This window comes from Pan troglodytes, chromosome Y, assembly GCF_028858775.2.
Source record: "Pan troglodytes isolate AG18354 chromosome Y, NHGRI_mPanTro3-v2.0_pri, whole genome shotgun sequence".
Lineage (NCBI taxonomy): Eukaryota > Metazoa > Chordata > Mammalia > Primates > Hominidae > Pan > Pan troglodytes.
The window spans coordinates 22,466,866-22,527,813 of record NC_072422.2 but is presented as its reverse complement, the minus strand read 5'-3'; the positions used below and the strand labels follow the sequence as shown (position 1 = coordinate 22,527,813).

Sequence of the window (60,948 nt, the reverse complement as noted above, 5' to 3'; positions counted from 1 at the left end):
GAAGAGGAGAACTTTGGCTGTCACTGTGAATGCCCTGGAATGCTAGAGGATGAACAGGAGAAGCCTTAGAAGACTGAAGAGCATAATAAGCAAGGGTAGGAAATTCCCATCTGTGGAGGCAAAAGAAGTAAATCTAGAATTTTCCAGAACCAATTTCTTTGAAGCAGAACTTCCAACACCACATTTTTAAGGTTTTCTCCTTGGCCTTTGCACCTCTCATCTTTGTTATTTGTTCATTCTTTCCTATTGGGGTGATGCCTATTATTCTCTCTTTTTACATTCCAAAGATATTTCCTTTACTGTAGAATGGGGCATCCAAGGGAGACTACAGCCATGAGTTCTTAGCTTCTGCTTCTGGTTGAGCCAGTAAGGTCCTTTCCTCATCCCCCTTTGCTGCTTATCACTAGAGACAGAACCTGAAAACCATTGCTGCAGGCTGCTAAAAACCTAACACAAAACAGAGCCATAACAAAAACAAAACAAGGCGGGTTGGAAAAGCTTGCTGTACAAGGCAACCAGGTCTGGCTTATATTCACCACATCCCTTCTTCTTTCCCAGAACAGCAATTGGGCTCAAGAGAAAACATCCAACTTTCAGTATCTCCCTCAGTATAGAATGAGAACAGTGGAACATATATTCAAAGGTTTGGCTTTTTGGGCTACCCCCATGACTAGATTCTGTCTCCCCCAACAGGGAATGCTAAAGGAAATGGCAGAGTTATGAGAATGACAACTTATGACTGCTGAGAAGAGAAGTTCCATGCTTATCACAGCCTCAGAGAAACAAACACTGCAATCAACTGCGGAAGCAAAGGACTACCGTGTCTGGAAAACAATGGGAAAAAATATCTTTACCTTAAAAATACACACACAAGCCCACAGAAGACACATTGAGGACCCTGTTAATGAAGCACCAGGATGTACAGCCTCGCTGATTGTTGTATTATCTTGTAGTAAGAAAGTTTGTACATACTACATTACACAGTTGTTTTATAAATTTCTGAATCTCATCAAAAGATTGCAGGACATACAGAAAAGGACGAAAACATGTCCCAAATGAAGAAATAAAATAAACCTACAAATATTGACCTTTAAAAATCTTTGTTGACTTTTAAAGGTCAAAATTTGTAGGTTTATTCTTTGTTGTTTTTGTTGTATTCGCATTATATAATTTCAAAAATCAAAATAATTATCAAAGCTCCTTAATGACATGGACACTCCTCCGGTCCGCAGGGCCCCCGCAAGGGAGGAGACTCGACACCATGCAGGACACCCGGGTGGACCCCCAACCCACGCCCAAGTCTCAGAGCAGGAGCAGGCACCTGGCTGCACCAGGACGAAGCCGCCTCCACCCCCAGCGGTCGCGGACTCCGGGAGCTCCAGACCTAGGGTCGTGGTGAGATTTTTTGATTGACTGCGCGATGGTGGCTGAGTTGCAAGCAAATGGGTTTCATCACCTTAAATGGTTTTGAACCAATGAAGCTATATTCCCTTAAAAAGACGGACAGCCCATCGTGTGAACTATAGAGTTTGTGAACAAATTTATATTGGGTTCATAGTGGCATCATGCATACAGACTCCTGCGAGTTCCCCTAAGTTCTTAGAGGACTGCTTTGCCTTTTCAGCTGAGAGTTGCAAAGTTCCGTAAAGAATGGCCCTTGTGGATAAGCGCTAAGTCAAGAGACAGCGATTGGACAGAATTTGTGAAGGAATTCGCCGCCAGATCATGAAAGACCCCCTGAGCCCCCGCTCACTGGCCGCGTTCCTGGTCGGCCGTGACTGCACTGTGTACATGCCCATCCTGAAGGACCTGGCCACCGTGGCCTTCTGTGATGCAGTCTACGCAGGAGATCCACGAGAAGGTTCTAAACGGAGCCGTGGGCTCCATGATGTACCACGCCATCACCTCACCAGGGAGGATCTGGCAAATTTCAAGGCCTTGAGAGTGATCGTGGGGGTGGGCAGTGGCTATGACAACGTGGACATCAAGGCTGCCAGCGAGCTTGGAATTGTTGTGTGAAACATCCCGTCCGCAGCCGTGGAAGAGACAGCAAATTCCACCAACTGCCACATCCTCAACATGTACCGGAGGAACACATGGCTGTACCAGGCACTGTGGGAAGGCAAGCGGGTTCAGAGAACGGAGCAGATCTGCGAGGTGGCCTCGGGAGTGACCCCCATTCGTGGGAAGACGCTGGGCCTCATCGGCTAGGGTCGCACGCAGCAGGCTTTCGCAGTTCCAGCCACAGCCTTTGGATTCAGCGTCATATTTTATTACCCCTACTTGCAGGATGGGATCGAGCAGTCCCTGGGCATGCAGAGGGTCTACACCCTGCAGGATTTGCTGTAGCAGGGCGACTGCATCTCCTTGCACTGCAGTCTCCACGAACTTAAGCACCACCTTATCCATGACTTACCATAAAGCAGATGAGGCAGGGAGCATTCCTTGTGAATGCAGCCCGTAGTGGCCTGGTGGACGAGAAAGCCTTAGCACAGGCCCTCAAGGAGGGCAGGATACGAGGGGCAATCCTCGACGTGAATGAGTCGCAGCCCTTTAGCTTTGCTCAGGGTCCGTTGAAAGATGGCCCCAATCTCATCTGCACTCCTCACACTGCCTGCTACAGCCAGCAGGTGTCACTGGAGATGAGGGAGACAGCTGCCACGGAGATCTGCGGAGCCATCACAGGCCGCATCCCAGGAAGCTTAAGAAACTGTGTGAACAAGGAATTTTTTGTCATATCTGTGCTTTGGTGGGAAATAGACCAGCAAGCAATTCATCCAGGCATCGTGCGGGTGGCTCCAGGAGGACTTCCCGCATCCATGGAAGGGATCTTCCCTGGAGGCATCCCGGTGACTCACAAACTCCCCACAGTGGCACATCCTTCCCAAGCGCCCTCTCCCAACCAGCCGTCAAACACGGGGACAATCGAGAGTACGCCAAGGAGAAATAACAGACAATGCCGGAAGGTAATCATTCAGATACACTTGGGAACAAGAGACAGTGAAAAATAGATAAACTAAGAGAAAAAGAATCTGACGCTCTTCTTAGCTGATTCTGGACATAGGCTCATTGGTATTGCAGTGCTAAAACTACAAGAGCTAGAAAACTGAAGATGTCGTCTGCTTACGGAAGCTCTGAAAGACTAGAGTGTGATTTATTAACGACCAACTTCCGTTATTGTGTGTTGTTTTTCATCTGTGCGTCAAATCACAAAGAATAAATAGAACTTTTTCCTTTATCAGTCCCTTGGGCACAGCAGGTCCGGAACACCCTGCTCAGAATGTTGCATCAAGACTTCAAACATCAAAATAAAAACCATGAGGAGGAAATCCCCATCTTGTGACTTGAGTCCCTTCAGTCTACAGGGACTGTTTACCGCTTTTTGCTAATAGGAAGATCACATTACTAGAAAATGTGGAGTAAACTATGTGCCTGTGTTAGTCATCCGCACCCATAGGATTGAAGACAGTACCGGCCCCTGTACAGAGAAGCATCTCTCATATCTGAACTGCATACTGAGCGGGCAAGTCGGTTGCAAGTTCAGTAAAAGCCTCCGATAATGCAAAAAAAAAAAAAAAAAAAAAAAAAGTATTAAGTTTCACAAGCTGTTTGTAATGAAGTATATTTTCTCAGTTTCAGATCCTCTGCTATTTTATTGAGTGGAAAGGGTTCAAGGTTTCTTGAACCCTTGCACTAAAAGGGTTCAAGAAAAATAATATTGCATTTTCTTATGTCACAGGAAACACTTTTAATGGTAACTTGTCAGATGCTCTATGAACAAACCCACTTTTTAAGACATTGATAAAGTCTTCTTTTCTTCATGTTGTGTTTTATACAAGAACACTTCAGATGTATTGGATGTGACTGATTTTAACAAATTCTATTAGATTTGCCTCAATTAGTTACATGTTCTGTTCATAGTCTTTTGTGAATCATTGTCTTTTTGTTTAAAAAGATGGCCTATTTTGATGCTTTGATTAGGTACATTTACGTTTTTGTAAGAAAAGAAAAATTTTTTAAATTGTCCCAAACAGAAAAATAATGGCTATCAGAAGTACATTTTGTTGTAGTGTAGTACGAGTTACCATTACTGTAGTTGTTTATTGTAAAGATGGACATTTAGCATTCAGTGCAGTTTTCAATAAAATGTAATTAGAAAAAAACTGTTTAATGAACAAAAACAGAACACAGATAACAAAAGAATATTAGAAGAAGTGATACATAAAGAAAATGAGATATCAATAAAAAGATTTTTAAAAACCTACAACAATTGTGAATCTGAAGAACATAATAACTATATTAAAAATTTAATCAACACTCACAAAAGCAGACTAATAAAGGAGAAAAAAATTACACAATTAATGACATTGTAGTTATAAATATTGAGTGATAAAAACAAATTTTTTAAACAGAATGGAGAAAAAAGTATAGGACGTACTGCACACCATCAAGTGGACTATTATATTTATAAATATAAATATTTACATTTTTTTGTTATCTTACAAAAACAATACAGGAGAAAAGTAATAAAGCGGTTATTTTTAAAAAATAGCTGAGAAATCCCCAGATGACAAGGTAATTAAACAAGAAGAAATACTTCCAAACAAAAACCTTCAACTGGAATAATATCACTTCAGAAATAAAAAAAACTAAACCTTTCCAAAATAAATAAAAGTTGAGTCTGTTACTAACCACTGGAACAGTCCTAAAGGAAATGTTAAAGAAACTCTATCACGTCAAAAAATGAAATGATGCTGCACAGCATCATAAAAGCACATGAAAATAGAAAGTGCTATATTAAAGGTAAATATATAAACAGGTAAAGAAATCTCTACTGTCATAATGATGGTGCACAAAATTTTCAAAATATTGCCATGGACTTTAAAAAATGCAGCAAAAATCTGCATAAATGTGTGTTCATAGAGAATAAGAAAAGATAATATGTGATATTAATAAAACGGTGGGGATGTGAAGAGGTACAACTTTGCATTCAGTTGAAATATAGTTGTTATATACTGTCATAACTTTAAGATGATTTATGAAGTCTTTATTTCTCAAGATGATTACCAAAAAAACCTGTAGAATGTATGCAAAGGCAAATGAGAAAGAAATTCAATCATGTCGCTACAAAATCAACAAACAAAAATAAAGAAGTAAGAGAAAAAATGATAAATAACACATCTACAAGAAACACAGAAGACAATTACAAATAATAAAGTAACTTCATTAACTGCAGTAATTACTTCAAATATAAAAAGCTAAATACCTTAAAGAAAGTTAATAAATAATTTAATGTATTAAGAACAAAGAAGATCCGGCAATGTGCTCTCTACAAGAGTCACTTCAGCTCTAAGAACTCAAATAAGTTGAAAGTAACAGTATAAAGAAAATGTACTTTATGCAATGAGTAGCTACAATTGGAGGGCCATGGTCATAATTATATTAAACAAAATATATTTTAAATCAAAAATGTGAACAAGAGACAGATTGGTATTATGTTTTTGTTTTTGTTTTTGGAGACAGAGTCTCATTCTGTCACCAGGCAGGAGTGCAGTGGCACTATCTCGGCTCACTGCAACCTCCGCCTCCCCGGTTCAATCGATTCTCCTGCCTCAGCTTCCTGAGTAGCTGGGACTACAGGCATGCACCACCACACTCAGCTAATTTTTGTACTTCTTAGTAGAGATGGGGTTTCACCTTGTTGGCCAGGATGGTCTCGATCTCTGGACCTCATGATTCACCCGCCTTGGCTTCCCAAAGTGCTGGGACTGCAGGCGTGAGCCATTGCACCCGCCCGGCCGAGACAGATTGGTATTATGTAATGGTGAGATGGATTAACTTTCAAGGAATCTATAACAATAATTTATAAATCATATATGTATATAATTTGAAAAATCTGCAAAAATATACCAATGAGATTTTGACAAAAATTACATTAAATTTTTATATTACTATAAATAGCATTGACATCTTTCTGTTTTTTTTTTTTTTTTTTTTAGAGACAGAGTTTCTTTCTCCCAGGCTGGAGGGCAGTGGCACGATCTCGCGATAGGCTCAGTTCAACCTCCTCCTCCCAGGTTCAATTGATTCTTGTCTTTCAAATATGTAAAAGAAATATTGACAGAAGTCATGCAAGAAATACATAGCAACACAACAATGGTGGACTTCAAGACTCCACTTTCAATAACGACTAGAATAGTCAGATATAATATCAGTAAGAAAGCCAAACCTGAACACCATAGACCCAACCAGCATTTACAGAACTCTCCAATTGAAAGGAGCAAAATCTGCGATATTCTAAGTCACACAGGGTACATTCTGTTAGGATACATGTCTTATTAAATTTAAGAAAACTGAAGTCATACAAAGTAAATGAAACTAGAATTCAAAAGCAAGAAAATGTGGCAAATACGTAAATAAGAGGAAATTAAGCAAAACCTTTCTATAGTCTTGCTGAAGTGTCAGGTGATTTAATATTGTTAAGATGTCAGGGCCGGCACGTGGCTCATGCCTGTAATCCCAGGACTTTGGGAGGCCAAAGTGGGTGGATCACTTGAGAGCAGAAGTTTGATACTAGCCTGGTGAATATGGCAAAACCCTATCTCTACTAAAAATACAAAAGTTAGCGAGATGTGATGGTGCATGACTGTATTCCCAGCTACTCTGGTGGCTGAGACTGGAGAATTGCTTGAACCTGGGAAGCAGAGCCTGCAGTGAGCACATCTCACACCCCTGCCCTTCAGCCTCAGTGACTCACTAAAACTCCATCTCCAAAAAAAAAAAAAAAAAAAAATTGTTGTCAGTACTACTCATGATGATATAAAAATGTAATGTAATTTTTGTCAAAATCCCAATGGTATTTTTTTGCAGAATTTTTGTGTATAATTATAAAGGTTGCTTAGGAAATGTGACTAGCCAAACACCCTTTAAAAAGAACAAAGAGTTATTAAATTTTCTGATTTAAAATCATAATACAAAGCTACGAAAATAAAAAAAATATAGTATTGCCACAAAAACAGATACATAGATGATGAAACAGAATAGAGATCCCAGAAATAAACCCTTGCATATGTGATAAAATACTCTTCCATAAGCTTTCCATGATCACACAATAGAAAAATAAGAATCTCTTTAACAAAGAATTTTCCAAATTGAATATTTACAGAGAAAAAAATAAAGTTGGATGCTTCCTTTGTATCACATAAAAAAAGAAAAGTTTTTTTTTAATGGATTCAATACTTAAACATAAAAACTAATAAAATTCTTAGGAGTAAACATAGAGGAAAAGTTTATGACATAAGTCTTAAAACTCTTCCCTTAAGTTTGACATCAAATTCATATGCAACAAGGAAAAGAACAACGACAAAAAAAGGGACTACATTAAGCTTCAACTATTCTACACATCAAATAAAACATTTAGTGGCATACAAATGTCACCTAATAAGTGGGTGAAAGCTAGGCATGGTGGCTCATGCCTATAATTCTAGAACTTTAGGAGGCCAAGGTAGAACAATTACTTGAGGCCAAAGTTTGAGACTAGCCATGAAAACATAGGAAAACCCTGCCTTGTATAGGGTTATATATGTGCATACATACATACACACATACATGTAACAAAAAAAAAGTAAAAATATTTTCTAATCACATATTTGGTAGGTGTTAATTTTCAAAATATATAAATTCCTAAAACTCAACAACAAAAAAAGTTAGTAACTTGATTTAGAATGGCAAATGTTTGAAATGACTTTCTCCAAAGAAGATATAGAAATGACTAGGCATTTAAAAGGATACTCGACATCTCTCTTCTAGAAAAATGCAAAGCAAAGTCACAATAATCTACCACCTCAAACCTATTTTTAAAATAGTATGAAAGCTCTTCAAAAAATTTAAAATAAGATCATTATACAATCCAGCAAACCCTATACTGGCTATGTATTTAAAATATACAACACATGATCCAGAAGAGATATTTGCACACCCAAATTTATTGCAGCATTACTAACACAAGCCAAAAGGCAGAATAACCCAGATGTCCCTTGACCAATGAACAGATTAATAACAAGTGACACATACATAAAGTAGAATATTATTCAGTCTTTAAAAAGTCACATTATATGATAATTATTGAGAACATCATGTTAACTGAAATAAGCCAGGAACAAAGTGACAGTCTATGATTCCATTAATAATCAGGTATCTTAAGCAGACAAACTCATAGGAAAAAAAGTTAGAATGGTGTTTCTTAAGGGCTGAAGAGATGGTAAAATGGGCAGTTGTCTTAAAAGGAATTTAATTTTAGTTTCGCAAGACATAGAAGTTCTACAGATCTTTTGCATAACTATGTGAATGTACTTAACACTAACGAAATATACACTTAAAAAGAATTAAGATGGTAAATTTTACATTATGTGTTTTTACCACAATCACGATTTTTAAAAGAAAAAATATGGACTTATAAAGCTTTCCAAAAATTAAATTTTGTTCACAAAAGATTTTCTCTCACACAAAGGAAGTATAGATTTATAATTAAACACCTTGTGAAATTAAGACTATTTCAATGACTATTCATCCACACAAGATAAAACAACCACTGAAAATCAGCCGAAAAATATGGAAGATAAGCCATGAGCAAAGTTAGGGACATATTTATAGAGACAAGCACACACACATATAATTTAATTTTGAAAACGTATGACCGATTTATATTTTAATTAAACCCAACATTAGTTGCCTGAGTGAAATTTGGTTTTCAATTTGGGCAAATGAAAACGTTTCTGGGGTTAAATGGATTCTTTCTTCTCCGTTTCTTGATATGGACCTGTGCTGGGGATTGGTCAGCTGTTCAAGTGAAATGCACTCAGTTTTGGTTCTGTGCCAGGATTAAACCTACGATATTTCACATTTCATATATAAACCCCGATGAAGTGTTTGTAGGAGATGGCTACCCCATAATCTATGTTTTGCCAAACGTTTACTATGAGTTTCACCACCATCCTCTTGAACGTGGTATTGTAACTAAAACCCTTCAGGAAATTCTACTTAAAACTAAAATCATGTATATCTCAAGAAACTCCTTTCTGATTTGAAATGCCTCTGTCATGTATTGTCTGCAATCAGCATCCTCTTTCAAAGAAAGTAGAAAGGACACATGAGGAAACTGATAGTGTTAGTGCATGGGAGACAGAGGTGAGGATACCCATGGCGGATGAAAACATGGAAGTTATTTCTACAGCACGACTTTTTAAGTGTCTGACTGCGATGCTCCCTTGTATGTCAAATGATGTACCTTTATTGCAAGAGAAGAAACTGCGCTGTTTACCTTGACATTAAGAGGCAATTTTGAATCTCTGTCGTGATTGCTTAGGACTGAGGATTTAATGTGTTATTTTGTGGAAATCTTAGAAGCAGTAATGGGATTTAATGATCTTAACTATCATCCATCTGAAAAATCTAACGCAATTTTAAATAAAATGGCCTGCTGCTTCCACTGTTCCCTTTTTAAACCAGGAGCTGCCACTGCTTTTAACATTATGAAGGTGAATCTATGAACAGTTTGTACTATTAAAAAAAAAATCCACATTGACTTGAAGTGTACAGGCAGAGTTGGAAATTATAGCATCCAAAATTATAATACATACGTAAAACGCAAAATGAAATCAACTGCTTCCCTGGAACCTATTCTAAATAATTGAGACAGTAATATGGAATTGTAAAGAAAAGTAAGAAACATACTTACTCATAAAATCTTGCAGGCAGTTTTTTTTCTTTTTTTGAGACAGAGTCTCGCTCTGTCACCCAGGCTGAAGTGCAGTGGCGAGATGTCAGCTCATTTCAACCTCCGCCTCCTGAGTTCAAACCATTCTCCTGCCTCAGCCTTCACTGAGATTGCAAGCACCTGCTACTAGACCCAGCTATCTTGCATATAAACTTGATATATCATTTATAAAAATATTTATTAGATAACTAAAATATTCTACTGTGACTGTGCATTCATGAAGTTCCGGTATCTTGAATCATTGGCATGTAGTGCATGACAGTAAAATTTTACAGAAAATACACTATAACCGTTAATAAAAGGCTCTAATAAGAGAACTTTAATGCATAAGAATTGAAAAGACACCATAAATAATTTCCATTATGTTTTTAATACACTGATGCTATTCTTACATAAAGTAAAAAGGCTGGGTAAGTTGTGGTGGCTCACACCTGTAATTCCAGCACTTTGGGAGGCCGAGGTAGCAGACTGCTTAAGCACAAGAGTTTACAACATGCCTGGGCAGCATAGGGAGACCCTGTCTCTACAAATAATAATAAACAGCCAAGTGTGCTAATACACATTTGTGGTCCCAGCTGCTCAGGAGGCTGAGGCAGGAGAATTGCCTGAGCCTGAGTGGTCAAGGCTAGAGTGAGCTGTGATTGTGCGTTGCATTCCAGCCCAGGTGACAGAGTGAGACCCTGCTTAAAGAAAAAAAAAAAAAAAACAACTACAAATTAACCAGGAGTAGTGGCATGCACCTGTACTCCCAGCTACTTCAGAAGCTGAAGTTAGAAAATCATTTGAGCCTGAGAGTTTGAGTCTGCAGTGAGCCATAATTGAGCTACTGAACTCCAGTCTGGGTGACAGAACAAGGCCTTTTCATAGATAGATAGATAGATAGATAGATAGATAGATAGATAGATAGATAGATAGAATACACCTGGAGAAAGAGTAAATTTTAAAAAATATAGTGTAATTTTTAAAATAAACTTTATGTGTATCACTTAGAAATTTATATAACAGGCCAGGCGTGGTGGCTCATGCCTGTAATCCCAGCACTCTGGGAAGACGAAGCGGGCAGATCAATGGGCCAGATATCGAGACCAAGACCATCCTGGCTAACACGGTGGAACCCTGTCTCTACTAAAAATACAAAAAATAAGCCGGGTGTGGTGGCGGGCACCTCTAGTCTCAGCTACTCGGGAGGCTGAGGCAGGAGAATGACATGAAACCGGGAGGCAGAGCTTGCAGTGAGCTGAGATCGTGCCACACCACTCCAGCCTGGGTGACAGAGTGAGACTCTGTCTCAAAAAAAAAAAAAAAAAGAAATTTATACAACTTAGTCAGAAGAATAAAAAACAACCTCTTAACAGTTTTTTCAAATTAAAAAAAAAATGAGTTTGAAGAGAAGGGAATAAAGGGGACTTTCAGTTTATTATGTTTTTATTTTTTGGGTCAGGGTCTCACTTTGTTGCCCACATGGAAGCACAGTGGTGTGATTACAGCTCACTGCAAACTTGGCCTCCCAGGCTCAAACAATCCTCCCACCTCAGCCTCCCTAGTAGCTGGGAATACAGGTGTACATCACCACAACTGGTTACTTTTTGTATTTTTGTAGAGAGAGGGTTTTACCATGTCGCCCACACTAGAGTTGAGCTTCTGGGTTCAAACATTTCACCTGCCTTGGGCTCCCAAAGTGCTGGGATTGAGCCACTATGCCAACCAAGTTTTTTGTTTTGTTTTGTTTTTGAGATGGAGTCTTACTCTGTTGCCCAGGCTAGAGTGCAGTGGCATGATCCTGGCTCACTGCACCATTCGCCTCCTGGGTTCAAGTGATTCTCCTGCCTCAGCCTCGTGGGTAGTTGGGATTACAGGCACCCGCCACCGAGACCAGCTAATTTTTGTATTTTTTAGTAGAGACGGGGTTCCACCATGTCAGCTAGGCTGGTCTCAAATTCCTGACCTCATGATCCACCCACCTCGGCCTCACAAAGTGCTGAGATTATAGGCATGAGTCACTGCTCCTGGCCACCAGCCAAGACTTTTGCTTTATAAAGATATTTATGATGTGTTCTTTTCTTTTTACAGTATGTATTGCATTTATAATTGGAGATACAAAAAAAGGCGACTGTTAGTGTTTGACAGCAAGGCAGTAGTATTATCTTCATCAATATTTGCAACTTCATTCACAGGAACCTGTAAGAGAAAGCCCAGACAAAACTTTAAGGCAAAGAAATTACACTTGTAAAAAGTGAGAGGACTATTTTTTTTATAATAACCAATATTCCAGGTGAGGACTGTTCAGGATCTACCACTGCTCCATCTCACTTGATAACTCTCACACCTGCCAGGGTAAGAAGAAGCAGAGAGAAGGACAAATTCCAGTGAGTTTTCTCTCCCACTGAGGACCTGTTTGTCAAGTTTCCTACCATCAAGTAAAAGATGTACTAAAAATAAAACATGTACCCTTGCAGATGCTAGCAGAGAGGCACAAAATAGAAAAGGAGGTAAGCCCACACACTGTGGAGGCAGAGATCCAACTTAAGATTCAAAATGCACCAGAAAGTTGTGTAAAGTTAATTAAATTACGCAAAATCTTGGAACATTAGTTTCCTCACCTGTAAAATGGGGATCATGTGCCTACTTCATAAGTTGTTTTGACAGTTAAATTCACAAAGATATTTAATAAAGCCTGCTATGGCAAGTGTTCACATTAACAAAGTAGTATCAAACTTCAAAATATGGGAAAGGTATTTTGAATAATGTCAACGAGGCCAAGGACAACATGCCCAGCTTCATAATGAATCCCAGCCACATTACACTGAGGAGATCTACAGGTAACTATACTTCTTCAACAAATTCCATTAGAGAGGAAGAGCGTGGAGTCTGACAACATGACACAAATGTGACCAGTGTACAGTGACTTAGGTAGTGGGGGGTGGAATCCGACATATTCTCCGAATTGCAGCTACACAGTGAGTTCCCAGGAAACAAATGGAATGGAAAAGGCAACACAAAAGATACTACCATAAATGGGGTGAGCATAGCAGGTTCACAACCATAAATCTAAGCAGGAGACTCAAATCACAAGGAGGACCGAGATCTGTGAACAGCAGCTTGTGGTGGCATCAGGTTCAACTTTCTGAGACCACCGCTGTGGGCAGTGTCTTTGCAGGCACATACTCAGCAGCAGTGCATCTGAACACAGATCTCAAGGCTCTTCTCTTCATTAATTATTAAGGTGACAGATGACGGATACGCTCATGTTACAACATCCCCACGCTGTGGACCAGTGAATTCAGAAACCCCCACATAAATACACAGTGAAGAGTAGAATGACAATACTGCAGGACAGGTTAGGAATGCAGGCATTCGACCCCATAGAGTCTATTTTAAATAAGAGAAGGGCCCTAGTATTGTGCTGTGGTCTCCCTATATATAGTTCTTTATTTTTCCAATTTCATAAAGGCCATACAGTTTTTCTTCCTTTCTTTACAAATGTGCTGATGAACCCATGTGTAATTAATCCTAAAGCGGTTAATTCCTCATAAAGTACAGTAACATGATTCAATTGCTATGATGAGGTTTTTCAGGTTTTTTAAATAGTGTCCCATACTCACTAATCACAAGTGAAAATTATAAGAACATGTAATTTGAACAAAGTATCTTTTCACATAGAGTAATACACAGGTTTGTACAGATTAGATGCATCATGAAAGTTGGTAACATCTGGGAACAAAAGGAACCATCCTGAGGACATAAGGAACTTAGGGACGTCAATTATGAAGAGGTTACCTGCAAGTGGAACTTCTGGGTTTTCATTGTCTAGACAGAAAAATTTAACGGATAAGCCACAGCATATTAAGGTACATCCCCAACGGCTGTGGGTGATCAACTTTCCATCCAAAGCAGAGATGTAAAACATGAATGACTTCCAATGCTGCCCAAGTGCTCTGCACCTTGAAAGGCATCCCCTCAAAGCTGCAGCACCACCTGTTCCTGAGGGATCAGGTCACCAACTGTGTTTTTGAGACACTCGTCAGTCAGGACTCAGTTGAGGTGAGGCTGGTGATTTCAACTGTAAAACATCTAAACCATCATCTTTAGGTAGATTATTATGCCTGGAAATTGTGGTTTTCTCCTCTGCTGTTAGCAGATCCTGGGTAACCCAATAAATACTCTCTCTCACGCGTCAACTTCTATATCACAGGAAAGGCGCTGTAGAGGGTGACATTTTCGCGAAGGAGCCACAGCCTGCATCACCCCTTGAAAGCTCTGAAGTTGCGCACGGGTGGGCCACGCAGCAGATGGATGTCTCAGTTCCCATAGAGTTTAGCACAGCAGGCGGCTCCCTGGGCTGGAAGAGGTGCGATGCTCTGGAAACCCCCCGCGGGTGTGTATGTGAGAGGACACCGAGATGTTCAGCGGGCTGTTCAGTGAGGACCAGACCCCTCCGATTTGAGCAAGGGAGGTGCACTTCGCAGCGTCACACCGTCCTCATCGCCCAGCCAGACCTGCCCCTCAAGTCCTTCTCCGGACTCCCTTGGCGAGGGGGTGGCACCGCTTAGGAAAGGCGGGGGCCCACACCGCCCTGTCCCTTCCTCCAGGGCTGCGCACCACGGGGGAGGACAGACAGCGCATGCTGGGATTGTAGTTCTCAGGTCGGCGACCAATGGGCTGCAAACCGTTAAGACACCATAACTCCCAGCACTCCTAGCTAGGGACGCGCCTCCCTATCCTTCGCTGCCATACTACACACCACCCCCAAACCCAGCGCATGCTGGGATTGTAGTCCGTTGGCCTCGCAACCAATGGGCCGGAAATACTTAAAGTACTATGACTCCCAGGATGCCTTGCGAGGTACCTGCCGTCCCGATCCTTCCTCTAGGGCTGCGCACCGCCCCCAAGCCCAACGCATGCTGGGATTGTAGTCAGGTAGGCCTGAGACCAACGGACTGGAAACTGTTAAGAGACCATAACTCCCAGCACGCCTGGCTAAGGACGCACCTCCCTATCCTTCCCTCCAGTGCTACACACCGCCTCGAAGCCCGGTGGCTGCTGGGATTGTAGTGTGCAGGCCGGGGCCCAATCGCTGGAAACCGTTAAGAGACCATAACTCCCAGCATGACTGGCCAGGGACGCGCCTCTCTATCCTTCCCCCCGCCCCCCCCCACCCGGCGCGTTAAACACCGCCCCAATCCCGGTGCATCCCGGGATTGTAGTTCGTTAGCCTTGCGATCGACGTGCTGGAAACCGTTTAAGGACTATGACTCCCAGGATGCCATGCCAGGGAACCCACCCTGTTGACCTTTCCTCCAGGGCTGGGCACCGCCCCTAAGCCCAGCGCATGCTGGGATTATAGTCCGACTGTCGCGACAAAAAGGCTGGGAGTGGATCTGAGACTACAATGCCAACACTACGGGGTAAGTTTCATCTTCTCTGAGACTACAGTTCCAACACTACGGGGAAAATTTCATCTTCTCCTCCGCCCCTCCATGTTTCCAGTGCAATTCCTCCCTGCTGTGGGGAGCCTATCTGTTCCCAAACTTCTGCGTGCCAGGAGACAGCATGGCCAGGGCAGGTGGTCTCACTTGTAATTGTGACACAGTCTCCCCACGTGCCAGTTGCACGACTGTGTGCCTGAAGTTTGATTTTTCTCTGACAAGATAGAGCCCGGGAGCTTCCGACAGCCTGCCCAGCATTGCCATAACGCTTGCTCGCGGAGAGCTGGGCGCGCCCAGACCTTTGCAGGGCCCCTCCCTCAGCCCCGACCCTTCTCCTCGCCCCTCCCCTGCCACGCCTCTTTCGACATGCTGGAAAGTCATCTACCTTTAATAACAGTCATCTTTGCAAAAAAAGAAAAAAAAACTCTGAGAATAACCTATCTCCCATTCTACTTACTATTTATTTCCATAGTATCCATAAATAGTAGCAATTAGAAATCATAGCAAGTCAAGCAAAATTCCTGCCTTGACTGTTTCATAAACCACGATATGGCCTTGCTGTGGTTTTATTTGTATTTTGTTTTGTATTTATTGACCTTTTGGATATAAATATTTAGGTATTTGGATAGTTTTTGGAAGTATTCCGCTATTAGTTTTTGATTTGCTTTTGTTCCCTATTTAATTTTTTTTTTTTTTTTTTGTCTCTCCCTTCTCCTTAGACTCAGTCATTCCACAGGTCTCGAGAACTCTGTTCATTTCCTTTAAACTTTTTGTACTTTTTTTTCCCAGACTGATAATTTCTATTGCTGTGTCTTCTGTTTTAAATCTGTGGACAAACTCAAAATTTTTTTTCATTTCCTTATCTATTGTTTTTTTTATATATAAGTTCATTTCTTTGCTGAAGTTCCACATCTGTTTGTTTATGAACAGAATATTTTCTTTTTTCCCCACGAACGTATTCATAAAAACTGCCTTCAAATTCTTGTCTGCTGATTGCAATATCCTAGGATAGCTTCTACTGCCTGCTTTTGATATTGTGTATGGATTACATTTTCACGTTTCTTTACAAGTCTTATGAATTTTAAAATTGTGTACTAGAAACTATAAATGATAATTATAGATAGAAACTCTGGATTTTGTTGTTTTACCTTGAAGACTTTTGTTTTATAAACAGGGTTCATTGGGCTAGTGTCAAACCAATGCTTATCTCCGCTACAGTGGGCATAGCTGAAATCTTCATTCAGTTGTTAAACACATATGTCATATATGTATTATGCATAGGCGTTTTTCTAAAATAATATATTTTATTCAAGTTTCATCATCGTTATTTGTGAGAGTTGAACAAGCTACTCCACAGTTAGTGGAAGTCAGAACCTCAGTTTTATTTGATTGTAGTATTTTATATAAATGAAATTATATAGTATGTATACTTGTACATCTATTTTCTTTCCTTCCTTTTCTATCTGCTTTCTTTCCTTTTCTTCTGTCTTTCTTTCTCTCTTTTCTTTCTCTTTCTTTCTTTCTTTCTTTCTTTTTCTCTTCTTTCTTCTTTCTTTCTTTTTCCTTCCTTCTTTCTCTCTTCTTTTTTCTTTCTTTCTTTTCTGCAGGTTGGTGTGCAGTGGCATGATCTGACTGCAACCTCTGCCTACCAGGCTTAAGATATCCTTCCACTTCAGCCTTTTGAGTCACTGGGACCGCAGCCTTGCACCACCATGCCCGGCTAATTGTTTTGTGTTTTTGGTAGAGACAGGGTTTCACCATGTTGCCCAAGCTGGCATGTCTACTGTCTTTTATGCAACATTACATTTGTGATATTCACCCACCATTTGCAAGCAGCTATAGTCTGTTCATTTTAGAAAGTAGTTTTTACATTTTAGTAAAATATGAAAATACATAAAATTAACCATTTTAGTATTGTTTTGTGTGTGTGCAGTTTAAAGAAATTAAATACATTCACATTGTTTTGCAACGATTGTCCACGTTCATAAGGAACTTTTTTTCCATCTTTTAAAACTGAAGATCTGTACCCAGTAAACAGCACTCCCTTCCCATTGCCCTTTGTGTAGTCCCTGGGAACTACTCTTCTACTTTGTGTTTCTATGAACTTAACTGCTCTAAATATCTCTTATGAGTGGAAACATACAATATAGCAAAAAAATCATGAGGAAGAATAATGTATACTATATAACATATGTTTATCCATTTTAAGAAAAATGCTAGCAGAGATCAGGTCATGGTGATTATAGAGAAAGGTAGGTAACAGTGAAAAGGGGATTGGGTGCATTAAATTTACGACGTGATGCCTCAAGTGCCAGAGCAGTGAGCTTTCTGCCCCACTCGCAGGGCTGGTCAATGGTGCGGCTGGGACCCTATTCGAGCAGCCTGACTTCCAGAGCCCATGCTTAGTACAAACTTCAGTGAACCATGAAAGCAATTCCAACAACAGGCACTTAAGGGCTCTGAGATTTTATCACAGCCTGTTCTTCATGGATAGCAACTTCAGAGAAGAGTGACAGCTGTGAGGTTCCAGAAGCCACACCTCAGGTCCCCCAGTTCCTCCCCAGCAGCTGGAGTCCAGCTGCAACAGGGCCTGATGCCGGCCAGGGAACCATGGCCACAGGCTGTGTGAGGCTGGCGGCAAGACAGGCTCCCCTCCTGCCCTCTGCTCATCTGCTAGGTCTTTGCCTTTTATTCTGATTGTGCTGCTCCAGGCTTGGAACCAAGCCAGAAATTCCTCTTGAGTCTGAAGATGATGATTGTTTCCAGCTATCTGGAACCGCTGCATCTCCTGGAGGACTTTAATCTTCTGGAGACAGAGGGAAAGACAGGTTGCTGACAGGGCCTGGGTGAGAGACTCTGTAGGGGCCTTATAAAAGAAGAAGGGAGCAGGGCTGGTCTATGGGGTGTTTCTTTTAAGAGGCTGTCACCTCTCCTCCAATATCATGCAGCCCTAACTTGTTCTCAGAGTTGAATGTAAACAGCCCTTCCTCTAGGAACTTGTCATCAACTTCACTCCCCTGACTGCACCCTGCATTAGGATAGGTCTCCTCCTTCTCTGTGTATTACTTCCTTTCAATAAATCTTAGATGTGGAAGACGGGACCAGGGAATGTCCTGCCCAGGGTGATTTCTGATTTCCACCTCCACCCTCCCGCAAAGTGAGGACTTCAGCTACTGCTCACCTTTGTGTTTTTCTGGGTTTTGATCATATTTCTCTGGAAGACAGAAAGCCAAAGACCATCAGAAAGGTCCGCTGGTCCATGAGTAGCCTCCATTTCCTGGGATTTCCAAGCTTCACCACCACCAGAGCCACCAGGGTCAGAGAATGTGCACAAAAGAGGCCTTGCAGCTCTGCAGCTTCACTACTCAGGGAGTGGGACTGATGGCTGCTGTGCAGCCTCCATCACTCATGAGTCAAATACCCTGTTTACGGGGTGGGGAGGGCTGTGAGGCCCTTGCAAGAAATTTTGGCAAGGACTGAGATCTAGGAACTCAGTTCAAGACTCTCTTCTCCCAGACCTCAGGATCCTGGTCCCTGACCCGTCTGCTCCAGGCTCACTCACATCCACACACTCCTTCATGGCAATGTCCAGCATCACCAGATCAGTGAGGAATGTCTCCAGAGAGGGCATGACACCTGCACCATCAGAGTGGTAGTGGTGAGGAGCACCTGCTCTCAGGTGCCCACCCAAGTCCTGTCCCCTGAAATCTTATAAACCCCTGCCTCCTGGCGCCCTCTACCTAGGTTACCCACTTGGAGTAGCTGAAAACCCTCAGCTCTCTTTTCCCAATTCTCTATGTCTTTCCATTAGCTGTCCTCTGTGGCCATTAACCTCACCATAATTACCTCCTTGGTGGGATTTTAATAAGCCACAAGGTCATGTGGTCCCTGGCTCCACCTGTTTTAAAAGCCACAGGGAGCCCAGCTCTCCCAGGCCTTCCTCTGGTCTGTCTAATGAAGGTGTTTTAGGCACTGCAGCCCCAGGAGAAAAGGGCTGGAGTAGAAAGCCCCTCTGCTTTTTTGATTTGGAGGTCTCCAGCTGGGAGAAATAAGCTGTGTTCTCTGAAACCCTGGAGCCCTTCCCCACTACAGGTACATTCACCTTCTGCTGTCACAGCTTCATCTGAGCTCTCTGGGGCTCCGCTACAGGGTAGACAACTTATAGGTCTCCATCTGCTAGGATGAGGGACAAGGTCAGTGAAAATATGCTTCTTTCAGTTGTGCCTCAGCCACACTAACCTTGGACACGGATAAGTGGCCTGAGTCAGCTTGTCTAGTGCTCTGACCACCTCCAGTGAGCTCTGACTCTAGACTCCCTCCCAGGTCCAACACTCCCTGGATGTGTCATTTTGGGCATGCAGTCGGGTTTCCCTGAGCTCTTTCCTCAACTGGAAAGTGTGGTGGGAACCAACTACCTCACAAGGCCTCTTAACACCTCGGTTTCATGTGGCTGTCATGATTGCTGTCACCATCATCCCTCTCAGGATGAGCCAGACACAAGCACCCTCAGATTCTCTTTCTCCCTGAGCCCCATGATCGCCTTGTGAGGCCTGCCCAACAGGCTCATCATTCCTACATTTTCCACATAAGAAAACAGAGGCCCAAAGGGGCAATGACATGCCAAGGACCCCGCAAGAGAGGCCAACTCCTCCCTCAACCTGGAGGGACTGTCCCAGCTGTCCTCATCCAACACCCTAGCATCACCACTGACCAGCATTGCATCTTCTAAACTCTATGAGTGACAATATTCCCAGCCAGGCCCTGTGGTGGTGGACATGGTTCTGAGAATTGGGAATCTAATGTGGAGGAAAAGTTAAATATTTAATATGAACTCAATTGAACATGGGCACAAACAATGGTCACCAAGTCCTGGAACAGGTTGTATGAGCCCCTTGAGGTATTCATCCAGCGCTGTTCCAGAGAAATCTTTCAATCCGTTCCTATACATTAGTGATTGAAAAAACAACAGATAATTGCAAAAACAAGTCGATCTTTTGTGTTCCTTGAGCCCAGTTGTGAAGGGCACCTGTGACTGCGCCTCATGCCAAACAACTCATTACGAAAAGAGCTAGGGTTCCAGACTGTGCCGAGGTTTCATGAGACCTCTCGTTTTCTGTACATGGACAGGTGGCCGACTCTGGAGCCCAGGCTTTTGCTTCCCAATCTGGTAATGAATCCTCCATAGTCTGGTGAGTGTAAATATACATATATATATATGTATATAAATGTGTATATATACATATATAGATGCATATATATGTATATATATATAAAATATACATATAAATATACATATATATATTTTCTTTCTCTCTTTCCCATTGCAATTTGCTTATTATATTATTTGCTTATCGTGTCTGCATTGCCATACACTTGGGATAAAGGCTGTTTATCCTTAAAACTATTGTGGGTGCCTTTTCTTTTCCCCTCGTGCCTTTCCCACACAGGAGCGCAGGTGATGGAATCTCGAAGTGACCTCACTTCCTTAGTTACAAACTCAAAGGAAGTTGAGAACTCTGGTAACCTGGAGCCCTCATTCTAGAGACAGCCTTGTATTTACTAAGGAGAGTGTGAAGACCGCAAGATGTTCTCCTACTATGTCTTGAATTTCTGAGGCTCTCATCTCAGGAAGGCTTGAACTGAGAAACTTTTTTTTATGATGGAGACAGTGCTCATTCTGCACCACTGGCTCTTCTGGCCATTTGGAAGGGGTTACCCATGGATAACACAAGGCCATCCATGGCAGGCCTATCCAGGCCAGGCCTCACCTTTGATATCATCTCGGTAGCCACACACCCCTCCTCATCTCCACGTCTCGTGGGAAAGAAAGAGATAATGGGTCCTTTCTTGACAGGAGCAGGTTTCCAGATATTGGGAGGCTAAAATCCTGTCAAATTTACACCACAGGTTACAGCTGGCAGGAGGGGAAGGTGAGTGCTGGGGATCACCTTTGTCTGTTCAGATGTTTATTCTAAGGCTTCAAGCTGTCATCTTGTTTTCTCCCTGGCTGGAGGTCTATGCAAATGCTCCTATGTGCCTGATATGGGGAGTAGACTTTCTAACTGGAATTTCCTCTGCGGGGAAAGCCAGGATGCCATTGATGCCTCTTGGCCAGGCTTCCAGGCACTCTCTTTGCAGAACTCTATTCAGGAGATCCCTGAGGAGCTGTTTGATGAGTCCAACTACTCTATCTCATTGAACAAAAGGCAGGTGCACCATGCCAACAACCATGGCCCGTGCTAGACTGGAGTCAAGGTGGGCACAGAGAGGTCTCCAAATGGAAAAGACCAGGGAAGCCCAGGACCATGACCCAAATGTGAGGATTCCCCAGAAACCGTTTAGGGCTTTCTCCATTAAGTACCCACAGTTCCTTCCCAGAGGAATCTGGCCTCCATTAGTCCATAATGGCAACTTAGGTGCACAGTAACCAGTCATATGCTTGCAGGAATGTCAAAAGAAACACTTCTGTGTTGTTTTTACTTTACATTAGGTTGTGAGTATCTTTGCATGTTGCTATTATTTTTATTGTTATATCTACCCACCCCAGATACTTCCTGTAGCAGGCAGCTTCATTGCCTTGCCAGACCTTCTCTAAGTCTTAGAAGTTCACACTGTTACCAGAGAGAGGTTTTACCCAAAAAGTGGGAGTTATGCAAAAGGGTCTTATGAGACTCTATACATGTGTCTCCCAGAGCCCACCTCTATAGCCTCATCAGGACAGGAGATTTGCCCTCATATGTCTTCATAAGATTCCATAAGTGGAGCCTTTCCCTCAGTAATTTAGCCTTTTAATACTGGTTGAGCCTGACATAGTAAATTCTATTTCCACTTTAGCCATGTTACAGGGAATATACTTTTTTTTTTTTTTTTTTTTTTTGATACGGAGTCTTGCTCTGTTGCCCAGGTTGGAGTGCAGTGGCACAGCCTCTGCTCACTGCACTCCGCCTCCTGGGTTCACACCGTTCTCCTGCTTCAGCCTCCTGAGTAGCTGGGACTACAGGCGCCTGTCACCATGCCCAGATAATTTTTTTTCTGTGTGTGTGTGTGGTTTTTTTTTTTTTTTTTTTTTTGGTAGGGACAGAGTTTCACCATGTTCGCTAGAATGGTCTCCATCTCCTGACCTCATGATCCACTCGCCTTGGCCTCCCAAAGTGCTGGGATTACAGGTGTAAGCCACCATGCCTGGCCGCTACAGGGAATATCTTATCTGTGTCCTAATAGGCTGTAACAGTTTGCTATGACTTCCATAATACAGTACCACAGGCTGAAGTTCTTTAACGACAAAAATGGAATGTCTCACAATTCTGGAAGTTAGAAATCCAACCTCAAGCTACTGGCTGTGTGGTTTCTCTGAGGTCTCCATCCTTGGCTTGTAGATGATCATCTTCTATCTCTGTGTTCACAAGATCTTCTCTTGTGCTTTTCTGTCCTTCCTGCCTCTTCTAATAAGGGCTCCAGTCATCTGGAATTAGGATGCACCCCAATTAATTCACTTAACTACATTTGCAGAGGCTATATGTTCAAATATAGTCACGTTCTGAGGCACTAGGTGTTAGGACATGAACATATAATTTTTAGGAAGGGAATGCAGTCTAGCTCACAACATTTACTAATCCCTTGTAGATTATAGTCTCCCAGGAAAATGATTACTCAGTGAAAGAGTAGGAAAGTGTAAAGTTTTAATAGGTAAAGCCGGAATATATTCCAAAAGGGTTGTGAAAGGTATACTGTAAATAGTAGTTTCTGAATTTATCTACTTTTGTGTATCCAGACCCCCTTGGATGTTAACATTCTTTTAATTTTTTTGTCAATCTGCTATGTGGCAAAAAATTATGTTTCTATTTCAATTTTTCAACTGATATATTTGAGTTACCTTTCAGTTGATTTATACCTATTTGGATTTTCTGTTCCCTCAGTTAACCTGCTCAATTCCTTGGCCCTCTGAGGGGTTTCTCTCACCTTGGAGTCCCCGAGCACTGACACCTTTGTCAGGTGTGGGGTTGCTGTAGTTGTTTCTCAAGACTCCTTTTAAGGTTTTAAAAGACCCAGTTAAGTTGCTTTAAGTCAAAAGGGTTGTCTTAGGGTATCTTGTCCTGTGCCCTGTCTCTAAAATAGAAAGAAAGTGAGGCTTCCCCATGCCCTTTCCTCTATGTCAGGGACAGACATAGAGCCTCAGGTAGCTTAAAGGGAATTTCATGCAACCCTCACCGTGGAAGATTCTCATTCTTACCTGTGTTTTTCTGAGCAGCCATTTGATATCACAGAGCCTTGTTTTCTCATTTGTAGACTGAGAATGTTTTTTTGAGAATTCTCTGGGATAATGTTCTTCATAAAGATTATTAATACAAGTGGGTGCTGTTGTCTTACAGCTGATATGATATCGTGAAGGCCTTGAATGTATTCATGGTTTAATTATTCTCTACCTGCACATTAAGTTTGATATCAGAGGCCTAAAATCTTTTTCACCATAAACACCCATGTCCTCCACATGCCCAAATCTCTGAAGGATGGGGATTTCCTGATCTGAGCTCCACATTCCAGGCCTCTGGTGTTTCATGGTCTTGCCATGAAAGGTCTTGTCCCCTCCCCAAGAGGAAATGAGTCTATTCTGAACCTAGAGGTGTGAATGATGCCAATGCGCCAAACCAGGCACAACGGAGAAGCTGACAAAGTCCCTGACAGCACCTTCCAGGGTCAAACTCTCTTCTTCTTTAACATTTTTCTCAACTTTTACCAGGACTTCCCCACCACTCTATAGTTTCTGGACCAGCTGTGTAGTAGTTGAGCATATGTCTTCTCCAAGGCACAGTGGTGACTCTGCCAGCTACTAACTGTGTCTTAGGATACCAGTGCATCCTTATCAGCCTCAATTTGCAGCTGCAATTCTCTGTAGAGAATTGTAAAATGAGCCTCTGTTCTGTACGAGAGACGTGCAAGGGGAGAAGAAAACACACACACAAAAAAACCTTTAAGGGTAAACAAGCCTTATCTCATGTAAATGGCAGTGCAGCTATAATAAGCAAATTGCAATGGGAAGGGGAGAAGGGAAACATATATACATATTTACATTTACCAGACTGCGGAGGATTCATGACCAGACGGGGAAGCAATAGCCTCGACTCCAGAGTAGGTCACCCGTCCGTGCACAGACAAGAAGAGGTCTTATGAACTTTCGGCGTGGCCTAGGGCCCTAGCTCTTTTTGGAATGAGTTGTTTGGCATGAGGCCCAGTCACGAGGGCTCTTCACAACTGGGCTCAAGGAACATGAAAAGGTTAACTTGTTTTTGCAATTGTCTGTTGTTTTTCAATAACATATAGGAATAGATTGAAACAGATACTTCTCCAAAACAGTGCTGGACGAATGCTTCAAGCGGCTCATGCAACCTGTTCTGGGACTTAGTGACCATTGCTTTTGTCCATGTTCAATTGAATTCAAATTGAATATTTAACTTTCCCCCACAACCTTATATGGTTTTTGTGAGAAATGAATGGCATAAAACATGAAAAGTGGATCCCTAATGCTTGGCTTTGTGGAAAGGCTGCTGGGGCATGCTCTGATTGTTCGTATTTATTATTTTTTTCTCTTCTTTCACCCCAGAAGGTCTTTCATGTCACAATGACTCATGTCCCTCTATAATTGGACAATTATATAGAAAACAAACATTTTCTTACATTTGTAAAGGGCGTTTGAGCTTCCTGTTAGCTGAACTTTGTCCTTGAAACAGAGAGATCCTGTTATCTCTCTGAGTGTGCCCCAGGCACACTCAGACATAGCTAAAGAGGTTGTAGTTAGGGCTTATTTATTCATCACGTATATATAATGCAGTTTTCAGACATTTGGCATAATTCAGTGAAGACAGCAGATGACAGTTCCTGGGCCACAATTTACTTCAGGGAGTCAGACACTGAGAGTGGACATCATAAGCAGGTCATGTTCACGGAACGTGAGATCTGACGTTCTCATGCTCTTCTCTAGGAATGGATGCACCTGTCAGCTTCTGATCAGAATGACAGACCCAGGATCAAGCATAACATTTAAATAGATGAAGAAAACTTTTTTCCAAAAGGTAACATCGCTTTATGATAAAAATTCTCAACAAATTAGGTGAAAATAAATTCACTTCAAAGTATTAAAGGCCATGTATTACAAATGAATAGCTGGGTGGACAGATGTGCCATAAGGCAAGGGCATCCGCTTCCCTAGATACATATCCAGGGGCACAGAGAATGAGCAGTTCCAGGGTTGTGCTTCACCTGAGGTCCTCTCCAGGTCGGTTTCAAGAGGACAGGACTGCGGTTCTGCATCCACCTCTGTGGAGAGCTGGAAGTAAAACGAGCTATGCTCCACCTCAGCCTAATGTAGACAATGGCTACAGAAAAGACTGTTTTCTTCCTCATAAATAGGGGTGCTCGAAGTGGGTAACCTCGATTGTTTCACATACTCATAAGTGTCTGCCAGCCTTGGTTCTTCATTGGTGAACTAGGACTCTTTGCTCTGAGACTCTGCAAAAATGCTTCTACTCCCTGAGGCCCTTCAAATCAGGCAGAGGCATGGCCACTCCAGAGGGATTTTGGGTAGATAAAGATGGGATAGAGCTAAACGTGCCACAGCACTGGACCCTGACTCTGAAGTCACGGGAAAATGCCAGTTCCTGTTGGGTTTTTGAGCTCCTCATTTGAAAGTCGTTTTAAATAATTTCCCTGGATAAGGGGAGGGTGCCTCATGAGTAAATAGCACACCCCAAATGGTGGAGGCAAAGAGAGGGCAATGGAGGATTCCAAGGTCACTCATTGTACTTGGAGCCTTCTGATCCTGCTCCTTTGTCCCCTGGAACTCTAAAGAGTCAGTGTCTTGAGGACGCAAAAAAATGGTACCTGATTTTTTTCCATAATGTTCCTGCATGGGGCTGCAGTGTTAGTGATGGCCTTGAGGTGGTTACAGCCTGCTGTGTTTCTGGTGCCTATTGAGATTTGCCGGAGCAGCTGGAGCAAGTAAGAGTCACACACCTCATGTTATTATCAACAGTTTCCACATTGCCCACTTAGCCAATCTCTTTTCCCTTGCACTCACCCTTTGCCAGCTACCTTGGTGGGCCCAACATGTAGCACAGAAAATGATTACATCATGGCTGCATGCCCCTCTGAGGACAGAACAGTCTGAAGACAGCTCGACAAAAGCACTAAAGCAAGTATAAAAGAAAAGAGCAAGGACTATCATATAAAGTAGAATGTTGAGAAGAGCTGCAAAGTCATTGCATGTGGGTACCCAAAGGCCTCACTGAGGTGATCTTTAATCCATGATGAGAATGACAACAGGGAGGCATCTCTGCACAAGAATGTGTCAGCGAGAAGCCACCCTTGGTGAAGAGTCTTACAGGTGTGAGTTTGGCAGAGATTAGAAAGGGACCAATATGGTACAGACAGCCTGAGGAAGAGATAAGCAGAGGCATGGAGAATCCTGGGGCTCGGGAGATGAGGCTAGATATCTGCTCCTTCTGACAACATGGCCCTAAAACTTAGCACCTTTCAATAGTATATACTATCTCACAATTTGTGTGGACCAGAATCTGGACACAGTTTAGTTAGCTGCCTCTGCCTTCACGTCCCTTATGAGATTGGGGAAGTGATCTCAACTGAAGGTGGACCAGGAAAGCATCAGACTTTAAGCTCATGCTTGTGAAAATTGGCAGGGTTAAGTGTAGACTGAGAGCATGACCTTACTTCTGTCTACTGGCCTGAGCACTCTCTCCGTTCTTTGTTATGTGCGTCTGTACATAGAGCATCTCATAGCATTGGAGCTTGCTTCCTCTGTTCGAGGAATACAATTGAGAGACAGAATTAGGCAAACAGGTTCACACAAAAAGAGACAGAAAGAAAGGGAAAGACTGAGGAAGCAAATAGGAAAAACCCAGTAGGAGGAATAATGACAGCTTTAAAAAAAATCTTGAGAGTTACAATAATTTGTATTAAAATTGTAACCCCCCGTGTAATGCTATAAGGAGATAGGTTGTAATTAACTCCTGAGGTTGAGGCCATGATGATTGAGATTATTGGCTTTATACAAGAAACCCCAGGGGGATGTCTGTCTCCTACCAAATGAGAATAAAACTTGATGTGTGCAGTCTGAAATTCAGAAGAGTCATCACCAGAGCTCAACCATGCTAATACCCTGATCTCAAGTTTCTAACCTCTAGGAGTGTGAGAAATTAAATCCTGTTGTCTATAAGCTGTCTAGTTCATGGTTCTTTGGTATAGCAGCCTGAACTAATACAAAAGTCATACACTATTGTGTATTCCATTCGACAAAAGCTGAATTTGTGCCTCCAAACTATCAAAAAAAAAAAAAAAAAGACTTTAAAAATTGGATATTTAGAATGAAAGATAAGAAACAGCTTGTTGAAACACTTAAGTTTCCTCTGCTTATAAGATTTTAAAAAGTTGGCTGGAATTTGTTGGAACCAATATGGTCAACTGAAGTCCATGGAGAATGAGTTTGCTGATGTTAGAGCCCAAATTTCCACTGCATGTTTCATACTAACTCTCCCTGAATATTCATGTGACCTGTGAGGAAGCAAGAGGAGATGACTGTGCATGTCTCATGACTTTCCATATTACTACTTTTCTTCCAGCAATCCCCTCCTAATCCAGAGCCCACTTCTTAAGCTTTTTTTAATCAACACCTTAAAGCCTATATAAGAAAACCGATTTGAGCTGGACTTCTATCTCCTGTTGGCCAACCTACAACAAGATGCCATTTTTCTCAAAACCCAAGTGCCATACTACTGACATCAAGCAGTAGGCCATTTTGTTTAATTACAAACTGAGTCACTAACCACCTAGTGCTGGGAGACTTTGTGAAGGCTTTCCCTGACATAGGTGAGATAAGGCACATGGATATAATTCTATATATAATAAGAAGGCACTAGAAAGTTTAATGCTTGTATTAGTCCATTCTTATACCGCAATGATGGAATACCTGAGACTGGGTAATTTATAAAGAAAAGAGGATAATTGACTCACAGTTCCTCAAGATTGGGTGGGAGAGGCTCAGAAAACTTCCAATTATGGTGGCCAACAGATGAAGTGAGTGAGAGCAGGGGATATACCAGATACTTATGAAACCATCAGATCTCGTGAGAACTCACTATCACAAGAGCAGCATGAGTAAAACCCGTCCCCATAATCCAATCAACTCCCCTCAGTTCTCTCCCTTAACACCTGGAGGTTATAATACAAAATAAGGTTTGTGTGGGGGCAGACAGCTAAACAATATCAATGCCAGAGGATGATATCTACATTTAATTTCAACCTCATACTTCAGTTTCAGAATGAAACTGAAGCCCAGTGGGGAAGTGACTTTCCCAAGATTACACTGCTAGACCCCAGGCCTACTTGAGTTGTGGCCCATGCTACCTCACACCTATTCTCCTAATGCTTCCACCTCTAAGTGTGTGCATTATTTACAGGTGAAACCACACAACGATTTTTATGTTTTATCTTATATACCTCTGATACATTCCCTAGGAAGTAGATAACATTATCCCCACTGTGCACGCTAGGAGGCTGGGGAAGCCTCAAATACACAGTGACTTTTATTAGGTCCTAGAGATGATAAGAAAAACAAGGTTACGTTCCAGCTGTCTCATATCCTGGAACCCAGGCTGCATGTAGGCCTTTCCAGGGAATTAAGGGGAAGTTGTGTTTGCATAACTGTGTACAAATAAAGAGTTCACATGGAAGAGGAGACTGAGCAATCAGTAGCATAGTAGGGCCTTTAGGTAGGTCTTACAGAAAGAAGGGGCCCAGTGGATGGAACCTTGAAGAGTTTGACACACTTTCCTGGTGACAGAACCCCACAGCAGTTAAGAAACCAGGAACCCACATTCTTGAGACAGCTCTGTATTCACCTCTGTTGGTGAGAGATGCTCAAGAGAGTGAGATGTCCTTTCATTGTGCCCTGATAATTCTGAGTTCTAGCCTTACAAAGGCTCAATGTAAAAACCTTGTCTGATAACACAGATATCAACTCAGCCCTCATTCCTGATACCCCTGGCCATTGGCCAGGTGCACCTACAGATAACACAGAGCAGCCCAGGACAGGTCCATCCAGGGCAGGCCTCTCTCATCATCTCATCTGGGCAGCCCCATGCCACTTCTCAGTACCATGAGTTGCCGTATGGACAAAAGGGAGGGCACTCTTCTTGGGCAGAAGCAGATTGTCAGGTGTTGGAACTCTTGTGTGTCTGTTATGTTCATATTCAGGTCATAGCTGGCAGAATAAAAATAAGAGAGTTGGGGACTGAGTCTGTGTACTCAGATGTGAATAGCAGGACTCTAACCTGTTCTCTGGTTTCCTTCCTTGCTGGAGATTTATTTATTTATTTATAATTTAAGTTCTGGGATACATGCACAGAATGTGCAGGTTTGTTACATAGGTTTACATTTGCCATGGTGGCTTGCTGCGCCTATCAAACTGTCAGCTAGGTTTTAAGCCCCACATATATTAGGTATTTGTCCTAATGCTCTCCTTCACTATGCCCCCTGACAAGCCCCGATGTGTGATGTTCCCCTCCGTGTGTCCATGTGTTTTCATTGTTCAACTTTCACTTATGAGTGAGAACATGTGGTGTTTGGTTTTCTGTTCCTGTTATTTTGCTGAGAATGATGGCTTCCAGCTTCCTCCATATCCCTGCAATCTAAGGTCTCTGTTCTGTTCCTTCGGTCTATATATCTGTTTTGGTACCAGTACGACTTCCTCTCTTCCTATTTGCATACCCTTTATTTCTTTCTCTTGCCTGATTACCCTGGCCAGAACTTCCAGTACTATCTTGAATAGGAGTGCTGAGAGAGGACATCCTTGTCTTGTGCTGGTTTTCAAAAGGAATTCTTCTGGCACTTGCCTATTAAGTATGATATTGGCTAGGGGTTTGTTATAAACAGCTCTGATTATTTTGGGATTTTTTCCGTCAACACATAGTTTATTTAGAGGTTTTAACATGAAGGGATATTAAGTTTTATCAAAGGCCTTTTCTGCATCTATTGAGAAAATCCTGTGGTTTCTGTCACTGGTTCTGTTTATGTGATGGATTACATTTATTGATTTGCATATGTGGAACCAGCCTTGAATCCCAGGGATGAAGCTGACATGATCATGGTGGACAGCATTTTCGATGTGCTGCTGGATTTGGTTTGCCAGCATTTTATTGAGGATTTTTGCATCGATGTTCTTCAGGGATATTGGCCTGAAATTTTTGTTGCGGTTGTGTCTTTGCCAGGTTTTGGTATCAGAATGATGCTGACCTCATAAAATGAATTAAGGAGGAGTCCCTCCTTTTCAATTGTTTGGAATAGTTTAAGAAGGAATGTTACCAGCTTCTCTTTACACTTCTGGTAAAATTCGGCTGTGAATCCATCTGGTTCTCAGTGTTTTTTTATTGGTAGGCTATTAATTACTTCCTCAATTTCAGAACTTGTTATTGGTCTATTCAGGGATTCAACTTCTTCCTGGTTTAGTGTTGGGAAAGTGTACATGTCCAGAAATTTATCCATTTCTTCGATATTTTCTAGTTTATTTGTGTAGAGATGTTTATAGTATTCTCTCATGGTAGTTTTTATTTCTGTGGAATCAGTGGTGATATCCCATTTATCATTTTTTAATGTGTCTATTTGATTCTTCTCTCTTTTCTTTTTTATTAGTCTAGCTAGTGGTCCATGTATTTTGTTAATCTTTTCAAAAAACCAGCTAGTGGAATCATTGATTTTGAACAGTTTTTCTTGTCTCTATCTCCTTCAGTTCTGCTCCGATCTTAGTCGTTTCTTTTCTTCGGCTAGTTTTTGAATTTGTTTCCTCTTGATTCTCTAGTTATTTTAATTGTGATGTTAGGGTGTCGATTTTAGATCATTCCAGCTTTCTGTTGTGGGCATTTAGTGCCAGCATATCCCCCCTTAAAACTGCTTTATCTGTGTCCCAGAGATTCTTGTACATTGTCTCTTTGTTCTCATTTGTTTCAAAAAAAACTTAATTTCTCCCTTAATTTTGTTATTTACTCAGTAGTCATTCAGGAGCAGGTTGTTCAATTTCCATGTATTTATGCGGTTTTGAGTAAGTTTCTTAATCCTGAGTTCTGATTTGATTGCACTGTGGTCTGAGAGACAGTTTGTTATGATTTCCATCATTTTGCATTTGTTGAGGAGTGTTTTGCTTCCAATTATGTGGTCAATTTTAGAATATGTGCTATGTGGCCTGGAGAAGAATGTATATTCTGTTTGTCTGGCATGGAGAGTTCTGTAGTTGTCTATTAGGTCCACTTAGTCCAGAGCTGATTTCAAATCCTGAATATCCTTGTTAATTTTCTGTCTCATTGATCTGTCTAATATTGGGAGTGGGGTGTTAAAACTTCCCAGTATTATTGTGTGGGAGTCGAAGTCTCTTTATAGGTCTCTAAGAACTTGTTTTATGAATCTCAGTGCTCCTCTGTTGGGTAGGTATATATTTAGGATAGTTAGCTCTTCTTGTTGCATCGATCCCTTTACCTTTATGCAGTGCCCTTCTTTGTCTTTTTTCATCTTGGTTTAAAGTCTGTTTTATAAGAAACTAGGATTGAAACCTTGTCTTGTATTTTTGCTTTTTTTTTTTTTTTTTTGCTTTTTTTTTGCTTTTCATATGCCATTTCTGCTTCCCTTTATTTTGAGCCTATGTGTATCTTTGCATGTGAGATGTGACTCCTGAATACAGCACAACAAAGGGTCTTGACTGTTTAACCAGTTTGCCAGTCTGTGTCTCTTAATTGAGGCATTTAGCCCATTTACATTTATGGTTAATACTGTTATGTGTGAATTTGATCCTGTTATCATGATGCTAGCTGGTTATTTTGCACATTCGTTGATGCAGTTTTTTCATAGTATCGATTGGTCTTTATATTTTGGTGCATTTTTGCAGTGGTGTACCATATTTTCCTTTCCATATTTAGTGCTTCCTTCAGGAGCTTCTGTAAGGCATGCCTGGTGGTGACATAATCCCTCAGCATTTGCTTGTCTGTGAAGGATTTTATTTCCCCTTTGCTTTTGAAGATTAGTTTGGCTGGACATGAAATTCTGAGTTGAAAATTCTTTTATTTAAGAATGTTGAATATTGGCCCCCACTCTCTTCTGGCTTGTAGGGTTTCTGCAGAGAGATCTGCTGTTAGTCTCATGGGCCTCCATTTGTAGGTAACCTGACCTCTCTCTCTGTCTGCCCTTAACATTATTTCCTCCATTTCAACCTTGGAGAGTCTGGGGATTATGTGTCTTGGAGTTGCTCTTCTCAAGGAGTATCTTAGTGATGTTCTCTGTATTTCCTGAATTTGAATGTTGGTTTGTCTTGCTAGGTTGAGGAAGTTCTCTTGGATAATATCCAGAAGTTTGTTTTCTAGCTTGAATCCATTCTTCCCGTCACTTTGAGGTATACCAACCAATCGTGGGTTTGGTCTTTTCATATAGTCCCATATATCTTAAAGCCTTTGTTTAGCTCCATCAGGCCATTTATGTTTATCTCTAAGCTGGTTATTCTAATTAGCAGTTCCTATAACCTTTTATCAAGATACTTAGCTTCTTTGCATTGGGTTAGAACATGCTTCTTTAGCTCAGAGTAGTTTATTATTACCCACCTTCTGAAGCCTACTTCTGTCAATTCTTCAATCTCATTCTCCATCCAGTTTTGTGCCACTGCTGGAGAGGGGTTGCGATCATTTGGAGGAGAAAAGGCATTCTGGTTTCTGGAAATTTTAGCATTTTTGTGCTGATTTTTCCTCATCTTCATGGATTTATCTACTTTGGGGCTGATGACCTTTGGATGGGGTTTTTTTTTGGCGGTGGGTCCTTCCTGTTGATGTTGCTGTTGTTGCTTTCTATTTGTCAGTTTTTCTTCTAACAGCAACGTTCTTCTGCAGGTCCAATGCAGTTTGCTGGAGGTCCAATCCAGACCCTGTTCACCTGGGTATCACCAGTAAAGGCTGCAGAACAGCAAAGATTTGCTGCCTTCTCCTTCCTGTGGAAACTTCATCCCAAGAGGATACCCGCCCAATGCCAGCTGGAGCACTTTTGTATGAGGTGTCTGTCCACCCCTGTTAGGAGGTTTCTCCCAGTCAGGAGTCATGGGGAACCCACTTGAGAAGACAGTCTGCCTCTTAGCAGAGCTGGTGCACTGTGCTGGCAGAATCCCTCTAGTCAAGATCAGCTGCTCTCTTCAGAGCCGGGAGGCAGGAATGATGAAATCCACTGAAGCTGCACCCACAGCCGCCCCTTCCCCCATGTGCTGTGTCCCAGGGAGATGGAGGTTTTCTGTGTAAGCCTCTAACTAGGGCTGTTACCTTTCCTTCAAATATGCCCTGCCCAGTGAGGAGGAATCTAAAGAAGCAGTCTGCCACAGCCACTTTGCTGCACCTGACCCAGACCTCCCAGCCTCCTTGGCATTGTCAGGGGAAAACTGTCTACTAAAGCCTCAGTAATGGTGGACTCCACTCCCCGCAACCGAGCTCAATTGACCCAGGTCAACTTCAGACTGCTGTGCTGGCAGCGAGAATTTCAGGATGAGGAACGCATTAGCTCTTTGTGATTTTCATGTCTGTTGCAGGGATTTGACCCATTGTTAGTGCTAGATTTGGAGTCTTAAAAAACAGATTTATCTTACTGAACTCAAAGTACAACTTGAAGATGCACTCAGCTGTTTAGTTAAATTGCAGCAGGAGAAAATGTATCTTTGCAGATCTATTTTATGTCACTTTCTTTTAGAGACGAAATTGTCTCTGGCACAGTAATTTAACTTAGTCTATGTCAAAAACATAGCCTGAAATTACTCAAAAAAATTATGAATAGTGGAGTGCATTCTATGTGTTTTCAGATTTCTTCTATGATGTAAAATAAATAACATAATGTTTTACCTTGGATTTCTAACCTCAACCCTCAGCCATTTTCCCAAACTTTTTTTTTTTTTTGAGATGGAGTCTTGCTCTGTCTCCCAGCTGGAGTGCAGTGGTGCTATCTCGGCTCACTGCAAGCTCCACCTCCCATGTTCATGCCATTCTCCTGCCTCAGGCTCCCAAGTAGCTGGGACTACAGGCACCTGCCACCACGCCCGACTACTGTTTTGTATTTTTAGTAGAGACGAGGTTTCACTGTATTATCCAGGATGGTCTTGATCTCCTGACTTCATGATTCACCCATCTCAGCCTCCCAAAGTGCTGGGATTACAGGCGTGAGCCACCTTGCCCTGCCCCACTTTCCCAAACTATTAAAAGACCTTCTAAGGTGGTTCAGAAGCATTTTTCAGAGGAGATTGTTCCTAATGGTAAAGGATAATAACAGATGGATAAAAATATCAAATAAATTATGCCTCTGTTTGCAGAAGTGTCACTCTCCAGAGTCTCCAAGATCCAGAGAAGTTCCACGAGATAGAGTAGTTTATGAACATTTAACAGAGTTGGTCCTGACTGCCGTCTCAGCCTCTTAATAGCTGTGCAACTATAGACAATTTACTGGACTTAGAACAGTTATATAAACCTCAGCTGCAAGAAAACACATAACACTGATTGCAAGAATGGCAACCACTTCTCATTCCTCTCTGATCTGGGCCCTCTGCAATGTATACTTGTGGCTGCTTCCATAGAGGGAAAGATTTTCTTTTCCCAAATCTTGGATCTGGCTGGGCTTATTTACTCTGCCTCATTCATACTTTTTGTTCTAATGAAATAATTAACATGTTTAGCGTCTCATCCCAGCTTTTATCTTGTTAAAACTATATCTTATAATATGTCATCTCTCTTTACTATATTTGGTTATATTCATTCTATTCATTATTCAGCTTTACTAATCTTTTTATCTCTGTTTAGTGTTTCACTTATACATTTTCTTAATTTTTTTATTCTTTACATTCTACCGAGCTGTGATTCAAATATGCTATTTTAATATGGAAAATGGTGGCCTAGTTTTTCTTCAGAAATTTCTTTTTATTTACTTGTGTTCTTCTGTTTTTAACTTGGTTCCAATATTTGGGAAATATCACATTTGAGATGTCTGTAGTCATGTTATTTCTGTGCTTATTCCATTTTCCCTTGGAGGAAGGTGGACAGCACACAGACTTGACATCCTTGTAATCTATCAGTATCTGAAGGGACCACTTTTTTTCAGTTTGATTACTTCTCTGGCTTATTCTCTTGATTTACTTTAGCTTTCATCAAGTGCTTATATATTTTTAAACTGTATTCATTATTTTCATGGTTCTTGTAACTTCTTGAGAACTTTTACTTGTCTACACTAAAATATTTAAAAAATATGTAGCCTTTTCTTTTTAAAGCACAAATATTCAGTGCACACATGAGTAGAGTATTTCATAGGCATTGGGCAGCATACAACCACATCTTATGAGATATTCCGTTTCTTCATTCAAAACATCTCTCTCAAATATGTAGTAATAGTCACTTGTAAAGGGTAGTTCTTTTGATACTTAAAATTTTGTTTTATGTGCCTTTTTGAAAATATATACTTAACTGCAGTGAACAGAACTGACCTAGATACAAAAAGAACTACTGTTTTTGTAAAACATTAAGTTGATAGAATGACTTATCTTATTTCAAGTCTTTTGACTCTAGTCACTGTGCTTCCTTTTAGTATGTCCTTGACCTCACAAAAATAATTCGTGGAATCTTCTATTTATTTTATAAATTAATTTAAAGAAACAAAATTTGTGCATGGCTAAATATTACTTGTTGAGTACAATTTAGAATTTCTACTGTCATTTTAGTGTCCTAAAAGATATGACCTGTTGAATTTCTGCTGTCATAAAATGAATGATATCGTTAGGCCTAAACCCTTGCCATTTATTTTCGCCCTCTGTCATACAGTGTGTATCTTTGGTTCACTGCTGAAAAATTTTATTAATTTTTCTCTCTTGCTAGTAATCAAACTTTTGAATAAAGTTATCATTACTTGTCTTTATTTAGTTACTGTATGTTAAACATTTGATTTCTGATGGTCTTAATGTCATTTAATATAATTGTAAATATTTCAATTTGTCATTATTAACAAATTTCTGTATTATATATTTTAGACTCAGCTATTAATTATATGTGTGTAAATGACTGTGAATAGTTTCTAAAACATTGTAGGGGCTACTAAGTACTAATAACCCTGATTCATTAAAATTTTATTCGTTATACTATTCTTTATTTACTAAATTATTTTGTAATCTTATTTAAATTTATTCTTTTCTAAATATTTGTGAAAAAGGGGGTAGGCTAATGTGTCATTTTGATAAAACTTCATGTCAAATGATATGCTTCACTGTTTTCTTTTAGATGTAATAGCTTTTTTGACTCAGGCAATGCATGCAAGTATGAAGTATAAAAATTATAGTCTCAATCCTTAAGCAGAGGAAAAACGTGGCTATTTATTGATTGTAACAAAGCTACATTATCCCACATAATACATAAAACTTTCACAAATCTACATTATCCCACATAACAGGCATGCCAGCTGCCTAGATCTGGAAACATGGATTGTTACAAATTAGAAGTAAATAACTTGATAGGCCCAATTTAACAAATGAAGCTCAAGAAGTGGAAGATATAAGACCTATAATAAAAGATTAAATTATTGTAAAAATCTTACCACAAAGAAAAATCAGAGTCAAATATTTTAACTATTAAATTATACAAAATATTTAACAAAATACCAATCCTTTACAAATACACACCATACATAGATAAGAGATAAACAACCCTTAATTACTTTATGAGGCCAATATTACTATACCAAAGACAGACAAACCCAACATGTGTTAGGAATAATATGGGTACATACGGCTGATGAATAAAGACACATAATTCTAAAAAAGTACTAGTAAATTAAATACAGAAACACATAAAAGTAAGTATACACCGTGGCCAAGTACAATCTTTTTACAAATGAAATGGCTTAATATCTAAAAACCAAAAATTTAATACACAACATTGATAAACTGAAGAACATAAAATGATCCTTTTAATAAAAACAGGAAAGCTTGTGATACAAATAACACTGATTCATTATAAAATCCTTAACATGCTAGGAAGAAAAAACTCACTAGAACTACTAAAAAGGATTCATAAAAGTTTCCCACTAGTATTAAACTTGCTGATGAAAGACTAGGAGCTTTGCCTCACAGTCTGGGAAACAGATAAGCATGGCTACTTTTGCTACTCTACTAAATTGAACTAAAGGTGTTAGGCAGAGAAATTATATAATAAAAACAAATAAAACAATTCTAAATTTATAAAATAAACTTTTATTGTAAATGGCATCAACTTATATGCAACGATTTTTAAAGAGTTTACAAAAATCAACTGGAACTAATAAATGAGTTCAGTAAGTCACAAGATACAAGATAAATGCACAGTATTAAATTGCACTTGTATACACTAACTAGGAGCAATCTGTAAATAAAATTAGAAAAAATAATTCTACTCATTAGCTCAATGTGTAGTGGCTTAAAATTCCAAATATGCATTATGTCATATTTTCTGTTGGCCACAAATACTGACACAGCTTAGTTGAATGGGTCTACCACAATGTCCTCATGTGTCTGGAATTGGTGGGTTCTTGGTCTCACTGACTTCAAGAATGAAGCCGCGGACCCTCACGGTGAGTGTTACAGTTCTTAAAGGCGGCGTGCCTGGAGTTTGTTCCTTCTGATGTCCGTATGTGTTTGGAGTTTCTTCCTTCTGGTGGGTTCGTGGTCTTGCTGGCTCAGAAGTGAAGCTGCAGACCTTCATGGTGAGTGATACAGCTCATAAAAGCAGTGTGGACACAAAGAGTGAGCAGTAACAGGATTTATTGCAAAGAGCAAAAGAACAAAGCTTCCACAGTGTGGAAGGGGACCCAAGACGGTTGCCACCGCTGGCTCGGGCATCCTGCTTTTATTCTCTTATCTGACCCCACCCACATCCTGCTGATTGGTCCATTTTACAGAGAGCCGATTGGTCTGTTTTACAGAGAGCTGATTGGTCCGTTTTGACAGGGTGCTGATTGATGCATTTACAATTCCTGAGCTAGACACAAAAGTTCACCACGTCCCCACTAGATTAGTTAGATACAGAGTGTCCATTGGTGTATTTACAAACCCTGAGCTAGACACAGGGTGCTGACTGGTGTGTTTGCAAACCTTGAGCTGGATACGAAGTGTCCATTGGTGTATTTACAATCCCTTAGCTAGACATAAAGGTTCTCCAAGTCCCCACCAGACTCAGGGGCGCAGCTGCCTTCACCCAGTGGATCCCGCACCAGGGCCGCAGGTGGAGCTGCCTGCCAGTCGCACGCTGTGCGCCGGCTCTCCTCAACCCTTGGGTTGTCGATGGGACTGAGCGCCATGGAGCAGGGGGGTGGAGCTCGTCGGGGAAGCTTGGGCCGCACAGGAGCCCTTGGCAGAGGGGAGGCTCAAGCAAGGCGGGCTGCAGGTCCCGAGCCCTGCCCCGCGGGGAGGCAGCTAAGGCCTGGCGAGAAGTCGAGCACAGCAGCTGCTGGCCCAGGTGCTAAGCCCCTCACTGCCTGGGGCTGGCGGGGCCAGGTGCTAAGCCCCTCACTGCCTGGAGCTGGCCGCTCCAAGTGCGGGGCCCGCCGAGGCCACGCCCACCTGGAACTCGCGCTGGCTGGCAAGCACCGCGCTCAGCCTCGGTTCCCGCCCGCGCGTCTCCCTCCACACCTCCCCGCAAGCTAAGGGAGCCGGCTCCGGCCTTGGCCTGCTGAGAAAGGGGCTCCCACAGTGCCGCGGTGGGCTGAAGGGCTCCTCAAACGCGTCCAGAGTGGGCGCCAAGGCCGAGGAGGCTCCAAGAGTGAGCGAGGGCTGTGAGGGCTGCCAGCATGCTGTCACCTCTCACTCATGAGACTGAAGCTGTGTGTCAACTAAAGCTGGACTGGGAAGGATGCACTTCTGAGCTCAATCTGGTTAGTTGTGGCATTATTGTTTTGACTGAGGTCTTAGTTTCTTTCTGTCTTTGCTCAGGGCACTCTCTCCATTCTCTGTCACACAAGCCTGTAAAAATGAAAGCTCAAAACATTGAAGCTCGCTTCTCCAGAGCAAAGTATGCGACAGACAGAGAGAAAGACAGGAAAAAAGGAAGGAAACAAAAACACAAGAGAGAGAAAGTAAGAGGCAAGTGACAGTCTTTTCATAATTAAATATTGGAAGTGACATTCCCTATTTTCAAATGTATTCTACTGACATGAGGTGAGTCAGTAACAACTTACTGTTTACACATGTGTATGTATAGTTGGAAATAAAAATTGTTATGAGCCGTCATGAAGGCTGTTCACGACGTATGCTAAGGTGAGACAAATGGGCATGATTCTAAATATAACGAGAAGGTATTACAATGTGTGTTGTTGTTATTGTTGTTGTTCTGGCCAAAGAATAACAACATCTAAATTGTATTCAATTTCGATGTTTTCATGGTGGAGTTTGAAAAATAAATTCAAGAGGAGACATGACTTTCTCAAGATTCAAGTTATGAAACCCAGGCGTGTTTGAGAGGTATTCACGCAACGTCCCATCCCTTGTGGTTTCTTTCTCTAAGTTTATGCAGTAGCTGTGTTTAATATCAACCCCCAAGAGTCATGCATATCATTTTATACATATCTCATGAGATCCCTTGCAGCTGGATGCCACCATAATCCCCACTGTGCAGGATGTGAGACTATGGAGCCCCTGAGAGGCACAATGACATACTTGGGATCACAGAATTAATACATTAAACATAAAGACTTTAACTCAGCTTGTATCCTCAAGCCTGTGGCTCTGGCCGCATTCCATTTCCTCAGGGACTGGTGCAGGAGGTGCTTTATTTGCATAATTGTGCACAAGTAATCAGATGACTTGGGAGAGATTGGTGAGCAGTCATCAGTGCAGAAAAGCCTTTGAGTAGGTCTTATCGAAGGAAGGTAGGTGTTATTGAAAGAAGAATAATACCTTCAAGAAGTGACCTCATTTCTTTGGTGAAAGGCCCTAACATACTAAGAACTCTGGTAACCAAACACTCACATTCTAAAAACAGTCCACTATACAGCACTGTTGGCCAGAATCTCTCAAGAGAGAAAGATGTTCTGCTGTATAACAACTTTCTGAGGCTCTTGCTTGTGAAGTTCTGTTCATCACAAGTAGTACCTTCTAGCTATGTCTTCACACAGCAGAAGGGGCATGAATATTCCTTTCAACCTCTTTCACATGGGCACTATTATTTTTTCATTAGCATGCAGCCCTCCTGACTTAGTAACTTTCTCAAAGTTCCAATAACTAATAGTATCACACTGAATCCACATGTGGATTAAGTTTTTAAATATGAATGTGGAGAGTGAGGAACACAAATATCCAGACCATAGCAAAAACTTACTAAGCAATAACAATTGCAGTGGACAGTATTATTAATACTTGGGGTATGGGAATTTGATGTTTCTATCACAAAGGTTAAAAAATGGTTTATCTTGGCCGGGCATGATGGCTCAAGCCTGTAATCCAAGCACTTTGGGATGTCAAGGCGGGTGGATCACAAGGTCAGGAGATGAAGACTATCCTGGTTAATACGGTGAAACCCAGTCTCTACTAAAAATACAAAAAATTTGCTGGGTGTGGTGGCAGGCGCCTGTAGTCCCAGCTACTGGGGAAGCTGAGGCAGGAAAAAGGTGTGAACCCAGGAGATGGAGGTTGCAGTGAGCTGAGATCACACCACTGCACTCCAGCCTGAGCGACAAAGCAAGACTCCATCAAAAAAAAAATAATAATAATTAAAACACATAACAAAATTAAAGTCCAATTAAAGGTAAATATATAGAGCAAAAAAAAAAAAATCAAGCTCTGATAAGGTTAATTATAATAGATTTTGCCAGAATTTTGAGATTTCTGGGGATGGACAGAGCCCAAGAGTTTCCTTCTATAACAATTTCTGTGAAGTTTCTTACACTCTTACTCAATTTGAACATGGATAAATAGGTTTTCTCTGTTTTATTATTTAAGACATTCATGATAAAGAAGGCCAATTTATGCATGATTCTTTTTTTTTTTTTTTTTTTTTGAGACGGAGTCTCGCTCTGTCGCCCAGGCTGGAGTGCAGTGGCGCGATCTCGGCTCACTGCAAGCTCCGCCTCCCGGGTTCACGCCATTCTCCTGCCTCAGCCTCCCGAATAGCTGGGACTACAGGCGCCCGCCATCACGCCCGGCTAATTTTTTGTATTTTTAGTAGAGACGGGGTTTCACCGTGCTAGCCAGGATGGTCTCGATCTCCTGACCTCGTGATCCGCCCGCCTCGGCCTCCCAAAGTGCTGGGATTACAGGCGTGAGCCACCGCGCCCAGCCTTATGCATGACTCTTAAACAATTATTGAGTCAGTGGTGTCTGCTGAGGAAGGGCACAGAATCTCATGCCCACAGAAGCATGATGTTCTATCAGATAGGAGACTTCTCCTAGAGCCAGAGCTTCATCTTTCAAATGGAATTAGAGGTTTTCACAGGCATACATTACTCTGAAACCCTATCAGAGGCTTAGCACTGAGAATATGACCAAAGAAGGTGACTAATAAACATATGACCTAGTACTCTGATCTACAGTGATTCTACCCTCTCAAATAGCTCTTCCCTGGCTCTGGAATCTTTTCTGGATTCATCTACCAGAAACAGATACACTGAAAGATTGAGAAGAAGCTTTGATTCTCACTGTTAGTCTTGCCCTGTCTCACCGTCTTCTCTAGAAGTGCAATGTTCTAACTATTCCTGAGAGACTTCATCTCAGGTAGTTCTCTCTGATGACACAATTGAGAAGAGAAATGAGAAAGACTCAGATTATCTTGAAGGCTTGTTTAGGGTTTTTACATGATTTATGTCTCCGATTTATGTCAATATTGACAAATATAGATTCACCCCTAGATGGTAGAAAAACAGAAGGAGGAGCCTCTGTTCACAGAGAAAATAAAAGATGAATTCAATTTTTTGTAGATCCAGCTTAATCTAAACCATGGGGCATTTAATCTTTTTAGAAAAAATCAAAAGCAATAGGGTTTGTTGTTTTTGTTTTTGCTTTTGCTTTTGTGTGTGTGTGTGTTTTTTTTTTCCCTGAAGCAACTCAACTGTGGCCTCAGACAACTGGGCACTGAGAACGCATGCTTCTCACTAGAATTTCATTACTACATTGCAGAGAAATGGAATAATTCCAAAGGATTTTTTTTTTGAGATGGAGTCTTCCTCTGTCATCCAAGATGGAGTGCAGTGACATGATCTCAGCTCACAGCAACCTTGCCTCTCAGGTTGAAGCAATTCTCCTGCCTCAGCCTCCCAAATAGCTGGGACTACAGGCATGTGCTACCATGCCTGGCTAATTTTTGTATTTTTTAGTACAGGCTGGGTTCCACCATGTTGGCCAGATGGTCTCGATTTCCTGACCTCATTATCCACCTGCCTTGGTCACCTAAAGTGCTAGGCTTAGAGGTGTTAGCTGCATGCCCAGCCCAAAGGATTCTTAAGGGTGATATGGGGGATGGAATGGAAAAAATAAACCTAGTCTTTGCATTTCCATCTGGTCTAACTAACCCTACTCTCATCATATCCCAAAATTATTGCTAGACTCTTTTCTGGAGTGTGCCAGGGGTAATTCAGAAAGAAAAGAGGTTATTCATGCCTATCCATTTCCCATAGCTCCTGAGGTCTAAGTCATTCACTCCCCTGGTTTCAGGTTGTTGTTCCCCTTCTATATCCTCAGAATTAATGTGATCCATTCCAATAACTATAATTGTACCTTTATCTGATCCCCTTCTATTTTGTTGTAGACATTTTATGTAGTAGAGTCAGTTGTAATGGAGACAAGAATGTTTATATACAACATAATCAGAACTAAATTAGAGTTCCATAACCCCCTTTTTGACTGAGCTGCTAATCAGATGTCATACAAACCAGGCTGCCTGGAGGTTGCAGTTAGGAGAAAACACATCTTGCCCAGGAATGTCAGTGTGGAACCTCAAATTTGGAAAATAGATTCCTATAGCCCCAATCATTTTGCAACTCTTCTGCAGAGTTAAAAGAAAGCCAGTATCTAACAGAAAATCTTGAGCTTGCAGAATAACAGACAAGAAAAAAAAGAAAAACTGAACTTGCCAAAACACTGAAACTCTCTCTACTTATGAAATAAACAAACTGGCTTAAATTGGTGGAATCAATATGGCCAAATGGTGTTTCAGCAGAATCACCTTGCTGAGGTCACAGTCTGAATTTTCACTACGTGTTTCATCACAACTCCCCTTCAGTTTGCACATGAGATCCACGAGGAGGCAACAAGAGATCAGTCCTCGCCTGAGAACTTTCCACTGTCCCTTTCCTTCCACTAATCACCGACTAATCTCAGAATTCACCCCATAAGTCTTTTTTAATAATATTATTACCATAAAGCCAACACAGAGAGACAGATTTGAGCTTGAGAGTCACGTTTCATTATAAAATTGCTTTCTCTTAAAAACCTGGTGTCATAGTATTGGCTTCTAGCACTTCAAGAAGTGAGCTCCTTTTACTCAATAACAATGTTATCTATATCGTAGACGCAGTCAGCAGGAGATAATCTCTTCTGGGACCAAAGAAGGTGACTAATAAACCATTTAATCAACACATTACCTAACCAACAGCGGTGGACACAGATGAGAAAAATAAGTTAAAATGAGACTATTGGCTCATTTTAATAGATTAGGTGATGAAAGAAAAAAAAAGAGAGAGATAATTTAAGTGGTCTTAAATATCTAAAAGATGACATGGATTAGCTTCAAGTAACACATAATGTGGCTGGAGTCAGCTGATCTTTATGCTAAAGGTGTCAACAGTAGTGACCAATACTTCAGATAACGGGTCAAAAGTCTAAGGCAGTCATTCTGCTGGAAATGGTCTGGGACTTCCCCAACCATGGGACACATAGATCATCTTTCACCAAGAACCACCAACCTGGCATGCAGTGATGAGCTCTGCAGTGGACATTGATTTAGGCTTGATTGTTGTTCATCTCTTTGGAGACATAACGCTAATTGTGAACTTCTAAATTAATGGTCTGACAATTAGATCAGCAGCTAAGATAAATTTCAGTTTGCAGCCCCAAAGAAGATGTTCTTAATTAGACAGTTAATCATTTTCAATGTGGAAGCCTAAACACGTAGAATGTGGCAATAACCCAGAACTCTCAGTTCTGACAATTGAGTGAAGTAATCACCCCTGATTCAGGTTCTTCATTGGCTGACAATGAGATCAAAACACCCACACCACCCCAGTGAACACCATGAGGTGTCATCTTCCGTGGCCCATTAGTGAACCAGGAACAGACATTTAGAAAATATTCAGTAAATTGGGGAGTCCCACAGTCAGAAAGTTTGCTTGAGATAGTGGAAGGTGGCATAAAATTTCTACCAAATATGAATTTTAATTTTTACTTTAGTGTTGTTTCTATTTTAGTCTAATTTCCTTCTAGAATATGTTATTTCTGTTTACCAAGTGGCCTCCTGACGTCTTTCTTTTTTTTTTTTTTTTTTTTTTTTGAGACGGAGTCTCGCTCTGTCGCCCAGGCTGGAGTGCAGTGGCGCGATCTCGGCTCACTGCAAGCTCCGCCTCCCGGGTTCACGCCATTCTCCTGCCTCAGCCTCCCGAGTAGCTGGGACTACAGGCGCCCGCTACCACGCCCGGCTAATTTTTTGTATTTTTAGTAGAGACGGGGTTTCACCGTGTTAGCCAGGATGGTCTCGATCTCCTGACCTCGTGATCCGCCCGCCTCGGCCTCCCAAAGTGCTGGGATTACAGGCGTGAGCCACCGCGCCCGGCCTGACGTCTTTCATAGAGTTCAAATTGACCCATCTCAAAACAGAAAGATCAAGCTAACGACCTCCCACAGGGGTCAGAATTCAGTTTCACAGCTCTGTAGCAAGCTCATTGTTGACTTACAAATTACTGTAACCAATAGTCATGTCATGGTGGCCGTAACTCCAACATCCCAAAAAGTCCCTCAAGGTAGAGGCTGACTTCATTTATCAGAGGATTCAAATGGCAAAATCAAGCTTTACTAGATTACTGGATTGCTGGAAGAAGTGAGCGATGCGAATCTGCAACACAGTTTCACTAAACTTTAATAGGACAGCAAGACTCCAGATATTGTAGCCCTCTCAAAATATGAATCTTCTGATCCTTTCATCTGGAATCTGTATGTGTGCCATAAAGTCCTAACTCTGCTTGTGCCTATACTTTCTGCTCATGCAGAGATTAAAAGACAAACAGGTGGGAGCTTAGGGTTTTAGCATTTTTCCTGAGCATCTGTCTAGCCTAGAGCATCCCCATTTTTTTTCTAGATTCCAAGGAGTACTATCACAATGCTAATTCTCAGTGTCTTGTTTCCAAGTATTTCCTCCTACGATTGTCAGCATGACTATCTTTTGACCCCACTGATAGTATTTGCTCCAGGTGAACTAGGTAGTTCATTTTCATTTAAATGCTTCAATAAGCATTAAACTATTAATTTAAGGTTTCTTTGTTTTTTATAAAGTAATTCTGCTGTTTCCCTCAGAGCTCAACTTTCACTAAGTCTCATGAATTGTGTTATGTTTTGTCTAAATTTCTATTCATCTTAAAATATTTTCTGACACTATTTGTAAATTTTTTTATTCATTAATTATTTAGGAGTGTGTCATTTAATGTACACTTGTTTGCATTTCCCAAATTTCTTGCTTTTTTGGTCTCTAATTTTCTCTTTTGTGATTAGAAAACATTCATTTTATTATTTCAATCTTTCAACTTTATTGATGTTTGTTTTATGATGCAGCATATTCTCCATTCTAGAGAATGTTCTGTGGCATTTGGGAAGAACATATATTCTGATTTGGGCTGAAGAATTCTGTACATATCTCTAGTTTTATTTGGTTTATGTTATTCATGTCTTCTATTTCCTTGTTTCTCTTATGTCCAGTTCTTCTACCCAATAGTGTAAGTGGGGAAGTGAAGCTTGCAATTATTATTGTTGCAACTATTGTTGCAACCATTTCTGCCTTTATTTCTGTCAGTTTTGCTTCATGTATTTCTGTGAACTTTTGTTACATTCATATATGTTAATTTATTTTCCTCATTAATTTATCCTTCTAATTATAATTTATCTTCATCTCTAGTAATAGTATTTGTTGTCTTAAAGTATATCCTAATTTTTTAATTTTTGGTTTTTCTGGGTGCATAGTAGGTGTATACCTTTATGTAGTATATAGAATATTTTGATACAGGCATACAATGTGTAATAATTACATGAGAGTTAATGGGGTATTCGTCACCTGAGGTATTTACTTTTGGATTTCAAATAACCAAATTATACAATTTCTGTTATTTTAAAATGTACACTTAAATTACTATTAACTAGAGTCACCTTGTGCTGTCAAATGCTAGAACTGATTCATTCTTTCTAACTATATTTTTATACCCATTAACCATACCCACCTCCCCACCTCCCCACTCCCAACCTTCTACTACTTCTCTCAGCCTCTGGTGACCATCATTCTACTCTTTATCTCCATTAATTCTATTGTTTTAATTTTTAACTTTAACAAATAAGTGAGAACGTGCGAAGTTTGTCTTTCTATACCTGGCTTATTTCACTTAATATAATGACCTTCAGTTTAACCCACGTTGTTATAAATGACAGAATCTCATTCATTTTTGTGGCTGAATAGCACCACATTGTGTATATGTACCACTTTTTTGTTTATTCTTCTGTCGATAAACACCTATGTTACTTCCAAATCTTGGCTATTGCGAATAATGTTGCAAAAAACACAGGAGTACAGCTATCACTTTGATACACAGATTTTTCTCTCTTTTGGGTATATACCTAACAGTGAAATTGCTGGATTGTATAGAAGCTCTATTTTTAGTTTTCTGAGGAACCTTCAAGCTGCTTTCCATAGCGGTTCCACCAACTTACATTCCCACCAACAGCATACGAGGGTTCCCTTTTCTCCACATGCTTGTCAGCATTTGTTATTGCCTTTTAGATAAAACCCACTTTAACTGGGGTGAGGTAATAGCTCATTGTAATTTTGATTTGCATTTCTCTGATGATTCATGATGTTAATCATCTTTTCATATACCTATTTGCCATTTGCATGTCTTTATGAGAGTAATGTCTGCTTACATATTTTGCCTATTTTTTAAAATAGGATTATTAGATTTTATTTTCTATAGAGTTATTTGAGCTCCTTCTATGTTTTGGTTACAAATGCATTTTCAGATAGGTAGTTTGGAAATATTTTCTTTCATTCTGTGGGTTGTTTTTTTCACTTTGTTGATTCTTTTCTGTGCTGTGCAAAATTTTATAATTTGGTGTGATACAAATTTTCCATTTTGCTTTGGTTACCTGTGCTTGTGAGGTGTTACTCAAGAAATCTTTTCTTAATCTAAGGTTTTTTAGAGTTTCCCCAATGTTTTCTTTCAAAAGTTTTATAGTTTGCGGTTTTCCATTTAAATATTTAATCCATTTTGATTTAATTTTTGCATGTGGCAAAAGGTAGAGGTCTAGTTTTATTTTTCTGCATATGGATATCCAGATTTACCATCACTGTTTATTGAAGAGACTGATTTTTTATTCTTAATGTATTTTCTTGGTATCTATGTAAAAAATGAGTTCACTGTAGATAGACGGTTTTGGTTCTGGGTTCTCTATTCTGCTCCATTTTTCTGTGTGTCTGTTTTTATGCCAGTACTATGCTGTTTTGGTTACTACAGATCGGTAGTATAATTTTATGTAATGTAATAATGTATGTTATGTAATGGGATTCCTCCAGTTTTATTCTTTTTGCTCAGGATAGCTTTGGCTAGTCTAGGTCTTTTGTGATTTTATATAAATTTAAGATTTTTTAGAGCTGTTCTATCTATTTGTGTGAGGAATGTCAATGGTATTTTTACAGAAATTTCATTGAATCTGTAGCTTGCTTTGTGTAGCATGGACATTTTAATATTGATTCTTCCAATCCATAAACACGGAACACTGACTAATACAATCTGCAAGTGGGCAGTTTGACTTCCTCTCTTCTTATTTGAATGCCCTTTATTTTTTTCTCTTGTCTGATTGCTCTGGCCGGGACTTTCAATACTACGTTGAACAGGGCTGGTAAGAGAGGGCATCTTTGTCTGTGCCAGTTTCCAAGAAAAATGCTTCCACTTTCACCCATTCAGTAAAATGTTGGCTGTGGGGTTGTCATAGATGGCTTTTATTATTTCAAAGCGTGTTTCCTGAATACCTTGTATATGGAGAGTTTTAACATAAAGGGGTTTTGAATTTTAATAAAAGCTCTTTCTGCATCTATTATGATAATCATGAGGTTTTTGTCTTTAGTTCTGTTTGTATTATGAATCACATTTATTGATTTGCATATGTTGAACCAAACTTGCATCCCAGGGAAAAAGCCTACTTGATTGTTGTGGATAGGCTTTTTCCTGTGCTGCTGGATTTGGTTTGGCAGTATTTTATGGAGAAATTTTGCATCAGTATTCATCAAAGATATGAAATTTTTCATTCTTTTGCTTTTCTTCCAGGTTTTGATATCAGAAGAGTGCTGGCCTCATAGGATGAGTAAGGAAGAAGATGCTCCTCCTCAAATTTTTAGGCGTTTCATTAGGAATGGTACCAAATTCTTCTTTGCATATCCAGTAGAATTTGGCTGGGAATTTGTCTTTTCCTGGGCTTTTTAAAGTTGATAGTCTATTTACTACTGATTAAATTTCGGAGCATGTTATTGGTCTGTTCAAGGATTCAATTTCTTCCTGGTTCAGTCTTGGAAAGGTGTACATGTCCAGGAATTTATCTATTTGTTCTAGGTGTTCTAGTTTTTTTGCATAAAGGTGTTCATAATATTCTCTGATGTTTATTTGCATTTCTGAGGAGCCAGTGGTAATATCCCCTTTGTTGTTTCTGATTGTCTTTATTTGGATCTTCTCTCTTTTCCTCTATATTAGTCTAGCTAGTACTCCACTTTTAAAACAAAACCTACTCCTGGATTCATTAATCTTTTAGTTTTTTTGTGTGTGTGTCCCAATCTCAGTTTATCTCTAATTTTGGTTATTTCTGTCTTCTTCTAGCTTTGGAGTTGGATAGTTCTTCATTTTCTAGATCTTTTAGTTGTGATATTGAGTGGTTAAATTGAGATCTTTATTACGTTTTGTGGTGAGTGTTTAGCACCGTCAGTTTTTTTCTCAACATTGATTTAGTTGTGACTCAGGGATTCTGGTAGGTTGTGTCTTTGTTTTCATTAGTTTCAAATAACTTTTTGATTGATGGCTTAATTTCATTATTCACACAGAAGTCGTTCAGGAGCAAGTTATTTAATTTTTATGTAATCATATGGTATTGAGTCTTGGTTTTCTCACCTTTTACCTCCAATTTTATTGTACTCTGGTCTGGAAGAGTGGTTGTCATAATTTGAATTCCTTTATAATTGCTGAGGACTGTTTTATGTCTGATTATGTGGTTGATTTTAGAGTATGTGCCATGTGGCAAGGAGAATGTATATGTTGTTGTTTTTGGTGGAGAGTTCTGAAGGTGTCTATTACATCCATTTGATCCAGTGCTGCATTCAGATCTTGAATATCTAGTTAATTTTCTGCCTTAATAATCTAATATTGTAAATGGGTTGTTGAAGTCTCTCACTATAATTGTGTAGGAATCTAAGTCTTTTTGAAGACCTCTAAGAACTTGCTTTATGAATTTGGATGATCCTGTGTTGGGTGTGTGTATATTTAAAATGTATGTATTTAAATAAGAATACATATATTCTTGTTGAATTTAACCCTTTAGCATTTTGTAATGCCTTTTTTTGCCTTTTTAAATCTTTGTTGTTTTAAAGTCTGTTTTGTCTAAAATTAGGGTTGCAACCCATTCTTTCTTCTGTTTTGCATTTCCTTGGTAGATTTTTTATCCCTTCATTTTGAGCCTATAAAAGTGATTTCATGTGAAATGAGTCTTGATGACAGCATGTCATTGGTTCTTTGTTCTTTATCCAGTTTCCCACTCTATGCCTTTTAATTAGAACATTCGGCCCATTTACATTCATAGTCAGTATTGATATGTGTGCATTTGATGCTGCCATTATAATGGTAGCTGCTTATTATGCAGACTTGTTTGTGTGTCACAGGTCTGTATACCTCAGTGTTTTTTTTAAGTGGGTAATAATGGCTTTTTTCATCTATATTTCGTTCTTTCAGGAGCTCTTGTAAGGCATGTCTTGTAATGAATTTCCTCAGCATTTGCCTGTTTAAAAAGAACTTTATTTCCCCTTTACTTATGAAGCTTAGTTTGGCCAAATATGAGATTCTTGATTGGAATTTATTTTCTTCAAGGATGTTAAATATTGGTATTGGGCTCTTCTGGCTTGTAGGATTTCTGCTAAGAGGCATACTTTTACACTGATGATCTTTCCTTTGTGGTTGACATCCCTTTCCTCTCTAGCTGCCTTTGACATTTTTTTTTTCTTTTATTTCGTGCTGAAGAATCTGATAACTATGTGTTTTGGTGATTATTATATTGTGAAGTATCTTACTAGATTCTCTGCATTTCCTAAATTTGAATGATGGCCTCTCTAGCCAGCATTCCCCAGGTTGGGGAAATTCTTACGAATGATATCCTGAAATATGTTTTTCAAATGGCTTCCATTCTCCCCACCTGTTTCATGAACATCAGTGGGTCATACATTTGGTCTCTTTACATAATCGTATATTTTTCAGAGGCTTAGGGGTTTTTATTATTCTTTTTTATTTCTGTCTGAATGTCTTACTTCACATAAACAGTCTTCAAACTCAGATTCTTTCTTAGCTTTGTCTATTCTACTATTAACAGTTGTGAATTTCTTATAAAAAATTTAGTGTGATTTTTTAGCTCTCTCAGGTTAGTTATGCTCTTAATACTGGCTCTTTTGTCTGTCAGCTCGTGTATCATTTTATTATGACTCTTAACGTTTTTGAATTGAGTTTCAAGGTAGTTCTGCATTATAATGATCTTTATTTCTATTCATATTCTGAATTCAATTTCTGTAATTTTAGCCATCTTGGACTGGTTTATAACCTTACTGGAGAGGTAGTGTGGCCATTTGGAGGAAAAGAGGAACTCTGGCTTTTTGAGTTGTCAGAGTTTTTGTGGTTATTCTTTCTTATCTTTCTGGGGTGATATTTCTTTAATCTTTGAAGTTGTGAACTTTTGGATTTTTCCTTTTATTCTGCTTGATGACCCTAAGGGTTTAATTGTGTTATAAGGTTGGCTCAGTCAAGTGGTTTTGTGTGTATTAATGCAGGTGAAGGTGGCTGCTCAGGGCTGAGGAGAGTATGCTGTTTTTTGTGCTTAGTTGTACTCAAATGGCAGTGTTGGCAAAGGGGCAGGGTGCTGGTGTGGTGGGGCGTGGGCTCTGTTTCCCCCAAGACTCTGTATGCAATGGTGGTATAGAATGGGTGGGGGCCTGGAGTACACTCCTATCAACAACAGTGCCAGGGCAGAATGCATATGCACATGTGCACTGACAGGGCAGGGAAAGCAACATCCTTCCATGCATGCACACACACACACACACACACACACACACACACACACACACATACACACCAGCATAATGATGTGTGGTGTGGCAATGGGCCTTGGGGGGAAGCTGCAGTGAGGAGAGGCAGCAGGCAGGCTGATGCCTGGATGTGGTCACTCCACTTGAGCTGTCTACTGGTCAGACATGATCTGCCAGTTCAGGATCTATGATGCAGGCCCCCAGGGCACTCAAGGCGGCACTGCAAGCATGCATGGCCAAATTGGGGCCACAGGAGAGGCCAGCACACGAACGCATGCTCAGGTCAAAACATCCCCATCTGATGGGCCACCACCCTGCAGACTTTTTGTCCAAAATTTCCCCTAGGGCTAACGTCTCTTATGGGAGCAAGTTAAGTTTATGGGTATGGGCATCCCTGGACATACTTCACTACAGATGTTCCCACAATAAACCCTCTTGGCTGTGCACTGGCTGGTGTGCTGCCTCTATCCCTTCTCTAAGCAGCTCTTCCTTTCAACTCATTTTCCATGGTGGTCAGAGGGTCTCTGCCACTGGGATTCCCAGAGGCCAGTCAGGAAAGCAGGTAGCTCCTTGCCAGTTAAACTCACCTGTTTTTCTCAGAGTCACAGGGGGCCAGAAATTAGTTCCACTGTGATTTAGCCCTGTACAGGATTCCCAGCTTCCAAATCTTAAGTTCAGCTGTTGTGTCTTTCCTCCATCCACTATCAGTACCTGCCCTCTGTTAAGAGTGTGCCAGTCATCCTGGTCCCTTGGTGTCAGATGTTCCCCCTTGGTTTGTCTATTCAGCCATCTTGCTCAAATCCACAAAGTCTTATAAATCAATAATAAATAGACAACTGACTACTGGAAAAATGTGCAAATAATTTGAATTAAAAATTTCTACAGATAAAAAGCAGAATTTGTCATTAAATTTAAAATATATGACATTACTAGTTTAGAGAAATGCAAATCAAAAGCTCAATGAGATACTTACTAGAAGAGCTGTAAAAGGCAATAAAAAAGGTTGCCAAAGATATCAAAAATATGAAAGCCTCACACATTGTATGTGGGAGTGTAAAAAACAGCCGATTTAAAGAACAATTTGGCAATTATTCAAAATGTTATAAATAGTATCACCATATGACTGAGACATTTTACTCTCTGTTGTGTACTCAAAAGAAATGAAAACCTATGACTATACAAAGAATGAGATGTCAATGATCAACGCAGCAGTATTTATAATAGCGCAAAGGGGATAAAACCAAAATATTCATCAAATAATAACAGAAAAAATAATGTGTGGTGTGTCCATACAATAAAATACTATTTGACAAACAAAGAAAATGAAGTAATAATACCTGCTATGTCAGGAAAAAACCTTAAAATCACTAAAGTAAGTAAAATAAACCAAACCCAAAAGGGCAGGTAATTTACGATTTCACTTAAAATAACTTCTAATCAAAGGCTTATATATATAAAAAGGCTAATGATTGCCTATGACCAGGGTAATGAAATCAGTAAGTACAAAAGAGATTAATTTCTTTTTCCATGGTGATAAGATTATTTCAAAATTAGATTGTGGTTATGGTTGTGTGTAAGTATACTTTAAAAACCTGGAATTGTACACTTAAAACATGTGATGGTTTTGTTATAAAATTATATCCCTCTAAAATGTTTCCAAATGAAGCTGTTGACTTTTGGAGAACTAAGTCACAGACTGTAAAACCAAACCCATTTATTGTTCATCTCAATGCATGTTAAATAAAGAGGAAAAGACAAAGATATAGTTATAACATTAAAATGTTCATGGCAAATAGTTATAAGAAAAAAATTACATTTGTAAAATGTATTAATAGACATAAATTACCTGGTTAGATTTACCAGACCAGAAATGTAAATTAAATAATAGTACATTATTGAAGACCACTCTGAGTCACTGATTATTAGAAACTTGTAATGATGTCATCATAGGGTTAAAATATCCCTTATCAAAAATGACTCAGAGCAAAAATGTTCAATAAAGTGTGTTAGTGGCACCCCTGTCCAGAGTTGCTGGTACTTTTAGTGTATGGCCAATTAGAAAGCTGCTCTTTTGTCCCTCATTTTTAACCAATTTCAACACTCAAATTCAATATTGAACTCCTAAATTTATTGATAAAACATGTGAGAAGATGTTTGACTTGTTTTATTGTAAAACATGGCTAATATACAGTATGTGAAAGTTTCCATAAATTTCTTAAATTATATATTTAAAAGATATTATGAAAATAAAAAATCTTAGCAAACATAGGGAGAATTATAAACTAACATTTATCATACATCCCCATCACAAGGCTTCAGCAATTCTCATATTTTTCTCTTTCATTTTTCATTATGAACTTCAATTATTCTGGTAATATTTTAAAGTAAGTATATTATGTTGTCAGTTTGTAGAAATTTGAGTACCTATATCTAAGAAATAAAGAGAAAATAAAAATAGTACCATAAAATATAAGTAAATACAAGTATTCTCTAATATTGTACTAAACAGTTTCTTGATTTTTTACTTGCAAAACAGTAGAACTTAGCAACCACCAAGATTTTATGAGAAATAACAGTTTAAGACTAATATTTATCCTGGAGACTCAAAGCGACTATAAATAAATATATCTTTGGTTAATAATAAAATATTTGCTTAAAAATAAAGTATTAGTAAAAACACATTTTGAACATGGCTGACACCTTTATTACTAGACATGGGGCTTGTGTTGTAAATAATTAGTTTAAAAGTCCATGGAAAAGAGATTTTCAACCAAAAAGTCTATAGAAAACAAAAAAATCTGTTTTTTCTGAACTCAGGGTGTGAGGCCAGCTTTTAAAGCCTTGATTTTCAAAAGCACTCAAGACCCTAAGCTTGATAAGCAAGTCACCAGCAGGTCTCATTTTTCAGCTCTGTGCACCAGGTGGCATGTCTAGCAAAATGTCCCCTCTCATGTCAGGTTTTTTCTGTGAACTCAGAATGGCCACTGTCCCTTAGTATGCAGCCCTGCAGTGGACCCAAAAATGACAATCAATCAGGTCCAGAGTTGCTCATTATGGTCTTTCCAGAATGTAATTATCTAAGGACAATTCTCCCCTTGTAAAATTAAGAAAGTATCAGAATATTTGCCTAATTTTTGATAACATTATACTGTGAGCCACAAAAAAGCAAGAATTTAAAAGGTAAGGGATTATCTGTATCCTAGGGCACAGAAATACACCTCAAATAGAATAGTTTCACACATGATTTTATATGTGGACTTCCTGTGTGAAAGCAAAGAATGTGGGGGTCAATAGTAGAGAATTCTGTATATAGCGGAATTTTAAGAAATCAGAGAGGCTGATGGGGTTCAGGAGGGTATTTATTAATTATTTAGGTGCACTGGTCCAGTCGGATTAACATCCAAAGGAATGAGTCCTGAACAAAGACTTAAGCTATCTTTTAAGCATTTCATGGGTGAGGGGAGATTTGTGCAGGGAGAATCATACTACAGAAGCAAGAAACAAAGACAGTTATTCAATTGAGACATGCATTACATTATTTCTTACTTTTCAAGGAAAAACCTGTTTTGTGACTTGAATTTATCTGTCTAGTGACCTTGCAGCTTCACAGCTAGGGAAACAGGGTCTTCACAATTCCTGGGACGGGAAGAGAGATAAGGATCCCTAGCCACAGAAAAACAGACAGTTAGTTTGTAAAGAACTCCAGCTGTTACTCTTTCTCAACAGGAGTTGGGTTTTCTTACACACAAGTGAGTTTCTGCTTACACACTCTTTATTCTCTTATAAGTCCTGTTCCATTCTCCCCATTGGTGCTTTTTATAACAGAGGTGTTAATAGAAAGCACCATTATTTGCCACATCTTCTTGGAGCAGAGCTTTTTCTTCTTCTGGCAGTGGCTGATGTCTGGTTAATGCATCAACTGTGCAGTAGTGTTTTGGGCTACTATTGCCTCCATAGTTGACTGAATGCTCCTAATAAACAGAGACAAAATGCAAGGGAGGATGAGGCAGATGCAAAGAATAAGCAAGAACCTACTAATGAGGGTTTAAAATTTTTCAAATGCTGAGAACCATCCTCCAAACAAGGAATCCGGGGACTACCTGGATCAAGTCTGAAGTGGAACCTGGGCCAACTTGTGCATTCTAGCTGTAATTTTTATGACCATTAATATTGATTTCTTGGCTATTGTTATTGATTTCTAGGCAACAGTTTGTTAAATTAAATTTTCTACATATTCCCCCTCCTGGGATAAGAGGTAATTTAAAGCCAGCCTATTTTGATACATAGCATTTCCTATTTGTGTTGCTTGTATTGCCAATAAATCCAGTGCCCCCGATGTTTCATTGATTATGATTTCAAGGACTGCCTGCAACTTCATGATGCGGCTGAGGATATAGATTATGGTGCAGTACCCTCATGACCTGTCTTGCACCCAGGTAGCTGGCCCATAGTATGTCATGATTCTTTCAGGAGGCCATTTATTATCTTTTTGGTCTCCTGTGTCCACATCTTTTTTGAAATTTTTGTTACTTTTGTGATTATGCTTTTTCTCGTTCTTCTTTTATTTTTATTATAAACTGGATATTCTAAAAATTTCCCTTGCTTTAGAGGAATTAGAAAGAAGGATGGCTTGATTGCTTTTAACAGACATGCCCCTGCCCATTTTGCTGGCAGTTGCCAATATGCCCATGCTCCACATATCCAATATAGGCCAGAGGGTGGCTTTCAAGCATTTGAAGCCTCTAGCTGATGCCAAGTGCAGCTTAGAGTAGAGAATTGAGAGAAAGTGTTTGGACCTGGTAAGTAAGAGTCATTCTGGGTGTTTCTCCATAGAGTTTTGTTTTTAGTCTCATGATAATACTGTTGCCCTAGGCAGGTTGTTTTTCCTACTGCCTCTGTGAAAGCCTTTCCCCATTGGGTGATACGGTACTTTCCAATTATGGAGATTTTTAACAATCAAACACTGGCTGAGGCTGTTGGTTCACTGGCAGGGTTAAGTAAACTGAAGTTATCTTGTGGCATTAATTCCTTTGCCTCCCATTGCCACTCATTCTCCATATTAGTTTCTCTACATACATAGCATGAAGAAATTTTTAAGCTGCCATCTCTGTTTTCAGCTAGTTGAGCAAATAAGTTTTTGGTTGATGGAGGAAGCTCGGGCACTGGCTGATCAAAATGCTTACAGAATGACTTGGTCTTGAGGGGTTGGATGCATTTGAGTCCTTTTAGTATTTTTGACAATTAGTAGTGGAACTCCAAGACCTGCTCCTTGCCTATCAGCTCATAATAGTGCTCTCTGTCCTGTAGACCAAAAAGGTAGCTCTGGCTTTAAGACAGTAAAATTTAAAGGATCGCATGTCCTTGTCTTACAATCTGGTTTTTAGGATTATGAACATACGTGGCATGGCAGTCATCAAAGAGGAAATAGGCCCTTTTTAGAAGGGAGGGGCTTCTTTGGTTTGAGATATAAGCTTTTCTTCTTTTTCTCCCTCTAATTTAATATGTACCTCAAACCAGAATTCATAGGTTAAGAGCCCAAGGTCATAACATACATAACTGATTATTTCCTCAGTCACAGACTGAATAGGTGGTCTGGTTGTATGTGCATGTTCCTAACTTGGTTTCTGTACATTCATAGTAGGTATGGTACAGTAGAGTTTTAACTATGGTATTTTTTACGGAGGTAGTGTGTGCACAGTGTGGACATCCTTCAGGAGATTTATCCCCTTTTAGTATGGGCAGAAATGGTAACAACATTATTGTATATAATAGAAACATGCTTACACTACACTTGGGCACACAAACCTTCCTCTGGGCATAGACATTTGCAGTTTTTGCAGTAATAATGTAACAACAGAACAATCATTAGTGACAGAATTATAACTAGGGTTATAAATTGTATTTACATTTACTTATCCAGAGATGGTCCTCTTAGCTTTGGCTGTGTGTACACTAGTCAGCTTCCGGGATGTGACTAGAGCAGAGTTTGAAGGATCCTCAAGCTTCAGCCATGTGTAGACTGACCAGCCTCCAGTGTGGTCAGAGCAAGGCAGTTATCCTTTTTACCTGTGGTTGAGACTTGCCATAGGGCTATTCAAGTGGGGCAATCTGGGTCTTGTTGGCTAATCCACAGGTTGTCATCAGGACTCGCTACTGCCACTGGTTTTAGCCAGCTATGGTGAATCCAAGGTGTGACACCTGCAACTTTAACAGCAGTGGGAGTAGACATGATTACAATATGCAGCCTATCCTATATGGGTCCTAGAGTGGTTGAATTCCATTTTTTTACCTAAACAAAGTCCCCAGGTTTGAAAGGGTGTACTGGGTCTGTTAGACTTATAGGCATTTTTTTATATACTTAACCATGCATCTTTTGCATAGCCATACTTAAAGCCTGCATTTGCCTTCTTAAAGTTAGTTTTCCCAGTTTACAGAGATTATCCTTAATCTGATTTTTATGGGAGGTGGGCAGCTGAACAAAATCTCAGAGGGCGAATACTCAGTTTTTTTTGGTGGGGGTGCACCTGACTCGGAAGAGGACCATGGGCAAGACCTGATATTACTTCAGATGAGTTTTTTGACAAAATTTCTTCAACAGCTGCTTGAGTGTCCAGTTTATGCTCTCCACTTTACCTGAGATCTGCTACCTGTAGGCTGTATGTTATTTCCACTTTATTTTTAATAGTTGAGTTAAGTCCTGAACTATTTTAGCCACAAATGTTGGTCCATTCTCTGATCTTAGAGTTAGAGGCAGTCCAAATCTGGGAACAATGTCTCTTAACGTCTTGGTCACCTCTAGTGCCTTCTCTGTCCTGGTGGGAAAGGCCTTGAGCTATCCTGAAACGGTGCAAATGAACACCAACATGTACTGATAGCCCCCGTCTCAGGGTGATTCAGTGAAGTCCATAAGCAGTTTTTCACAGGGCATGGCTCCTTTTTCCTGAACTCCCATGGACCGAGTAGGACCTTGTCATGGATTGTTCTGAGTGCAAGTTAAACACAGTTTACAAATGGCTCGAGTAATAGCAATGAGCCATGGCAGAAAAAAAATGATGCCTTAATAATGTCTTTATTTTTTTTTAATCTGAGTTCTGTGGTGGAACTATTTTACAAATCTGGGGGCCACCATTTCAGGTATGGCTAGCCTCCCAATGAAGAATTTGTACTATCCCCTTTCAATGTAGTTCTTATTTTCCTGGGGAAGCCAAGCTCTTTTATTTGGAGTGTAGATTGGGATCTCCAGGAGGGGAATCTCCGGGAGGAGAGGCATAGCTAAGGCTGGAGTTGTCATTGCAGCCTGCTTTGGCTCTTTGCCTTCCTATATTTTTAGCCCTTAGTGTTCTTGCTTTTTGCTGCCTCTTGCAGGACGTCACTACCATCACTTTTGGGGCCCATACATCGTTTAAGAACTGTAGAATTTCTTCCTTGTACTTTATTTCTTTGTTTCCAGCAGTTAAAAGTCTTCTTTTTTTCTTTGTAAATAACCTTATGAACATGGAAAGTGGCAGAAGCATATTTGGAATCTGTGTAAATATTTGTCTTTTGGTCTTTTGCTAGCCAGAGAGCTCTTGTCAGAGCTATTAATTCTGCTTTCTAATCAGAAGTTTCTGTAGATGAAGACTGCACCTCTACTATTGAGTCTAAAGTCACCACTGCATATACAGCTTGGCGGGCTCCTTTTATTAGGAAACTGCGTCCATCAGTAGAATATTCAATGTTCGGGTCCCCGAGGGACTGATCTGTCAAATCTCTCTGGCTTGAGAACACTTTATCTACCACATCCACACAACAATGAAAGGGGCCTCCTGGCACTGACTCGATGGAGTAAGGTAGCTGGGTTTAGGGTATTCACAGTCTCTAAAGTTAGTTTACCAGCTTCCTGCACCAGTAGGGCAGTGGCAGCTAGTGCTTTAAAACAAGGAGGTCATCCAAGTGCAACAGAATCTAATTGCCTGGATAAGTATGCCACCAGGCGATGCCATGACCCTATGGCTTGAGTCAGAACCCCTGTGGCCTCCCTTTCACTTGTGGACATACAAGAAGAAAAGTTGGTTAGTTAGATCTGGCAGTCTTAAAGCTGGGGCCTGAGTCAAGGCTTCTTTGATTTCTTTAAAATCCTTCCCCTCTTTGGCCTCCTAGGGGAAGGGCTCCTTTTTCCCTCCTCTTAGTGGCTTGGTATAATGGCTTAACCATGAGCAAGAAATTTGGGATGTAAACAGGGCAGAACCTTGCTGCTCTTAGGAAATCTCTTACTTGACACCGGGTGGTTGGAGTAGAAAGTGCACACACAGCCTGCTTTTGTTCAGGACTAAGCCATGTTTCCTCTTGGCTTATATAAAAGGTTAAATATTCGACACTTTTAGAGGAGATTTGAGCTTTTTCTGACACTTTTTATTCTGCCTTCTACAGCAGGTGCAGTGGTTCTTGGGTTTCTTCTCGGTGTAGTAGCCCTTGGCGTGTGTGTGTGTGTGTGTGGTTTTTTTGGTTTTGTTTTTTGTTTGTTTGTTTGTTTTTTACCATTGCCCTGATCATTTTCCTTATTTTTTTTTTACATTTATCCTTCCAGTGTCCTTTCCTTTTGCACCATGCACATTAATCTCTCTCTAGCCTCAGCTGGCTTTCAAACTCCTGTCCAGACTAGCCTTTTTCATGACTACGTTCACACCCGTGTCCATGCCTCCTTGTAAAGCCAGCTTCTCTTCCCGTAAGGGCTGCTGCTAGTAAATTAGCCTTTCTTAAGCCTGTGATCAGCCTTTCCCTTTGCCTCCTGATCTCGGTTAATGTACACCTTGGTTGTCACTTTAATAAGCTGAGTAGCATTCACGCCTACGGAGCTTCTAACTTCTGCAATTTATGCCTGATATCTCCTTGGGTCTGCCTTACAAATGCTGTTTTCACCCTTCACTGATTTTTGAGTAGCCTCAGGGTTAAACGGAGTGTACAATAAAAGTGTCTCACAAAGTCTTTCATAAAACTTGCTGTGCTTTTATCTGCACCCTGAAGCACCACTGAGATTTTTTTAAATATTGATTGCATTTTTCTTTTACCATACTTTAGCTTTTGCAGAAGGGCTTCTCGGCACCTTTGTAGGTGCTGAATCTGGACTACATCATCTGGGTCCTAGTGGGGGTCCTCCTGTCCTCTTAAGAGGCATGAGCATATC

General features: G+C 40.3%; 2 long non-coding RNA genes and 1 pseudogene across 2 annotated transcripts; 2 read left to right on the top strand and 1 right to left on the bottom strand.

Annotated features, from left to right (window-relative positions):
* The first annotated feature begins 1,515 nt into the window (after nucleotides 1-1,515).
* On the top strand, nucleotides 1,516-3,075 carry LOC129138911 (C-terminal-binding protein 2-like; annotated as a pseudogene).
* Nucleotides 3,076-10,071: 6,996 nt separating this feature from the next.
* On the bottom strand, nucleotides 10,072-14,838 carry LOC134809397 (uncharacterized). The gene is made up of 2 exons (XR_010154980.1): nucleotides 13,553-14,838; nucleotides 10,072-11,953 (listed from the first exon to the last, which is right to left on the bottom strand). It is a non-coding gene; the product is annotated as an uncharacterized LOC134809397 (long non-coding RNA).
* Nucleotides 14,839-15,099: 261 nt separating this feature from the next.
* LOC104005648 (uncharacterized) lies at nucleotides 15,100-36,394 on the top strand. The gene is made up of 4 exons (XR_010154979.1): nucleotides 15,100-15,180; nucleotides 25,178-25,268; nucleotides 33,129-33,288; nucleotides 33,575-36,394. It is a non-coding gene; the product is annotated as an uncharacterized LOC104005648 (long non-coding RNA).
* The last annotated feature ends 24,554 nt before the right edge of the window (nucleotides 36,395-60,948 follow it).